The sequence below is a fragment of the Pleurodeles waltl genome, chromosome 4_2 (genome assembly GCF_031143425.1).
Source record: "Pleurodeles waltl isolate 20211129_DDA chromosome 4_2, aPleWal1.hap1.20221129, whole genome shotgun sequence".
NCBI lineage: Eukaryota > Metazoa > Chordata > Amphibia > Caudata > Salamandridae > Pleurodeles > Pleurodeles waltl.
The window spans coordinates 528,952,180-529,024,268 of NC_090443.1; positions in this window are offsets into that span (position 1 = coordinate 528,952,180).

Here is a 72,089-nt window from a genome sequence, read left to right on the forward strand (position 1 = left end):
GGGACCTACGAGGTGTGACCGGGAGAGTGAACGAAGCGGAGAAGTGCATTTCAACGGCGGAAGACGACCTGGCCCTGCTTAAACGCCAAGTTTCTACCCTCACAACGTCAGTGGTGAACCTACAGGAAAGGGTGGAAGATGCAGAGAACCGCGCTCGGTGCAACAACCTGCAGCTGGTGGGCCTGCCGGAGGCCCTAGACTCATCTGACTAGGCAGTACCACTGGAGGAGTGATTCCGCGTCTGGATGCCGGTGGGCAAGATGTCCCCCAACTTCGTTATAGAGCGTGCACATCATTCGTTGGTGCCTCAGCCTCTGGTCGGTGCACCCTCCCCGTCCTGTGACACTACGGATCATGAATTTCAGGGACAGAGATGTAATCCTGTGGGAGGCGAGAACCCAGACAGACTTACAACACCAAAACTCTAAGGTCATGATTTTTCTGGACTACTACAGGGCAGTAAAACAAAGGCGCAGAGCCTTTGAAGCGGTTAAAAAGAAACTTTGTATGTTGAACCTCCGCTGCATGCTACTTTTCCCTTTCTGCCTCAAAGTGATATCTTAATCTACTACCTATTTCTTCGATACCACGGAGCAGGCCTGGGATTGGGTGGTGTATAGGTGAGAATTTAGACATGTGACTGGGGGGGGGGGAGGTGGGGCCAGAGACAAAGGACCATGGAGGTGCTCCCCTCTTAGAGTGGGTCTGCAGGAAGTGATCCAGGTCCCGGTGGGCCCGATCGGCGGCTGGGGGTCAGCCGGGAGCATGCAGGATCGCTAGGCTCCTGCAGAAGGGGTAGGTTCTGGACACGGACTTGGCAGCCACTCCAGCATTGTTTGCATCGACAGGGACAATCCTAAACTCCCAGGAGTGAAACTGGAGGATGCTGGGAGATTCTGTACATGGACCTGTAGGGGGAGTGCCTGGCGGCTGGCGGAGTACACAGCGCTGCAGGAGCGGTGTAGGAAGTTGGCTCTGTATGTGCTATTTCAAAGTAAGGAATAGCATGCACAGAGTCCAAGGGTTCCCCTTAGAGGTAAGATAGTGGCAAAAAGAGATAATACTAATGCTCTATTTTGTGGTAGTGTGGTCGAGCAGTAGGCTTCTCAAAGGAGTAGTGTTAAGCATTTGTTGTACATACACACAGGCAATACATGAGGAACACACACAGAGACAAATCCAGCCAATAGGTTTTGTTATAGAAAAATATCTTTTCTTAGTTTATTTTAAGAACCACAGGTTCAAATTCTACATGTAATATCTCATTTGAAAGGTATTGCAGGTAAGTACTTTAGGAACTTTGAATCATTTCATTAGCATGTATACTTTTTACATAAAACACAATAAGCTGTTTTAAAAGTGGACACTGCAATTTTCACAGTTCCTGGGGGAGGTAAAGTAATGTTAGTTTTAACAGGTAAGTAAGTCACTTACAGGTTTCAGTTTTGGGTCCAAGGTAGCCCACCGTTGGGGGTTCAGAGCAACCCCAAAGTTATCACACCAGCAGCTCAGGGCCGGTCAGGTGCAAAGGTCAAAGAGGTGCCCAAAACACATAGGCTATAATGGAGAGAAGGGGTGCCCCGGTTCCAGTCTGCCAGCAGGTAAGTACCCGCGTCTTCGGAGGGCAGACCAGGGGGGTTTTGTAGGGCACCGGGGGGGACACGAGTCAGCACAAAAAGTACACCCTCAGCAGCGCGGGGGCGGCCGGGTGCAGTGTGGGAACAAGCGTTGGGTTTCCAATAGTTTCCTATGGGAGACCAAGGGGTCTCTTCAGCGATGCAGGCAGGCAAGGGGGGGCTCCTCGGGGTAGCCACCACCTGGGCAAGGGAGAGGGCCTCCTGGGGGTCACTCCTGCACAGGAGTTCCGTTCCTTTAGGTGCTGGGGGCTGCGGGTGCAGGGTCTTTTCCAGCCGTCGGGAAATGGAGTTCAGGCAGTAGCGGTCAGGGGGAGCCTCGGGATTCCCTCTGCAGGCGTCGCTGTGGGGGCTCAGGGGGGACAACTTTGGTTACTCACAGTCTTGGAGTCGCCGGAGGGTCCTCCCTGAGGTGTTGGTTCTCCACCAGTCGAGTCGGGGTCGCCGGGTGCAGTGTTGCAAGTCTCACGCTTCTTGCGGGGAGTTGCAGGGGTCTTTAAATCTGCTCCTTGAAACAAAGTTGCAGTTCTTTTGGAGCAGGGCCGCTGTCCTCGGGAGTTTCTTGTCTTTCTTGAAGCAGGGCAGTCCTCAGAGGATTCAGAGGTCGCTGGTCCCTTGGAAAGCGTCGCTGGAGCAGGTTTCTTTTGGAAGGCAGGAGACAGGCCGGTAAGTCTGGGGCCAAAGCAGTTGGTGTCTTCTGTTTTTCCTCTGCAGGGGTTTTTCAGCTCAGCAGTCCTCTTCTTCTTGTAGTTTCAGGAATCTAAAGTTGTAGGTTCAGGGAAGCCCTTAAATACTAAATTTAAGGGCGTGTTTAGGTCTGGGGGGTTAGTAGCCAATGGCTACTAGCCCTGAGGGTGGGTACACCCTCTTTGTGCCTCCTCCCAAGGGGAGGGGGTCACATCCCTAATCCTATTGGGGAATCCTCCATCTGCAAGATGGAGGATTTCTAAAAGTTAGAGTCACTTCAGCTCAGGACACCTTAGGGGCTGTCCTGACTGGCCAGTGACTCCTCCTTGTTATTCTCATTGTTTTCTCCGGCCTTGCCGCCAAAAGTGGGGGCCGTGGCCGGAGGGGGCGGGCAACTCCACTAGCTGGAGTGTCCTGCGGTGCTGGCACAAAGGGGTGAGCCTTTGAGGCTCACCGCCAGGTGTGACAGCTCCTGCCTGGGGGAGGTGTTAGCATCTCCACCCAGTGCAGGCTTTGTTACTGGCCTCAGAGTGACAAAGGCACTCTCCCCATGGGGCCAGCAACATGTCTCTAGTGTGGCAGGCTGCTGGAACCAGTCAGCCTACACAGATAGTTGGATACAGTTTCAGGGGGCACCTCTAAGGTGCCCTCTGGGGTGTGTTTCACAATAAAATGTACACTGGCATCAGTGTGCATTTATTGTGCTGAGAAGTTTGATACCAAACTTCCCAGTTTTCAGTGTAGCCATTATGGTGCTGTGGAGTTCGTGTTTGACAGACTCCCAGACCATATACTCTTATGGCTACCCTGCACTTACAATGTCTAAGGTTTGGCTTAGACACTGTAGGGGCACAGTGCTCATGCACTGGTGCCCTCACCTATGGTATAGTGCACCCTCCCTTAGGGCTGTAAGGCCTGCTAGAGGGGTGTCTTACCTATACTGCATAGGCAGTGAGAGGCTGGCATGGCACCCTGAAGGGAGTGCCATGTCGACTTACTCATTTTGTTCTCACTAGCACACACAAGCTGGTAAGCAGTGTGTCTGTGCTGAGTGAGGGGTCTCCAGGGTGGCATAAGACATGCTGCAGCCCTTAGAGACCTTCCCTGGCATCAGGGCCCTTGGTACCAGAGGTACCAGTTACAAGGGACTTACCTGGATGCCAGGGTGTGCCAATTGTGGATACAAAAGTACAGGTTAGGGAAAGAACACTGGTGCTGGGGCCTGGTTAGCAGGCCTCAGCACACTTTCAATTCAAAACATAGCATCAGCAAAGGCAAAAAGTCAGGGGGTAACCATGCCAAGGAGCCATTTCCTTACACAACCCCCCCCCCAAACGAAAGAGGATGAGACTAACCTTTCCCAAGAGAGTCTTCATTTGCTAAGTGGAAGAACCTGGAAAGGCCATCTGCATTGGCATGGGCAGTCCCAGGTCTGTGTTCCACTATAAAGTCCATTCCCTGTAGGGAGATGGACCACCTCAACAGTTTTGGATTTTCACCTTTCATTTGCATCAGCCATCTGAGAGGTCTGTGGTCGGTTTGAACTACAAAGTGAGTACCAAAGAGGTATGGTCTCAGCTTTTTCAGAGACCAAACCACAGCAAAGGCCTCCCTCTCAATGGCACTCCAACGCTGCTCCCTGGGGAGTAACCTCCTGCTAATGAAAGCAACAGGCTGGTCAAGGCCATCATCATTTGTTTGGGACAAAACTGCCCCTATCCCATGTTCAGAGGCATCTGTTTGCACAATGAATTACTTGGAGTAATCTGGAGCTTTTAGAACTGGTGCTCTGCACATAGCTTGTTTCAGGGTGTCAAAGGCCTGTTGGCATTCTACAGTCCAGTTTACTTTCTTGGGCATTTTCTTGGAGGTGAGTTCTGTGAGGGCTGTCACAATGGATCCATATCCCTTCACAAACCTCCTGTAGTACCCAGTCAAGCCAAGGAATGCCCTGACTTGAGTCTGGCTTTTTGGAGCTACCCAGTCCAGAATAGTCTGGATCTTGGGTTGGAGTGGCTGAACTTGGCCTCCACCTACAAGGTGTCCGAAGTAAACCACAGTTCCCTGCCCTATCTGGCATTTGGATGCCTTGATAGAGAGGCCTGCAGATTGCAGAGCCTTCAAAACCTTCTTCAGGTGGACGAGGTGATCCTGCCAGGTGAAGCTAAAGACAGCAATATCATCAAGATAAGCTGCACTTAAGGATTCCAACCCAGCAAGGACTTGATTCACCATCCTTTGGAAGGTGGCAGGGGCATTCTTTAAACCAAAGGGCATAACAGTGAACTGATAATGCCCATCAGGTGTGGAGAATGCTGTTTTCTCTTTTGCTCCAGGTGCCATTTTGATTTGCCAGTACCCTGCAGTTAAGTCAAAGGTACTTAAGAATTTGGCAGCACCTAATTTGTCAATCAGCTCGTCAGCTCTAGGTATGAGATGGGCATCTGTCTTGGTGACAGAATTGAGACCTCTGTAGTCCACACAAAACCTCATCTCTCTCTTTCCATCTTTGGTGTGAGGTTTGGGGACTAAGACCACTGGGCTAGCCCAGAGGCTGTCCGAGTGCTCAATTACTCCCAATTCAAGCATCTTGTGGACTTCCACCTTGATGCTTTCCTTAACTTGATCAGACTGTCTGAATATTTTGTTTTTGACAGGCATGCTGTCTCCTGTGTCCACATCATGGGTACACAGGTGTGTCTGACCAGGGGTTAGGGAAAAGAGCTCAGCAAACTGCTGCAGGACCTTCCTACAGTCAGATTGCTGTTGGCCAGAGAGGGTGTCTGAGTAGATCACTCCATCCACTGAGCCATCTTTAGGGTTTGATGAGAGGAGATCAGGGAGAGGTTCACTCTCAGCTTCCTGGTCCTCATCTGTTACCATCAACAGATTTACATCAGCCCTATCATGGAAGAGTTTTAGGCGGTTTACATGGATCACCCTCTTGGGGCTCCTGCTTGTGCCTAGGTCCACCAGGTAGGTGACCTGACTCTTCTTTTCCAGGATTGGGTAAGGGCCACTCCATCTGTCCTGAAGTGCCCTGGGAGCCACAGGCTCCAAAACCCAAACTTTCTGCCCTGGTTGGAATTCAACCATTGCAGCCTTTTGGTCATACCAAAACTTCTGGAGCTGTTGGCTGGCCTCAAGGTTTTTGCTTGCCTTTTCCATGTACTCTGCCATTCTTGAGCGAAGGCCAAGTACATAGTCCACTATGTCTTGTTTAGGCTCATGAAGAGGTCTCTCCCAGCCTTCTTTAACAAGAGCAAGTGGTCCCCTTACAGGGTGGCCAAACAGAAGTTCAAAGGGTGAGAATCCTACTCCCTTCTGAGGCACCTCTCTGTAAGCGAAAAGCAGACTTGGCAGGAGGACATCCCATCTCCTTTTGAGTTTTTCTGGGAGCCCCATGATCATGCCCTTTAATGTCTTGTTGAATCTCTCAACAAGGCCATTAGTTTGTGGATGATATGGTGTAGTGAATTTATAAGTCACTCCACACTCATTCCACATGTGTTTTAGGTATGCTGACATGAAGTTGGTACCTCTGTCAGACACCACCTCCTTAGGGAAACCCACTCTGGTAAAGATACCAATGGGGGCCTTGGCTACTGCAGGGTCAGTAGTCGACCTAAGGGGAATAGCTTCAGGATACCTAGTAGCATGATCCACTACTACTAGGATGTATATATTTCCTGAGGCTGTGGGAGGTTCCAGTGGACCCACTATGTCCACACCCACTCTTTCAAAGGGGACCCCCACCACTGGAAGTGGAATGAGGGGGGCCTTTGGATGCCCACCTGTCTTACCACTGGCTTGACAGGTGGGACAGGAGAGGCAAAACTCCTTAACCTTCTGGGACATATTGGACCAGTAGAAGTGGTTGACTAACCTCTCCCACGTCTTGGTTTGTCCCAAATGCCCAGCAAGGGGAATATCATGGGCTAAGGTCAGAATAAACTCTCTGAAACTCTGAGGCACTACCACTCTCCTAGTGGCACCAGGTTTGGGATCTCTTGCCTCAGTGTACAGGAGTCCATCTTCCCAATAGACCCTATGTGTTCCATTTTTCTTGCCTTTGGACTCATCAGAAGCTTGCTGCCTAAGGCCTTCAAGAGAGGGACAGGTTTCTTGTCCCTTACACAACTCTTCCCTTGAGGGTCCCCCTGGGCCTAAGAGCTCAACCTGATAAGGTTCCAGCTCCATAGGCTCAGTTCCCTCAGAGGGCAGAACTTCTTCCTGAGAAGAGAGGTTCTCTTTTTCTTGTTGTGTTGCAGCTGGTTTCCCAGCTGACTTTCCTTTTCTCTTGGTAGGCTGGGCCTTTCTTCCAGACTCCAGCTCTACTTTTTCACCCTGTGCCTTGTACTGTGCCTTTGTCTTGACACACACCAGTTCAGGGATACCCAGCATGGCTGCATGGGTTTTCAGTTCTACCTCAGCCCATGCTGAGGACTCCAGGTCATTTCCAAGCAAACAGTCTACTGGGATATTTGAGGAGACCACCACCTGTTTCAGGCCATTGACCCCTCCCCACTCTAAAGTTACCATAGCCATGGGATGTACTTTAGTCTGATTGTCAGCGTTGGTGACTGGATAAGTTTGTCCAGCCAGGTATTGGCCAGGGGAAACCAGTTTCTCTGTCACCATAGTGACACTGGCACCTGTATCCCTCAGGCCCTCTACACTTGTCCCATTAATTAAGAGCTGCTGCCTGTATTTTTGCATGTTAGGGGGCTAGGCAGCCAGTGTGGCTAAATCCACCCCACCCTCAGAGACTAATGTAGCTTCAGTGTGACACCTGATTTGCTCTGGGCACACTGTTGATCCCACTTGGAGACTAGCCATTCCAGTGTTAGCTGGAGTGGAGTTTGAAGTGGTATTTTTCTTGGGACAGGCCTTGTCTCCAGTTTGGTGTCCAGACTGACTACAGCGACGACACCAGGCCTTTTTGGGATCAAAGTTTTTACCCTTGTACCCAGAATTGTTTTGTGAAGAGTCTCTGGGCCCACCCTCCTGTGCAGGTTTTTGGGGGCCTGTAGAAGACTCTTTACTATTTTTGTTTTTGGCTGTCTCACCACCTTTCCCCTAGGGAGGTTTTGTGACCCCTTTCTTTTGGTCACCCCCTGTGGAAGTTTTGGACACCCTAGTCTTGACCCAATGGTCCGCCTTCTTTCCAATTCTTGGGGAGAAATTGGTCCTAAGTCTACCAGATGCTGATGCAGTTTATCATTGAAACAATTACTTAATAGGTGTTCTTTCACAAATAAATTGTACAGCCCATCATAATTACTTACACCACTGCCTTGAATCCAACCATCTAGTGTTTTTACTGAGTAGTCTACAAAGTCAACCCAGGTCTGGCTCGAGGATTTTTGGAGCCCCCCTGAATCTAATCCTATACTCCTCAGTGGAGAATCCAAAGCCCTCAATCAGGGTACCCTTCATGAGGTCATAAGATTCTGCATCTTTTCCAGAGAGTGCGAGGAGTCTATCCCTACACTTTCCTGTGAACATTTCCCAAAGGAGAGCACCCCAGTGAGATTTGTTCACTTTTCTGGTTACACAAGCCCTCTCAAAAGCTGTGAACCATTTGGTGATGTCATCACCATCTTCATATTTAGTTACAATCCCTTTAGGGATTTTCAACATGTCAGGAGAATCTCTGACCCTATTTATGTTGCTGCCACCATTGATGGGTCCTAGGCCCATCTCTTGTCTTTCCCTTTCTATGGCTAGGATCTGTCTTTCCAAAGCCAATCTTTTGGCCATCCTGGCTAACTGGATGTCCTCTTCACTGGAGTTATCCTCAGTGATTTCAGAGAGGTTGGTCCCTCCTGTGAGGGAACCAGCATCTCTGACTATTATTTGTGGAGTCACGGCTTGAGAGGCCCTGTCCTCCCTAGATAGGACTGGTAGGGGGGAATCTTCCTCCAAGTCACTATCCTCATCCTCTGTGTTGCCATCCACAGAGGGGTTGGCTCTTTCAAACTCTGCCAACAGCTCCTGGAGCTGTAGTTTGGAAGGTCTGGAGCCCATTGTTATTTTCTTTATTTTACAGAGTGACCTTAGCTCCCTCATCTTAAGATGGAGGTAAGGTGTGGTGTCGAGTTCCACCACATTCATATCTGTACTAGACATTATGCTTCTAAAATTGGAATACTTTTTAAGAATCTAAAAACTAGTTCTAGAATCTAATTCAAACTTTTACCAAACTTTTAAACTCTAAAAGAAATGCTAACAGGGACTAACACAAGGCCCTAGCAGGACTTTAAAGAATTTAGAAAAATAGTTCAAATTGTAAAAATCAATTTCTAATGACAATTTTTGGAATATGTCGTGTGATCAGGTATTGGCTGAGTAGTCCAGCAAATGCAAGTCTTGTATCCCACCGCTGCCACCAATGTAGGAAGTTGGCTCTGTATGTGCTACTTCAAAGTAAGGAATAGCATGCACAGAGTCCAAGGGTTCCCCTTAGAGGTAAGATAGTGGCAAAAAGAGATAATACTAATGTTCTATTTTGTGGTAGTGTGGTCGAGCAGTAGGCTTATCAAAGGAGTAGTGTTAAGCATTTGTTGTACATACACACAGGCAATAAATGAGGAACACACACTCAGAGACAAATCCAGCCAATAGGTTTTGTTATAGAAAAATATATTTTCTTAGTTTATTTTAAGAACCACAGGTTCAAATTCTACATGTAATATCTCATTTGAAAGGTATTGCAGGTAAGTACTTTAGGAACTTTGAATCATTTAATTAGCATGTATACTTTTTACATAACACACAATAAGCTGTTTTAAAAGTGGACACTGCAATTTTCACAGTTCCTGGGGGAGGTAAAGTAATGTTAGTTTTAACAGGTAAGTAAGTCACTTACAGGTTTCAGTTTTGGGTCCAAGGTAGCCCACTGTTGGGGGTTCAGAGCAACCCCAAAGTTATCACACCAGCAGCTCAGGGCCGGTCAGGTGCAAAGGTCAAAGAGGTGCCCAAAACACATAGGCTATAATGGAGAGAAGGGGGTGCCCCGGTTCCAGTCTGCCAGCAGGTAAGTACCCGCATCTTCGGAGGGCAGACCAGGGGGGTTTTGTAGGGCACCAGGGGGGACACGAGTCAGCACAAAAAGTACACCCTCAGCAGCGCGGGGGCGGCCGGGTGCAGTGTGGGAACAAGCGTTGGGTTTCCAATAGTTTCCTATGGGAGACCAAGGGGTCTCTTCAGCGATGCAGGCAGGCAAGGGGGGGGCTCCTCGGGGTAGCCACCACCTGGGCAAGGGAGAGGGCCTCCTGGGGGTCACTCCTGCACAGGAGTTCCGTTCCTTTAGGTGCTGGGGGCTGCGGGTGCAGGGTCTTTTCCAGCCGTCGGGAAATGGAGTTCAGGCAGTCGCGGTCAGGGGGAGCCTCTGGATTCCCTCTGCAGGCGTCGCTGTGGGGGCTCAGGGGGGACAACTTTGGTTACTCACAGTCTTGGAGTCGCCGGAGGGTCCTCCCTGAGGTGTTGGTTCTCCACCAGTCGAGTCGGGGTCGCTGGGTGCAGTGTTGCAAGTCTCACGCTTCTTGCGGGGAGTTGCAGGGGTCTTTAAATCTGCTCCTTGAAACAAAGTTGCAGTTCTTTTGGAGCAGGGCCGCTGTCCTTGGGAGTTTCTTGTCTTTCTTGAAGCAGGGCAGTCCTCAGATGATTCAGAGGTCGCTGGTCCCTTGGAAAGCATCGCTGGAGCAGGTTTCTTTTGGAAGGCAGGAGACAGGCCGGTAAGTCTGGGGCCAAAGCAGTTGGTGTCTTCTGTTTTTCCTCTGCAGGGGTTTTTCAGCTCAGCAGTCCTCTTCTTCTTGTAGTTTCAGGAATCTAAAGTTGTAGGTTCAGGGAAGCCCTTAAATACTAAATTTAAGGGCGTGTTTAGGTCTGGGGGGTTAGTAGCCAATGGCTACTAGCCCTGAGGGTGGGTACACCCTCTTTGTGCCTCCTCCCAAGGGGAGGGGGTCACATCCCTAATCCTATTGGGGAATCCTCCATCTGCAAGATGGAGGATTTCTAAAAGTTAGAGTCACTTCAGCTCAGGACACCTTAGGGGCTGTCCTGACTGGCCAGTGACTCCTCCTTGTTATTCTCATTATTTTCTCCGGCCTTGCCGCCAAAAGTGGGGGCCGTGGCCGGAGGGGGCGGGCAACTCCACTAGCTGGAGTGTCCTGCGGTGCTGGCACAAAGGGGTGAGCCTTTGAGGCTCACCGCCAGGTGTGACAGCTCCTGCCTGGGGGAGGTGTTAGCATCTCCACCCAGTGCAGGCTTTGTTACTGGCCTCAGAGTGACAAAGGCACTCTCCCCATGGGGCCAGCAACATGTCTCTAGTGTGGCAGGCTGCTGGAACCAGTCAGCCTACACAGATAGTTGGATACAGTTTCAGGGGGCACCTCTAAGGTGCCCTCTGGGGTGTGTTTCACAATAAAATGTACACTGGCATCAGTGTGCATTTATTGTGCTGAGAAGTTTGATACCAAACTTCCCAGTTTTCAGTGTAGCCATTATGGTGCTGTGGAGTTCGTGTTTGACAGACTCCCAGACCATATACTCTTATGGCTACCCTGCACTTACAATGTCTAAGGTTTGGCTTAGACACTGTAGGGGCACAGTGCTCATGCACTGGTGCCCTCACCTATGGTATAGTGCACCCTGCCTTAGGGCTGTAAGGCCTGCTAGAGGGGTGTCTTACCTATACTGCATAGGCAGTGAGAGGCTGGCATGGCACCCTGAGGGGAGTGCCATGTCGACTTACTCATTTTGTTCTCACTAGCACACACAAGCTGGTAAGCAGTGTGTCTGTGCTGAGTGAGGGGTCTCCAGGGTGGCATAAGACATGCTGCAGCCCTTAGAGACCTTCCCTGGCATCAGGGCCCTTGGTACCAGAGGTACCAGTTACAAGGGACTTACCTGGATGCCAGGGTGTGCCAATTGTGGATACAAAAGTACAGGTTAGGGAAAGAACACTGGTGCTGGGGCCTAGTTAGCAGGCCTCAGCACACTTTCAATTCAAAACATAGCATCAGCAAAGGCAAAAAGTCAGGGGGTCCAAGTCCAAGAGTCATGAAAGTGTCCAGGGGGGCAGGAGCCCACTAAACCCCGATGAAGGTGCAAAAGGGATGCCTCCGGGAGAAGAAGCCGAAGATTCTGCAACAACGGAAGGTGCCAGGAACTTCTCCTTTGGCCAGGAGATGTCCCACGGCGTGCTGGAGGATGCAGAGTTGTTTCCATGCAGAAAGACCGCAAACAAGCCTTGCTAGCTGTGTAGGAAGGTAGCCTCTTTCTAGCCTTGTTACCCCCACTTTTGGCCTGTTTGTGAGTATATGTCAGGGTGTTTTTACTGTCTCACTGGGATCCTGCTAGCCAGGGCCCAGTGCTCATAGTGAAAGCCCTATGTTGTCAGTGTGTTTGATATGTGTCACTGGGATCCTGCTAGCCAGGACCCCAGTGCTCATAAGTTTGTGACCTGTATGTGTTCCCTGTGTGGAGCCTAACTGTATCACTGAGACTCTGCTAACCAGAACCTCAGTGTTTATGCTCTCTGCTTTTAAAATTGTCACTGCATGCTAGTGACTAATTTTACCAATCCTGATTGGCACACTGGAACACCCTTATAATTTCCTAGTATATGTTACCTAGGTACCCAGGGTATTGGGGCTCCAGGAGATCCCTATGGGCTGCAGCATTTCTTTTGCCACCCATAGGGAGCTCAGACAATTCTTACACAGGACTGCCACTGCAGCCTGAGTGAAATAACGTCCACGTTATTTCACAGCCATTTTTCACTGCACTTAAGTAACTTACAAGTCACCTATATGTCTAACCCTCACTTGGTGAAGGTTGGGTGCAAAGTTACTAAGTGTGTGGGCACCCTAGCACTAGCCAAGGTGCCCCCACATTGTTCAGGGCAAATTCCCGGGACTTTGTGAGTGTGGGGACACCATTACACGTGTGCACTACATATAGGTCAATACCTATATGTAGCGTTACAATGGTAACTCCGAACATGGCCATGTAACATGTCTAGGATCATGGAATTGTCACCCCAATACCATTTTGGTATTGGGGGGACAATTCCATGCATGCCCTGGTCTCCAGCATAGAGCCCCGGTACTGCCAAACTAACTTTCCGGGGTCTCCACTGCAGCTACTACTGCTGCCAACCCCTCAGACAGGTTTCTGCCCCCCTGGGGCCTGGGCAGCCTGGTCCCAGGAAGGCAGAACAAAGGATTTCCTCTGAGAGAGGGTGTTACACCCTCTCCCTTTGGAAATAGGTGTGAAGGGCCCAGGAGGAGTAGCCTCTCCTGGCCTCTGGAAATGCTTTGAAGGGCACAGATGGTCCCTTCTCTGCATAAGCCAGTCTACACCAGTTCAGGGATCCCCCAGCCCTGCTCTGGCGCGAAATTGGACAAAGGAAAGGGGAGTGACCACTCCCCTGACCAGCACCTCCGAGGGGAGGTGCCCAGAGCTCCTCCAGTGTGTCCCAGACCTCTGCCATCTTGGATGCAGAAGTGTGAGGGCACAATGGACAGCTCTGAGTGGCCAGTGCCAGCAGGTGACGTCAGAGACCCCTCCTGATAGGTGTTTACCTTTCTCAGTAGCCAATCCTCCTCTGTGGGCTATTTAGGGTCTCTCCTGTGGGTATCTCAGCAGATAACGAATGCAAGAGCTCACCAGAGTTCCTCTGCACTTTGCTCTTTGACTTCTGCCAAGGATCGACCGATGACTGCTCCAGGACGGCTGCATAACTGCAACAAAGTAGCAAGAAGACTGCCAGCAACATTGTAGCGCCTCATCCTGCCAGCTTTCTCGACTGTTTCCTGGTGGTGCATGCTCTGAGGGCTGTCTGCCTTCACCCTGCACTGGAAGCCAAGAAGAAATCTCCTGTGGGTCAACGGAATCTTCCCCCTGCCAACGCAGGCACCAAACCTCTGCATCACCGGTCCTCTGGGTCCGCTCTCATCCTGACGAGCATGGTCCCTGGAACACAGGAGCTTGCTCCAAGTGTCTTCGACTGTCCAGTGGCCCTTCTGTCCAAATTTGGTGGAGGTAAGTCCTTGCTTCCCCACGCCAGACAGTAATCCTGTGTACTGCGTGAACCGCAGCTGCTCCGGCTTCTCTGCACTTTTGCAAGACTTCCTTCGTGCACAGCCTAGCCCAGGTCCCCAGGACTCCATCCTGCATTTCCCAACTCGCTGAGTTGGACTCCGACGTCGTGGGACCCTCCTTTATGTCTCTGAGTCGACCATTGTCCTCAGATCTTCTAAGTGCCTGTTCAGGTGCTTCTGCGGGTGCTGCCTGCGTCTGCATGGGCTCTCCGTGTTGCTGAGCACCCCCTCTGTCTCTTCCTCCAAGGGGTGACCTCCTGGTCCTTCCTGGACCCTAGCAGCACCCAAAATCCTCACCCGCGACTCTTGCAGTTAGCAAGGCTTGTTTGTGGTCTTCCTGCGTGGAAACAACTCTGCATCCTCCAGCACACCGTGGGACATCTCCTGGCCAACGGAGAAGTTCCTGGCATCTTCCGTTGTTGCAGAATCTTTGGTTTCTTCCACCCGAAGGCAGCCCTTTTGCACCTTCATCCGGGGTTTAGTGGTCTCCTGCCCCCCCCCGGACACTTGCGTGACTCTTGGACTTAGTCGCCCTTCCTTTACAGGTCCTCAGGTCCAGGAATCCATCTTCAGTGTTTTGCAGTCAGTTGTTGTCCTTGCAGAATCCCCTCTCTCGACTTTACTGTCTTTCTGGGGTAGTAGGGTGCCTTTACTCCTACTTTTCAGGGTCTTGTGGTAGGGTATCTTGGACACCCTTAGTGTTTTCTTACACTCCCAGCAACCCTCTACACACTACACTAGGCCTGGGGTCTATTTGTGGTTCGCATTCCACTTTTGGAGTATATGGTTTGTGTTGCCACTAGGCCTATTTCTCCCTATTGCATTCTATTGTGATTCTACATTGTTTGCACTACTGTTACTTACCTGATTTTGTTTTTTGTGCATATAATTTGTGTATATTACTTACCTCCTAAGGGAGTATATCCTCTGAGATACTTTTGGCATATTGTCACTGTGAGAAAGTAGCCTCTTTCTAGCCTTGTTACCCCCACTTTTGGCCTGTTTGTGAGTATATGTCAGGGTGTTTTCACTGTCTCACTGGGATCCCGCTAGCCAGGGCCCAGTGCTCATAGTGAAAACCCTATGTTGTCAATATGTTTGTTATGTGTCACTGGGACCCTGCTAACCAGGACCCCAGTGCTCATAAGTTTGTGGCCTATATGTATGTGTTCCCTGTGTGATGCTTAACTGTCTCACTGAGGCTCTGCTAACCAGAACCTCAGTGGTTATGCTCTCTCTGTTTTCAAAATTGTCACAAACAGGCTAGTGACCAATTTCACCAATTCACATTGGCATACTGGTACACCCATATAATTCCCAAGTATATGGTACTGAGGTACCCAGGTTATTGGGGTTCCAGGAGATCCCTATGGGCTGCAGCATTTCTTTTGCCACCCATAGGCAGATCTGACAATTCTTACACAGGCCTGCCAGTGCAGCCTGAGTGAAATAACGTCCATATTATTTCACAGCCATTTACCACTGCACTTAAGTAACTTATAAGTCACCTATATGTCTAACCTTCACCTAGTGAAGGTTGGGTGCAAAGTTACTTAGTTTGAGGGCACCCTGGCACTAGCCAAGGTGCCCCCACATCGTTCAGGGCAAATTCCCCGGACTTTGTGAGTACGGGGACACCATTACATTTAGGGTCTCTGCTTTGGGGAATTCTTTAGATACCGAATGCAAGAGCTCACCAGAGTTCCTCTGCATCTCCCTCTTCACCTTCTGCCAAAGGATCGACCGCTGACTGCTCAGGACGCCTGCAAAACAGCAAAGTAGCAAAGACGACTACTGCAACCTTGTATCGCTTCATCCTGCCGGCTTTCTCGACTGTTTCCTGGTGGTGCATGCTCTGGGGTAGCCTGCCTCCTTTCTGTACCAGGAGCTCTGAAGAAATCTCCAGTGGGTCGACGGAATCTTCCCCCTTCAACCGCAGGCAACAAAAGACTGCATCACCGGTCCTCTGGGTCCCCTCTCAGCACGACGAACGTGGTCCCTGGAACTCAGCAACTCTGTCCAAGTGACTCCCACAGTCCAGTGACTCTTCAGTCCAAGTTTGGTGGAGGTAAGTCCTGGCCTCCCCACGCTAGACTGCATTGCTGGGTACCGGGTGATTTGCAGCTGCTCTGGCTCCTGTGCACTCTTCCAGGATTTCCTTTGTGCACAGCCAAGCCTGGGTCCCCGACACTCTAACCTGTAGTGCACAACCTTCTGAGTTGTCCTCCGGCGTCGTGGGACTCCCTTTTGTGACTTCGCGTGGACTCCGGTTCACTCCTCTTCTAAGTGCCTGTACCGGTACTTCTGCGGGTGCTGCCTGCTTCTGTGAGGGCTCCCTGACTTGCTGGGCGCCCCCTCTGTCTCCTCATCCAAGTGGCGACATCCTGGTCCCTCCTGGGCCACAGCAGCATCCAAAAACCCTACCCGCGACCCTTGCAGCTAGCAAGGCTTGTTTGCGGTCTTTCTGCGTGGGAACACCTCTGCAAGCTTCATCACGATGTGGGACATCCATCCTCCAAAGGGGAAGTTCCTAGTCCTCTTCATTCTTGCAAAACACCAAGCTTCTTCCATCCAGTGGCAGCTTCCTTGCACCCTCAGCTGGCATTTCCTGGGCTCCTGCCCACTCTCGACACTGTTGCGACTCTTGGACTTGGTCCCCTTGTCTTACAGGTACTCAGGTCCGGAAATCAACTGTTGTTGCACTGCTGGTGTTGGTTTTCCTTGCAGAATCCCCCTATTACAACGTTTGTGCTCTCTGGGGGTTGTAGGTGCACTTTACACCTACCTTACAGGGTCTTGGGGTGGGCTATTTTTCTACCCCTCACTGTTTTCTTACAGTCCCAGCGACCCTCTACACGCTCACATAGGTTTGGGGTCCATTCGTGGTTCGCATTCCACTTTTGGAGTATATGGTTTGTGTTGCCCCTTTACCTATGTGCTCCTATTGCAATCTACTGTAACTTTACATTGCTTGCATTACTTCCTTTTGCTATTACTGCATAATGTTGGTATTGGGTACATATAACTTGAGTATATTTCTCATCCTCATAGTGGGGGTACTCACTGAGATACTTTTGGCATATTGTCATAAAAATAAAGTACCTTTATTTTTAGTATATCTGTGTATTGTGTTTTCTTATGATATTGTGCATATGACACCAGTGGTATAGTAGGAGCTTTACATGTCTCCTAGTTCAGCCTAAGCTGCTTTGCCATAGCTACCTTCTATCAGCCTAAGCTGCTAGAAACACCTCTTCTACACTACTAAGGGATAACTGGACCTGGCACAAGGTGTAAGTACCTCTGGTACCCACTACAAGCCAGGCCAGCCTCCTACATTGGTTGTGCAGCGGTGGAGTAAGTACTTGTAACTACTTACCACTTTGTCATTTTGTACTTTTCATAAGAGAATAATATACAAAACAAGTTCAGTGTATGTACACCTCACCAACAAGTTTTGCTTTTCTTCTCTTACACTTTCTGCTAAGTGCTTAAAAGTACTCCTAAACTTCTAAAAGTTTTTAAAAAGTTTGAAAAAGTATTTTTTCCTGTTATTTAAAAAGTCCTGAAACTTTTTCTCTCTTCTCACCGTCTCTAAACCTCCTTCTATCAAGTCTGATGTAGGTACGGCTCTCAAATTAATCAATACAACTTATGACAATTTAAACTTCAAGAGCCTAAGGAGTCTCTGCATTGATAGAGGTTTAGTGGTAGGAAAGAACCCTTCTAGAGAATTTCTGTATAACATGCTCATTGAGAATGATAAGTCCCAAGGTGGCACTTCATCTGAGAAGTTAGTAGATAGCTCACACTCTGACTCAGGGGAACCCCTTGAGGGAGGTGTACAGGGTTCTCTTCCAAATCTGCCCCTTAGCAGACCACCTAGCAATGTTGGTAGCAATAGGAGCTCCCATCATAGTAGGGATGCTTTTGTTCCTGGAGGCCAGGTTGTTAGAGTGCAAACTGTTAGGGACAGGTCTCCCTCTGTGAATTCCAATATTTCCTCAGTGTCTAAACATTCCCAACCCACCCACCCTGAAGACAACATGTTAGAAAGGGAACTCAAAAAGTTGAGAGTGGAAGAGACCAGACTGAAGCTTAAACATCAACAGCTGGCTCTAGACAGGGAATCCCTAGACCTGGAGAAGGAGAGACAGAGATTGGGGTTTGGACCCCATGGTGGCAGCAGCAGTATTCCTGACAATAATCCTGTGAGAGAGCATGATTCCAGGAATCTGCACAAGATAGTTCCCCCTTACAAGGAGGGGGATGACATTAACAAGTGGTTTGCTGCACTTGAGAGGGCCTGTATGGTACAGGGGGTCCCTCAAATGCAGTGGGCTGCTATTCTATGGCTATCTTTCAATGGAAAGGGTAGGGATAGGCTCCTTACTGTTAGAGAAAGTGATGCCAATAATTTTTAAGTTTTGATGGATGCACTCTTGGGTGGATTTGGCTTAACCACTGAACAATACAGGATTAAGTTCAGAGACACCAGAAAAGAGTCCTCACAAGACTGGATAGAATTTGTTGACTATTCAGTGAAGGCCTTGGAGGGGTGGTTACATGGCAGTAAAGTTTCTGACTATGAAAGCCTGTATAATCTTATTCTAAGAGAGCATATTCTGAATAACTGTGTGTCTGACTTGTTACACCAATATCTAGTGGACTCAGATCTGACCTCTCCCCAAGAATTTGGAAAGAAGGCAGACAAATGGGTCAGAACAAGAGTGAACAGAAAAGTTCATACAGGGGGTGACAAGGATGGCAAGAAGAAAGATGGTGAGAAATCTCAGGATAAGCATGGGGATAAGGGTAAAACCACAGATCCTTCTTCACATCCTAAACACTCTTCAGGGGTGGGGGATAAATCAAATTCTTCATCTTCTTCACATCATACACACATTAAAAAGCCTTGGTGCTATGTGTGTGAAAATAAAGGCCATTGGCAAGGGGATAAGTCCTGTCCAGGTAAACCCCTGAGCCAACCACCACTAATACATCAAACTCTAGTGCCCCTAGCAGTAGGGGTAATAGTGGTGGGACTGCTGGCAACAGTCAAACTAAGGGTGCAGTTGGGTTCACTTATGGGTCCATCATAGAAACTGGGGTAGTCAGTCCCAAGACAGTTTCTGTCACATCTAGCGGCATTGGCCTTGCCACACTGGCTGCTTGTCCCCTTACAATGGATAAGTACAGGCAGACAGTTTCAATAAATGGTGTTGAGGCCTAGGCCTACAGGGACACAGGTGCCAGTATCACTTTGGTGACTGAAAACCTAGTGCCTCCTGAACAACACATCATTGGACAACAGTACAAGATTATTGATGTCCATAACTCCACAAGTTTCTTCCCTTAGCTATAGTTCATGGTAGTTGGGGTGTAGTTACTGGCCCTAAGCAAGTGGTAGTGTCACCTAGCTTACCTGTAGACTGTCTGTTAGGTAATGACCTAGAGACCTCAGGTTGGGGTGAGGTAGAGTTTTATACCCATGCAGCCATGCTGGGTATCCCTGAGGAATTGTTCCCTCTCATTTCTACTGAAATGAAAAAGCAAAGGAGAGAAAAAGGCCTGAAAACTCAGGATCCTTCTCCAACAACAGGTAAAAAGGGTATCACAGTATCCCCTACCCACCCTGTCATTCAGGATACAATTCCTGTGGTGGGAGAAACCTCTCCTGGGGTGGCACCTGTACCAAGGGAATCATCAGCTGGCATAGCTGTACTCCCTGAGGTGGAAGTACCTCTCTGTGGTGGGATAACTAATATTGGTGAGAAATCCACCATTGTAGTTAACATGGAGCATCCCTCCAACCCTCCCAGAGAAACTTTAGTGCAGAAACCCTGCACTGCCTCACAACACTTAGGACAGCAGCCCTGCCCTAGTGTGGAGCTCATAGGACAGCATCCCTGCCCTGCTCCAACTAAAGAGAAACAGCATCCCTGTTCTCTCTTACAGCCATATGGACAATGTTTTTGCCCAGCTATGGCTTTACTGAGACAGCATCCCTGTCTGGCATTCTCATCACTAGAAATAGGTCCAGTGGACAAGTCCCACTGTTCTAAACTAAAACTTACTGATAGGAACTCTGAAAATATATCTTCGCATTGTTGGTTAGCTAAAATACTTCAAACAGGGTGGTTTACATCCTCACAGGGAAGTAACCATATAGTGGATGATAAAGGGAGTAACCAGTCTATTGCAGAGCTACTCTCCACTTATCACCACTTAGACAATAAAGTCTCAACTGGCCAAGGTTAGCCTTATTGTCCTTTGTTTGGGGGGGGGTTGTGTGAGAAAGTAGCCTATTTCTAGCCTTGTTACCCCCTCTTTTGGCCTGTTTGTGAGTATATGTCAGGGTGTTTTCACTGTCTCACTGGGATCCTGCTAGCCACGGCCCAGTGCTCATAGTGAAAACCCTGTGTTGTCAGTATGTTTGTTATGTGTCACTGGGACCCTGCTAACCAGGACCCCAGTGCTCATAGGTTTGTGGCCTATATGTATGTGTTCCCTGTGTGATGCTTAACTGTCTCACTGAGGCTCTGCTAACCAGAACCTCAGTGGTTATGCTCTCTCTGTTTTCGAAATTGTCACTAACAGGCTAGTGACCAATTTCACCAGTTCACATTGGCATACGGGTACACCCATATAATTCCCTAGTATATGGTACTGAGGTATCCAGGGTACTGGGGTTCCAGGAGATCCCTATGGGCTGCAGCATTTCTTTTGCCACCCATAGGGAGATCTGGCAATTCTTACACAGGCCTGCCAGTGCAGCCTGAGTGAAATAACGTCCACGTTATTTCACAGCCATTTACCACTGCACTTAAGTAACTTATAAGTCACCTATATGTCTAACCTTCACCTGGTGAAGGTTGGGTGCAAAGTTACTTAGTGTGTGGGTACCCTGGCACTAGCCAAGGTGCCCCCAAATCATTCAGGGCAAATTCCCCGGACTTTGTGAGTATGGGGACACCATTACACACGTGCACTGTACATAGGTCTCTACCTATGTACAGCGTCACAATGGTAACTCTGAACATGGCCATGTAATATGTCTAAGATCATGGAATTGTCACCCCAATGCCATCCTGGCATTGGGGGGACAATTCCATGATCCCCCGGGTCTCTAGCACAGAACCCGGGTACTGCCAAACTGCCTTTCCGGGGTTTTCACTGCAGCTGCTGCCAACCCCTCAGACAGGTTTCTGCCCTCCTGGGGTCCAGGCAGGCCTGGCCCAGGAGGGCAGAACAAAGGACTTCCTCTGATAGAGCGTGTTACACCCTCTCCCTTTGGAAATAGGTGTCAGGGCTGGGGAGGAGTAGCCTCCCCCAGCCTCTGAAAATGCTTTGATGGGCACAGATGGTGCCCATCTCTTCATAAGTCAGTCTACACCGGTTCAGGGATCCCCCAGCTCTGCTCTGGCGCGAAACTGGACAAAGGAAAGGGGAGTGACCACTCCCATGACCTGCACCACCCAGGGGAGGTGCCCAGAGCTCCTGCAGCGTGCCCCAGACCTCTGCCATCTTGGATTCAGAGGTGTGCTCTGAGTGGCCAGTGCCAGCAGGTGACGTCAGAGACTCCTTCTGATAGGCTCTTACCTTTCTTACTAGCCTATCCTCCTTCCTAAGTAGCCAAACCTCCTTTTCTGGCTATTTAGTTTCTCTGCTTTGGGGAATTCTTCAGATACCGAATGCAAGAGCTCACCAGAGTTCCTCTGTATCTCCCTCTTCACCTTCTACCAAAGGATCGACCGCTGACTGCTCAGGACGCCTGCAAAACCGCAACAAAGTAGCAAAGACGACTACTGCAACCTTGTATCGTTTCATCCTGCCGGCTTTCTCAACTGTTTCCTGGTGGTGCATGCTCTGGGGGTAGCCTGCCTCCTTTCTGCACCAGGAGCTCTGAAGAAATCTCCAGTGGGTCGACGGAATCTTCCTCCTGCAACCGCAGGCAACAAAAGACTGCATCACCGGTCCTGTGGGTCCCCTCTCAGCACGACGAGCGTGGTCCCTGGAACTCAGCAACTCTGTCCAAGTGACTCCCACAGTCCAGTGACTCTTCAGTCCAAGTTTGGTGGATGTAAGTCCTTGCCTCCCCACACTAGACTGCATTGCTGGGTACTGCGTGATTTGCAGCTGCTCCAGCTCCTGTGCACTCTTCCAGGATTTCCTTCGTGCACAGCCAAGCCTGGGTCCCGACACTCTAACCTGCAGTGCACAACCTTCTGAGTTGTCCTCCGGCGTCGTGGGACTCCCTCTTGTGACTTCACGTGGGCTCTGGTTCATTCCTCTTCTAAGTGCCTGTACCGGTACTTCTGCGGGTGCTGCCTGCTTCTGTGAGGGCTCCCTGACTTGCTGGGCGCCCCCTCTGTCTCCTCATCCAAGTGGTGACATCCTGGTCCCTCCTGGGCCACAGCAGCATCCAAAAACCCTAACCGCGACCCTTGCAGCTAGCAAAGCTTGTTTGCAGTCTTTCTGCGTGGGAACACCTCTGCAAGCTTCTTCACGACGTGGGACATCCATCCTCCAAAGGGGAAGTTCCTAGTCCTCTTCTTTCTTGCAAAACATCAAGCTTCCTCCATACGGTGGCAGCTTCCTTGCACCCTCAGCTGGCATTTCCTGGGCTCCTGCCCACTCTCAACACTGTTGTGACTCTTGGACTTGGTCCCCTTGTCTTACAGGTACTCAGGTCCGGAAAACCATGGTTGTTGCATTGCGGGTGTTGGTTTTCCTTGCAGAATCCCCCTATCACAACTTCTGTGCTCTCTGGGGGTTGTAGGTGCACTTTACACCTACCTTACAGGGTCATGGGGTGGTCTATTTTTCTAACTCTCACTGTTTTCTTACAGTCCCAGCGACCCTCTACAAGCTCACATAGGTTTGGGGTCCATTCGTGGTTCGCATTCCACTTTTGGAGTATATGGTTTGTGTTGCCCCTATACCTATGTGCTCCTATTGCAATCTACTGTAACTTTACATTGCTTGCATTACTTCCTTTTGCTATTACTGCATAATTTTGGTATTGTGTACATATATCTTGTGTATATTTCTCATCCTCATACTGAGGGTACTCACTGACATACTTTTGGCATATTGTCATAAAAATAAAGTACCTTTATTTTTAGTATATCTGTGTATTGTGTATTCTTATGATATTGTGCATATAACACCAGTGGTATAGTAGGAGCTTTACATGTCTCCTAGTTCAGCCTAAGCTGCTTTGCCATAGCTACCTTCTATCAGCCTAAGCTGCTAGAAACACCTCTTTTACACTAATAAGGGATAACTGGACCTGGTACAAGGTGTAAGTACCTCTGGTACCCACTACAAGCCAAGCCAGCCTCCTACAGTCACTAAAATAAAGTACCTTTATTTTTAGTAACTCTGAGTATTGTGTTTTCTTATGATATAGTGCTATATGATATACGTTGTATAGTAGGAGCTTTGCATGTCTCCTAGTTCAGCCTAAGCTGCTCTGTTATAGCTACTTCTATCGGCCTAAGCTGCTAGAACACCTCTAATCTACTAATAAGGGATAACTGGATTTGGCACAAGGTGTAAGTACCACCAGGTACCCACTATAAGCCAGGCCAGCCTTCTACAAAGTGGCCCTGTGGAGCTGGAAGAGATGCCTTAATAGATAGAAGGGGGCACCTGTGTATACTCCAGCAGTGCCCCTGGTAGGACTACTGTACGGGGAACTGCCAACTGTGTTCCCGCGCAGGCAGCTGGTGCCCTGGACTGGGGAGGGATTGATGACGGAGGGGGAGTGCTTTCAACAGGGGACTCTTTTGCCCTTTGCAGACCTAGGGGAGCAGGAGGGCTTACCCCCAGGCCAGTTTCTGACATACTATGCTCTATTGCACTCTTTTAGGGACATATGGCAGTGCACCGGCCAGGTACCACGCATGCACCCAGTATTATAGAGCCTAATGAACCTGGGGGACCATCCACTTGGTGAAGTGGCTATATCGGACACTTCTGCGCACAACCCAAAAGCCCATACTTCGGACCAGGCAGAGGTGGAGGACAATGCTGGGGAGAGAGATACTGGACACTGATTGGAAGAAAATGTTGGCCTACACACGTAAGGTTTCCAAGAATACAAGATTAAAGTACACTCAATTGAATTATTTACACATGACATACTTACCATTGCACAGATTGCAGGCATTCTATGGAGGGGACCCGAAACACTGCCTGAGATGCTCATCCCTCGAGGCAGACTTTGGCTGTATGACATAGACCTGTCCTGTAATTCACAAATTCTGGGAAGCAGTTGTGGACAAGTTGAATGAGGTATTAGGTCGTAGTCTTACATGTACCACGGAGACCTGCTTGTTGGGACTGTACCCAAGGGTTAGACGGAAGCAACTGGGCAATAGATTTGTGGATATGGCCATGATAATAGCTAAACAAAGTATAGCCAAATGGTGGAAGTCTGGGATGGGCCCACAGGTGTTAAGCTGGAAACGAGAAGTAATAAAAATGGGTTAGAACTGAAGAACGGGCACTAATCCAAGATGATAAGAGGGGGATATGAAGACAGCTGTTGGTGTGACTATGGTCAGATATTTTGAGAACCTGGGAGCACCAGGGGGATGATACAGAGACAGGGATGAGCTCAGCTGCCTCCCCCACTTAAGAGCCTAAGAAACATAGATGGATAGAAAACCCTAATTGAGACTAGCGAGCTCCGAGCCATATGTCCACAGTCTGGTAGTTCTTAGAGCACACATAGGAGGGGCTGATATCATCTGATGAGAAGGTAGGGAATTCACACTGGCTGGACCTTCTCCATACACAGGCCCCTCTAGACTGACATAGACAAGTGAGAACCAGATCGAGCCCTCAGTCAACGGTATCCTGAACATGGATAATTATGATACTGATAGACCCCCCCCTAGAAGAACCCCAGTTTGGTTTGAAATGTTATTGGTTTGTAATTCAGTTTGATCCATAGGGACTGCCATTGAACCTAGTTGACGAGGCTGTCTCAAATCACTGACACATTGAATACGCTTGCTACTAAAACCTTACTTGGTTTCTTTTAATGCAAAATGGGTGATCGTCATGTGTGAATTATGTTTACGCCACAAGACAAGTGGAATAGATAAGATTAGTGAGTAATGCTTATGTCTAATGAGATACCAAGCTGCAATGTTTATGATACATACCTACTGTAAACAATAAAAATATGGATTAAAAAAAATCACATCCAATTCCATTGTCCACAGGGAACCAGCAATGTAGTGCTACTGTGCCACCCACTATCTATCATTTGAACAAGTGTTTGTTCAGACAATTGTTTACAATTTGTCTTTTGTTATGTTTCTTTTCCTCGATATAGCTACTCCTGCCCGACAATCACCACCAATTAGGCAGGAGATAGCAGCCCTTCTGTGGCAGCAGAGGCTGAGGAACATTCGGGCTGAGTACCAGCACCAGGTGATCCTGGTGGAGGAAGAGACCGAAACAGCTGCCTCCAACCCAGGACCCAGCAGAAGAGCACCTCAGCCCCCAGCCTCCCGGCCACTTCAATGTCAGCGCCGCTGCCAGCAGTCAGGGACCCTCACTTCACCTGCTGCTGCACCCTCCCGCTCCACCAGAGCATTTTGAAGGCACAACCTGCAGCTGATGGACCATTTAGATAGCCGGCTCGCCAGAATGGAGAAGAGCATCGACCAGCTCTGTACCCACATAGACAGTACCCTTTTTTAAGTTTAAGGCATTTTTTAAAAAAAAATTGTTTTGGTGGGAGGGACTTGCTGTGGTTGGAGAGGGTGGGGAGGGAGTTGGGATGGGCTACTATGGACTTTTTGTTGGACATTTTGGGGACGGGGTTATATTTGTTCGGGGAGGCAGGTGGGACTCTTGTGGGTGGGTTTTAAATTTCTAAAGAATAAAGAGGATATTATTTTTTTTACTTCATTTGCATCTCAAATCTTCATTTTTGTGTTTTAGACTTTTAGGGGCAGATTTAAGCGCCCCTAGTGCCTACTTGCGCCACATTAGCTTAATTTTAAAAAAAATGCTAATGTGGCCCAACGAGGCTGAAATTATCGCACCAAATTGCGCCGCTTTGTAACCCCTTGCGACACAGTATGCCTGCACCAAGCATAACGTATGCAAGGGTGTTCCCCTGTTAGGGCGGGGGTGAAAAAATGCCGCAAAGAAATCCAAGAGATTTCTCTGCATCATTTCTTTCAGCCCTTATAACGCCTGCTCAGAGCAGGCGTTAAAAGGAGGCACACCGTTGTTTACCTCAATGGGCTTTGCAGGATTAGCTTCACAATTGTTGACGCTAATCCTGCAAAGCTTTGAACTAGCATCATAAATTTTGACGCTAGTTCCCTAACTACTTCCATGGTGTGCTGTATCTTAAGATATGGCGCACACATGGTGGTGTTAGGGGGACTGTAAGGAAATGCTTCCTTGGCATGGTTACCCCCTGACTTTTGCCTTTGCTGATGCAAAGTTATGACTTGAAAGTGTGCTGGGACCCTGCTAACCAGGCCCCAGCACCAGTGTTCTTTCCCTAAAACTGTACCTTTCTCTCCACAATTGGCACAAACCTGGCACTCAAGTAAGTCCCTTGTAACTGGTACCCCTGGTACCCCTGTTACCAAGGGCCCTGATGCCAGGGAAGGACTCTAAGGGCCGCAGCATGTCTTATGCCACCCTAGGGACCCCTCACTTTGCACATGCACACTGCCTCACAGCTTCTGTGTGCTGGTGGGGAGAAAATGACCAAGTCGACATGGCACTCCCCTCAGAGTGCCATGCCAACCTCACACTGCCTGTGGCATAGGTAAGTCACCCCTCTAGCAGGCCTTACAGCCCTAAGGCAGGGTGCACTATACCACAGGTGAGGGCATAAGTGCATGAGCACTATGCCCCTACAGTGTCTAAGCAAATCCTTAGACATTGTAAGTCCAGGGTAACCATAAGAGTATATGGTCTCGGAGTTTGTCAAACACGAACTCCACAGTTCCATAATGGCTACACTGAAAACTGGGAAGTTTGGTATCAAACTTCTCAGCACAATAAATGCACACTGATGACAGTGTGCAATTTATTGTAAAATACACACAGAGGGCATCTTAGAGATGCCCCCTGAAAACATACCTGACTTCCAGTGTGGGCTGACTAGTTTTTGCCAGCCTGCCACACACCAGACATGTTGCTGGCCACATGGGGAGAGTGCCTTTGTCACTCTGTGGCCAGGAACAAAGCCTGTACTGGGTGGAGGTGCTTCTCACCTCTCCCTGCAGGAACTGTATCACCTGGCGGTGAGCCTCAAAGGCTCACCCCCTTTGTTACAGCCCCACAGGGCATTCCAGCTAGTGGAGATGCCCGCCCCTCCGGCCACTGCCCCCACTTTTGGCGGCAAGGCTGGAGGAGATAATTAGAACAACAAGGACAGCCCCAAAGGTGTCCTGAGCTGAGGTGACCCTTACTTTTAGAAATCCTCCATCTTGTGGATGGAGGATTCCCCCAATAGGATTAGAGATGTACCCCCCTCCCCACAGGGAGGAGGCACAAAGAGGGTGTAGCCACCCACAAGGACAGTAGCCATTGGCTACTGCCCTCCCAGACCTAAACATCCCCCTAAATTCAGTATTTAGGGGCCCCCAGATCCTAGGAAACTAGATTCCTGCAACCTAAAGAAGAAGAAGGACTGCTGACCTGAAGCCCTGCAGTGAAGACAGAGATGACAACTGCTTTGGCCCCAGCCCTACCGGCCTGTCTCCCAACTTCGACGAACACTGCAACAGCGACGCATCCACCAGGGACCAGCGACCTCTGAAGCCTCAGAGGACTGCCCTGCATCCAAGGACCAAGAAACTCACGTGAACTGCGGCTCTGTTCAACAATCTGCAACTTTCTTGCAACAAAGAAACAACTTCAAGGACTTCACGTTTCCCGCCGGAACCGTGAGACGTTCTACTCTGCACCCGACGCCCCCGGCTCGACCTGCAGAAAACCAACACTACAGGGAGGACTCCCTGGCAACTGCGAGCCTGTGAGTAGCCAGAGTTGACCCCCCCTGAACCCCCAGAGCGACGCCTGCAGAGGAAATCCAGAGGCTTCCCCGACCGCGACTGCCAGTAACAAGGGACCCGATGCCTGGAACCAACACTGTACCCGCAGCCCCCAGGACCTGAAGGAACCGAACTCCAGTGCAGGAGCGACCCCCAGGTGACCCTCTGCCTAGCCCAGGTGTTGGATACCCCGAGGAGCCCCCCGTGCCTGCCTGCATCGTTGAAGAGACCCCCGGGTCTCCCCATTGCTTTCAATGCAAAACCTGACACCTGTTTGCACTCTGAACCCGGCCGCCCCCGTGCTGCTGTGGGTGTACTTTCTGTGCCTGCTTGTGTCCCCCCCGGTGCCCTACAAAACCCCCCTGGTCTGCCCTCCGAGGACGCAGGTACTTACCTGCTGGCAGACTGGAACCGGGACACCCCTGTTCTCCATTCAAGCCTATGTGTTTTGGGCACTTCTTTGACTTCTGCACCTGACGGGCCCTGAACTGCTGGTGTGGTAACTTTGGGGTTGCCTTGAACCCACAACAGTGGTCTACCTTGGACCCAACTTTGAACCCTATAAGTGTTTTACTTACCTGTGAACTTAACATTTACTTACCTCCCCCAGGAACTGTTGATTTTTGCAGTGTCCACTTTTAAAATAGCTTATTGCCATTCTTGTCAAAACTGTACGTGCTATTGTGATTATTCAAAGTTCCTAGAATACCTGAGTGAAAAACCTTTCATTTGAAGTATTACTTGTAAATCTTGAACCTGTGGTTCTTAAAATAAACTAAGAAAATATATTTTTCTATATAAAAACCTATTGGCCTGGAGTAAGTCTTTGAGTGTGTGCTCCTCATTTATTGCCTGTGTGTGTACAACAAATGCTTAACGCTACCCTCTGATAAGCCTATTGCTCGACCACACTACCACAAAATAGAGCATTAGAATTATCTCTTTTTGCCACTATCTTACCTCTAAGGGGAACCCTTGGACTCTGTGCACACTATTTCTTACTTTGAAATAGTATATACAGAGCCAACTTCCTACATTGGTGGCAGCGGTGGGATACAAGACTTTGCATTTGCTGGACTACTCAGCCAATACCTGATCACACAACTAAATTCCCAAAATTGTCATTAGAAACTGTTTTTGGAAATTTTAGCTATTTTTCTAATTTTACTTTAAAAAGTCCTTCTAGGGCCTTGTGTTAGTCTCAGTTAGCATTTCTTTTAGAGTATAAAAGTTTTGTAAAAGTTTGGATTAAGTTCTAGAGATAGTTTTAGATTCTTAAAAAGCATCCCAACTTTTAGAGAAATAGGGGGTCATTCTGACCCCGGCGGTCAAGGACCGCCGGGGCCAGGGTCGGCGGGAGCACCGCCAACAGGCTGGCGGTGCTCCGCAGGGCATTCTGACCGCGGCGGTTTGGCCGCGGTCAGAAAGGGAAAACCGGCGGTCTCCCGGTTCGCCCGCCAGGAACAGGATGGCGGTATGGGGTGTCGTGGGGCCCCTGGGGGCCCCTGCAGTGCCCATGCCAATGGCATGGGCACTGCAGGGGCCCCCGTAAGAGGGCCCCACTTTGAATTTCAGTGTCTGCTCAGCAGACACTGAAATTCGCGACGGGTGCTACTGCACCCGTCGCACACCTTCCACTCCGCCGGCTCCATTCGGAGCAGGCTTCATCGTGGAAGGTTGTTTCCCACTGGGCTGGCGGGCGGCCTTTTGGCGGTCGCCCACCAGCCCAGTGGGAAACCCAGAATGAACGCCGCGGTCTTTTGACCGTGCTACGGTCTTCTGGCGGTCCCAGCCAGGCCGGCGGCTACCGCCGCCGGCCGGGGTCAGAATGACCCCCATAATGTCTAATACAGAAGAGATGGTGGTGAAGCTCAACCTCACCCCTTACCTGCATCTTAGGATGTCAGAGTTTAGGACTCTTTATAAAATTAAAAAGATAAAAACTAGATCAAACCCCACCAAAGTACAGCTCCAGGAGCTCTTGGCAGAGGTTGCTAGAGACAACCCCTCTGAAGGCAACCTTACATAGGGGGAAGCTAGTGACCAGGAGGAAAATTTCCCCCCTCCTGTCCTAGTTAGGGAGCACAGGGTTTCTCCAACCCTGACTTCACAAGTGATAGTCAGAGATGCTGCTTCTCCCACAGGGGAGTCCAACAGCTCTTGAAGCATTGAGGGCAGCGTCAATGAAGATGACCTCCTGTTAGCCAAGATGGCCAAAAGATTGGCTTTGGAGAGACAGCTCCTAGCCATAGAAAGGGAAAGACAAGAGATGGGCTTAGCTCCCATCAATGGTGGCAGCAACTTAAATAGGGTCAGAGAAACTACTGACATGCTAACACAATATGAAGATGGTGATGATATCACCAAATGGTTCAAAGCTTTTGAGTGGGCTGGTGCAACCTGAAAAGTAAACAAATCTCACTGGGGTGCTGTCCTTTGGGAAATGATCACTGGAAAGTTTAGGGGTCGACTCCTCACACTCTCTGGAAAAGATGCAGAATCCTATGACCTCATGAAGGCTACCCTGATTGAGGGCTTTGGATTCTCAACTGAGGAGTACAGGATTAGGTTTAGGGGGGCTCAAAAATCCTCGAGCCAGACCTGGGTTGAATTTGTTGACTTCTCAGTCAAAACACTGGATGGTTGGTTTAATGGCAGTGGTGTAAATGATTATGAAGGGCTGTATAATTTGTTTATGAAGGAACACCTTTTAAGTAATTGTTTCAATGATAAACTGCATCAGCATCTGGTAGACCTAGGTCCAATTTCTCCCCAAGAATTGGGAAAGAAGGCAGACCCATTTGGGTCAAGACTAGGGTGATCAAGACTTCCACAGGGGGTGACCAAAAGAAAGGGGTCACAAAGACTCCCCAGGGGAAGAGTGTTGAGACATCCAAGGGAAAAAGTAAAGAGTCTTCTACAGGGCCCCAAAAACCTGCTCAGGAGGGAGGGTCCAAAGCCTCTTCACAATCCTCATTTGGGTACAAGGGTAAAAACTTTGATCCCAAAAAGGCCTGGTGTCATAGCTGTAATCAGCAGGGACACCAAACTGGAGACAAGGCCTGTCCCAAGAAAGGTTCCACTTCTACTACTACTCCAGTTAGCACTGGAACAGCAGTCTCCAGGTGGGATCAACAGTGTGCCCAGAGCAAATAAGGGTCCACACTGAAGCTACATAAGTCTCTGAGGGTGGGGTGGACCTAGCCACGTTAACTGCCTGGCCCCCTAATATGCAAAAATACAGACAGAAACTCTTTATTAATGGGACTAGAGTAGAAGCCCTGAGGTATACAGGTGCCAGTGTCACAATGGTGACAGACAAACTGGCTTCCACAGGACAATACCTGACTGGACAAACTTATCCAGTCACCAACACTGACAATCAGACTAAAGTACATCCCTTGGCTATGGTAACTTTAGAATGGGGAGGGGTCACTGGCCTGAAACAGATGGTAGTCTCCTCTGCTATCCCAGTAGACTGTTTGCTTGGAAAGGATCTGGAGTCCTCAGCATGGGCTGAGGTAGAACTCAAAACCCATGCAGCCAGGCTGGGTATCCCTGAACTGGTGTGTGTCAAGACAAGGGAACAATGCAAGGCTCAGGGTGAAAAAAAGGTGTTGGAGTCTGGAATAATGGCCCAACCCTCCAAGAGAAAAGGAAAGAAGACTGGGGAACCAGCTTTAGCACAGCAAAAGAAAAAGAACCTCTCTTCTCAGGAAGAAGTTATATCACCTTAGGGAACTGAGCCTATGGAGTTGGAACCTTATCAGGTTGAACTCTTAGGTCCAAGGGGACCCACAAGGGAACAGCTGTGCAAGGGGCAAGACACATGTCCCACTCTTGAAGGCCTTAGGCAGCAAGCTGCAGAGGAAACAAAAGGAAATGTCAGTGGAACCCACAGGGTCTATTGGGAAGATGGACTCCTTTACACTGAGGCAAGAGATCCCAAACCTGGTGCCACTAGGAGAGTGGTAGTGCTCAGGAGTTTAGGGAGTTCATTCTGACCTTAGCCCATGACATTCCACTTGATGGGCATTTGGAACAAACCAAGACATGGGAGAGGTTAGTCAACCATTTCTATTGGCCCAATATGTCCCAGAAAGTAAAGGAGTTTTGTGCCTCCTGTGCCACCTGTCAAGCCAGTGGTAAGACAGGTGGCCATCCAAAGGCCCCCCTCATTCCACTTCCAGTGGTCCCCTCTGAAAGAGTGGGAGTGGACATAGTGGGTCCACTTGAACCTCCCACAGCCTCAGGGAATCAGTATATCCTAGTAGTAGTGGATCATGCTACTAGGTACCCTCAAGCAATTCCCCTTAGGTCCACTACTGCCCCTGCAGTAGCCAAAGCACTCATTGGTATCTTTACCAGAGTGGGATTTCCTAAGGAGGTGGTTTCTGACAGAGGTATCAACTTCATGTCAGCTTACTTAAAGCACATGTGGAATGAGTGTGGGGTGACTTACAAGTTCACCACACTATACCATCCACAAACCAATGGTCTTGTTGAAAGTTTTAACAAGACATTGAAGGGCATGATCATGGGGCTCCCTGAAAAGCTCAAAAGGAGATGGGATGTCCTCTTGCCATGTCTGCTTTTCGCCTACAGAGAGGTGCCTCAGAAGGGAGTAGGGTTTTCCCCCTTTGAACTTGTGTTTGGCCATCCTGTTAGGGGACCACTAGCTCTTGTAAAAGAAGGCTGGGAGAGACTTCTTCATGAGCCTAAACAAGATATAGTGGACTATGTACTAGGCCTACCTTCCAGGATGGCAGAGTACATGGAAAAGGGAAGCAAAAACCTTGAGGCCAGCCAACAGCTCCAGAAGATGTGGTATGACCAAAAGGCTGCTATGGTTGAATTTCAGTCAGGGAAGAAAGTCTGGGTTCTGGAGCCTGTGGCTCCCAGGGCACTCCAGGACAGATGGGGTGGCCCTTACCCAGTGCTAGAGAGAAAGAGTCAGGCCACCTACCTGGTAGACCTAGGCACTAGCAGGACCCCCAAAAGGGTGATCCATGTGAACCGCCTCAAACTCTTTCATGACAGGGCAGATTTAAACATGGTAATGATTACAGATGAGGACCAGGAAGCTGAGAGTGAACCTCTCCCTGATCTCCTCTCCTCTGACCCTAAAGATGGCTCAGTAGATGGAGTGGTCTACTCAGACACCCTCTCTGGCCAACAGGCAAGTCCTACAACAGTTTGCTGAGCTCTTTTCCCTAACCCTTGGTCAGACACACCTGTGTACCCATGATGTGGACACAGGGAACAGCATGCCTGTCAAAAACAATTTATTTAGACAGTCTGACCAAGTTAAGGAAAGCATCAAAGTGGAACTCCACAAGATGCTGGAGTTGGGAGTAATTGAGCACTCTGACAGCCCCTGGGCTAGCCCAGTGGTCTTAGTCCCCAAACCTCACACAAAAGATGGCAAGAGAGAGAGATGAGGTTCTGTGTGGACTATAGAGGGCTTAATTCTGTCACCAAGACAGATGCTCCTCCCATCCCAAGAGCAGATGAGTTAATTGACAAATTGGGTGCTGCCAGATACTTAAGTACCTTTGACTTAACAGCCGGGTACTGGAAAATAAAAATGGCTACTAGGAGCAAAAGAGAAAACAGCATTCTCTACACCTGATGGGCACTATCAGTTTACTGTGATGCCCTTTGGCTTAAAGAAAGCCCCTGCCACCATCCAAAGGTTGGTGAATCAAGTCCTTGCTGGCTTGGAGTCCTTTAGTGCAGCTTATCTTGATGATATTGCTGTCTTTAGCTCCAGCTGGCAGGATCACCTGGTCCACCTGAAGAAGGTGTTGCAGGCCCTGCAAGCAGCAGACCTCTCTATCAAGGCATCTAAATGTCAGATAGGGCAGGGTACTGTGGTTTACTTGGGACACCTTGTAGGTGGAGGCCAAGTTCAGCCACTCCAACCCAAGATCCAGACTATTCTGGACTGGATAGCTCCAAAAACCCAGACTCAAGTCAGGGCATTCCTTGGCTTGACTGGTTACTATAGGAGGTTTGTGAAGGGATATGGATCCATAGTGACACCACTCACAGAACTTACCTCTAAGAAAATGCCCAAGAAGGTAAACTGAACTGTAGAATGCCAACAGGCCTTTGACACCCTGAAACAAGCTATGTGCACAGCACCAGTTCTAAAAGCTCCAGATTACTCCAAGCAGTTCATTGTGCAGACTGATGCCTCTGAACATGGGATAGGAGCAGTCCTGTCCCAAACAAATGATAATGGCCTTGACCAGCCTGTTTCTTTCATTAGCAGGAGGTTACTCCCCAGGGAGCAGCGTTGGAGTGCCATTGAGAGGGAGGCCTTTGCTGTGGTCTGGTCCCTGAAGACGCTGAAACCATACCTCTATGGTACTCACTTTGTAGTTCAGACTGACCACAGACCTCTCAGATGGCTGATGCAAATGAAAGGAGAAATTCCTAAACTGTTGAGGTGGTCCATATCCCTACAGGGAATGGACTTTATAGTGGAACACAGACCTGGGACTGCCCATGCCAATGCAGATGGCCTTTTCAGGTTCTTCCACATAGAAAATGAAGACTCTCTTGGGAAAGGTTAGTCTCATTCTCTTTCGTTTGGGGGGGGGCTTGTGTTAGGAAATGCCTCCTTGGCATGGTTACCCCCTGACTTTTTGCCTTTGCTGATGCTAAGTTCTGACTTGAAAGTGTGCTGGGACTCTGCTAACCAGGCCCCAGCACCAGTGTTCTTTCCCTAAAACTGTACCTTTGTCTCCACAATTGGCACAACCCTGGCACTCAGGTAAGTCCCTTGTAACTGGTTCCCCTGGTACCAAGGGCCCTGATGCCAGGGAAGGTCTCTAAGGGCCGCAGCATGTCTTATGCCCCCCTAGTGACCCCTCACATTGCACATGCACACTGCCTCACAGCTTGTGTGCTGGTGTGGAGAAAATGACCAAGTCGACATGGCACTCCCCTCATAGTGCCAGGCCAACCTAACGCTGCCTATGGAATAGGTAAGTCACCCCTCTAGCAGGCCTTACAGCCCTAAGGCAGGGTGCACTATACCACAGATGAGGGCATAAGTGCATGAGCACTATGCCCCTACAGTGTCTAAGCAAAACCTTAGGCATTGTAAGTGCAGGGTAGCCATAAGAGTATATGGTCTTGGAGTTTGTCAAACACAAACTCCACCGTTCCATAATGGCTACACTGAAAACTGGGAAGTTTGGTATCAAACGTCTCAGCACAATAAATGCACACTGATGCCAGTGTGCAATTTATTGTAAAATACACCCAGAGGGCATCTTAGAGATGCCCCCTGAAAACATACCCGACTTCCAGTGTAGGGTGACTATTTTTGCCAGCCTGCCACACACCAGACATGTTGCTGGCCCCATGGGAAGAGTGCCTTTGTCATTCTGTGGCCAGGAACAAAGCCTGTACTGGGTGGAGGTGCTTCTCACCTCCCCCTGCAGGAACTGTAACACCTGGCGGTGAGCCTCAAAGGCTCACCCCCTTTGTTACAGCGCCCCAGGGCATCCCAGCTAGTGGAGATGCCTGCCCCTCAGGCCACTGCCCCCACTTTTGGCGGCAAGGCTGGAGGAGATAATTAGAACAACAAGGAGGAGTCACCCACCAGTCAGGACAGCCCCTAAGGTGTCCTGAGCTGAGGTGACCCTTACGTTTAGAAATCCTCCATCTTGTGGATGGAGGATTCTCCCAATAGGATTAGGGATGTGCCCCCCTCCCCACAGGGAGGAGGCACAAAGAGGGTGTAGCCACCCTCAAGGACAGTAACCATTGGCTACTGCCCTCCCAGACCTAAACACACCCCTAAATTCAGTATTTAGGGGCCCCCAGAACCTAGGAAAGAAGATTCCTGCAACATAAAGAAGAAGAAGGACTGCTGACCTGAAGCCCTGCAGTGAAGACAGAGATGACAACTGCTTTGGCCCCAGCCCTACCGGCCTGTCTCCCAACTTCGACGAACACTGCAACAGTGACGCATCCACCAGGGACCAGCGACCTCTGAAGCCTCAGAGGACTGCCCTGCATCCAACGACCAAGAAACTCACGTGAACTGCGGCTCTGTTCAACAATCTGCAACTTTCTTGCAACAAAGAAACAACTTCAAGGACTTCACATTTCCCGCCGGAAGCGTGAGACGTTCTTCTCTGCACCCGACGCCCCGGCTCGACCTGCAGAAAACCAACACTACAGGGAGGACTCCCCTGCGACTGCGGCCCGTGAGTAGCCAGAGTTGACCCCCCTGAGCCCCCACAGCGACGCCTGCAGAAATGCCAGAAAATCCAGAGGCTCCCCCTGACCGCGACTGCCTGTAACAAGGGACCCAATGCCTGGAACCAACACTGCACCCGCAGCCCCCAGGACCTGAAGGAACCGAACTCCAGTGCAGGAGCGACCCCCAGGCAACCCTCTGTCTAGCCCAGGTGGTGGCTATCCCAAGGAACCCCGGGTCTCCCATTGCTCTCAATACAAAACCCGACACCTGTTTGCACTCTGCACCCAGCCGCCCCGTGCCGCTGAGGGTGTACTTTCTGTGCCTGCTTGTGTCCCCCCCAGTGCCCTGCAAAACCCCCCGGTCTGCCGTCCGAGGACTAGGGCACTTACCTGCTGGCAGACTGGAACCGGGGAACCCCTGTTCTCCATTGAAGCCTATGTGTTTTGGGCACCTCTTTGACCTCTGCACCTGTCCGGCCCTGAGCTGCTGGTGCGGTAACTTTGGGGATGCCTTGAACTCCCAACGGTGGGCTACCTTGGACCCAACTTTGAACCCTGTAAGTGTTTTACTTACCTGTGAACTTAACATTTACTTACCTCCCCCAGGAACTGTTGATGTTTGCACTGTGTCCACTTTTAAAATAGCTTAATGCCATTTTTGTCAAAACTGTACATGCTATTGTGATTATTCAAAGTTCCTAGAATACCTGAGTGAAATACCTTTCATTTGAAGCATTACTTGTAAATCTTGAACCTGTGGTTCTTAAAATAAACTAAGAAAATATATTTTTCTATATAAAAACCTATTGGCCTGGAGTAAGTCTTTGAGTGTGTGCTCCTCATTTATTGCCTGGGTGTGTACAACAAATGCTCTAGCCTCTGATAAGCCTATTGCTCGACCACACTACCACAAAATAGAGCATTAGAATTATCTCTTTTTGCCACTATCTTTCCCCTAAGGGGAACCCTTGGACTCTGCACACTATTTCTTACTTTGAAATAGTATATACAAAGCCAACTTCCTACAGGGACGCAAGAAAAGTGGTGCTGTACTAGGTGCAGCGACACTTTTCTTAAATCTGGCCCTTAGTTTGCACTGCTATCTTTTAGTGTAGCCTGTTATTTTTATACTGCTAAAAAAGTGTATGTCATTTACTTAAACCCTTGCTCTTTTCCCCACTGCAACTATTATTGACCACTAAGGGATGATTCCGTTGCCTATTTTGCCTACAAAAACCAAAAACACACAGACAACATCTTCTTCAGTAGGAGTTAAATACTATCAAAAAAATGCCAAGGCACTCGTGAAGTAATAAAAGGTCAAACGTCTGTGTTTGGATATAATGAAGTCCTCTTCCAATCAATCAAGTACACTGTAGACCGGGAATCATTAGCTTAAATCCAGTTTATTCTTGAGGTATAATTCTTATATATTGGTGAACAGACAACAGCCAACACGTGTTTCGTCTTGTGAGAGGATAATCTCATTGACTTCCTCAGGGCTGTGAAAGATGCAATTACGACCAATTTACACACATATACTTTGTGTTAAGTATAAAAGTATGACAATTTAGCAAATAATTAGCCAAGTTCCTTCACCAATCCCCAAGTGACATTGTGATGAACCTCATTGTGTAAACACCTACGTTTACTAAGTGTGACAGTTCGTAAGTGTTAACAATGCATGGAGCCACACATAAGTGTAGTGATTAAAGGCAAGAATAATATAAGAAATAATAAGGCATCCCATTTTTAAGCCAAAGTATTAAAATAGTGATAACTAATCACAATCCAACAAGGTATCGCTTCTTTTTTAACAGAGGTTCGAAGGATCAGACAGGGACAATGGGAAACGAATCGACGCAAGGAGGACCCCGTAAAACAAGGAGGGGTAAGAGAGGAGGGAAACACAGAAGTAAGAAAGGGAATGAAAACCAGGTCATGGAACAAGCAGAAGTAAAGGATACGAATGAGGGTACAATTTCCATTATAAGCTTTTCTAATTTGGAACTAACAACACATGGCGTCACATTATTGAGCAAGGGCCTTGGATTCTGTCCAGGGAATTTTGCTGATTTTCAAAAAACAAAAATCGATTTCTTTAGGTGCATCAGACGCTTAAAACTCAAAAAGTATTTTACTCTCCACACTGACAATAGAGGTAATGATATCCTGTACGATATTAAAAAAGACCACCATCATCTATTAATCAAGGATGTCATGACACAATGACACTATTATCCATTACAGATTATGAGCAGGATCCCACTACTGTTTCACAGATTCTGGCAGATTTGGATATTCCTTCTGATACATTAAGTAGTGGTTTGAAATCAAAATCCAGGTGGATATCTAATCTCTTTAGTGGTAATTGTATAGACACTTTTTTCAAGTTAGTGTGGTGGGACTTAAATATTCTCGAATACAAGAATAGGACACATAACCGTTCTCACTACAGTAATCTGAGCCACGAAGAATGCACAATTTTAAGATACTTAGACATGCAACGATATAACCATCAAATAGGCTGATAAGGGTGGTAATATCGTAGTCATGAACACCCAAGACTACGAACTAGAGATATATAGCCAGCTGGAGGATGACACATGTTATGAAAAAATTGGATCAGATCCTATACCAGGACTTACTAATAAGATTAATAAATTCTTAAAACAGTGTCTTGATCAACATTTACTAAATGAAACAAATACATGTATCTTCGAGTCTTCAGACCCAGACATCCGTGTATATATACTCTACCAAAAATCCACAAAAACCTAAGCTTCCCACTTGGTAGGCCAATAGTATCAGGGATGGGTGGTCCAACAGAGAGACTTTCTGAATACATCGACATTTTTTTGCAGCCCTTCTTGGTTAATCTTCACTCATTCATCAAAGACACTAAGCATATCCTCAGTGTCCTAGCGGATATCAATTAGGAATCAGGGATGATCTTAGTAACCCTTGATGTGACATCCCTCTATGCCAGTATCAATCATAACTTGGGAATGGTGGCCTTACGCCATTTCCTCCACAATAGATCAGCTAGCCTGTACGAACATACTAAAATGCTACTTAATATGGTTAAAATGATCTTGCATAATAACTTCTTCTTATTGAAAAAAGAATGGTACAGACAGAAGCAGGGGGTCGCCATGGGATCCGGATTTTCACCGGCATATGCAAACCTCTTTATGGGGTACTTTGAACAGAAGGTCATTTGGAGTATTGAAGGTAATACATGGAACACGGACATATTATTCTGGGGCAGATATATTGATGACTGCATAATGATTTGGACAGGTGATACACTGAAACTCAATAATTTCATAGAATATTTGAATTCCAATGATCTCGATATTAGATTCACTTGGGAACACAGTACAGTCAGTATTCCGTTTTTAGATGTAGAATTCTTTATTCATAATGACAGGATTGAAAGTCGTCTGTACAGAAAAAGTACAGCTTGCAACTCCATATTGCATGCAACGAGTTCACATCCCAGACATCAGATAGACTCTATTCCATATGGTGAAATGGTTCAGGCAAGAAGGAATTGCAGTTTGGAACTGACTTTCTAAATTGTATAAATGACATGGAAGACAGATTTAGACAACGTGGCTATCATACCAATATTCGTTGTATAGTTAACTATACACAGACTTCTGCATTACTACGCAAGTGCATGACGAAACATTGGCATGTGCTATCAGCAGATGCAACTCTCAAGGGTTTAATTTCAAATACCTCAATCTTTACATGGCGTAGGTGCGGACTCTTAAGAATACATTGTGCCCCAGCTACCCCAGTATACGTCAAAATGAAGACTGGCTTACCAGCCGCAACTAAGGTTTCTACAAACATGGTCACTGCGGAATGTGTAAATGGGCTAGATCCGGAATTTCCACCTTCAGTAATCAGGCTGGTGACCAATTCCGCATTGTTTCGAACAGCAATTATGTTATATATATGATTGCTTGTAAGTGCGAACTATACTACGTGGGCAGCACGATCAGATCACAAAAAATAAGAATAAGTGAGCATCATAGGGCTCTGAGACAAGAGGATGATCGTTATCCTATAGTAAAACACATCAAACAATGCCCCACACAAGGTCAGATAAAGAGTTTCAAATTTTTTGGCTTTGAATATGTATGTATGGACCCCCGCGGGGAGAATAGGGAACTGTCACTTAGGAAGCGAGAATGTTATTGGATTCTAAGAGCAGTGGAGGAAGGCCTCAACACGAATTATGAAATGGAATACTTCCTAGGTGAATGATTTGGCTTTGTACAATAGCAAGATGTTTACGTTAAATCTGAGTTTTACCGTAAGTGAGATATGTAAGTGGTTAATGGTTTCTTGGCCTCAATCATGTTGGACAGGAAGAAAAAACATTTGTTTCTGCTACTTTAGACTGTTCACTTTGAAAACATTTACATCGTCAGGATTAGAACCTAGTCGATGTCAAGTTTCTATTCATTATGTGTTGTAAAGTATATTATGATTTGGATAAGTTGTCCATATTTGAGCTATTGTATTTCATGACTACCATGACACACACGTGAAATAGCTTGTTTTTTTGACAGACATAGTTCTATTTTTACTGCAACCGGCTTATTGTTTTACATTTTGATATTCTGTCTTTTCCTACTGTCCCCTACATTATGTGGACGATATGAGACCATTGTTTCGTTTTAGTTTTTTGTACGATTTAATGGTGACTTGCTGTTATATCCATGAACACCATTTCTTCTATTTCCTCTCCAAAGTGGTGCCCACCAACTACGGAGTATTCTAGTCCTTTTACTCTCTTTTTTTCCTGCTCGGTTTGATTAACCGAATCAACAGGGATACAATATATATTTTTCTAAGATGGCGCTCACAACTAGGGATTTTAGTCCCCTTTCTCTTTCTCACTTTACTAGCTACCTGTCATTAAAAGACGGACTCCTCTCTATGCCGGCACGCCTACACACCCACCAGAGAGTGAGATTCCGCTCTCCAGACACGTTATTCCGTGTCTTTCTGTTACCGATTCGGTAAGTGAGTTTTTTTTTTGCTGATAGCGGTCTTGTTTTGACCGCGATTCTGTGCTCGTGTATACTTTTAACTTTCCTTGACATTTTCCTTTTAGATTGCAGATAGGAGGTGTATACACATACGCCTCTCGTATAAACGCGAACTTTAAGTGCAGCTTCTAATACTTGGTGGGTGTTCGTTTGGATTTTTTTCATACGTTTGAAAACGGGCCACTGGCCTCATTGTAGACCATTTGAACTAATAATTGATTTGGTTATTATGTTTATAAATTCTCTCTCAGATCACTATCGGTTAGAACCTCTTGGGAAGCATTCTTTTGAATTCTTCCGCATTGCCATTACTATTGAATGGATTATCATACTGAGGTATGAATCTCTATATTTTGATTCACCTCTTGACAATTAAGGACTCTATTTTTAACCTAACTTTGGGAGATTTTGGGAGCACTGTTTTATTGAATGTATAATTTATTTTTTGAGTGTGGGGCTCATATAGGCTGACCCACGCCTAATTTATTTTCACGCGGGTGTCATGATTAGTTATGCCTATTGTAATACTTTGGCTTAAAAATGGGATGCCTTATCATTTCTTACATTATTCTTGCCTTTAATCACTACACTTATGTGTGGCTCCATGCATTGTTAACACTTACAAACTGTCACACTTAGTAAACTTAGGTGTTTACACAATGATGTTCATCACAATGTCACTTGGAGATTGGTGATGGAACTTGGCTAATTATTTGCCAAATTGTCATACTTTTATACTTAACACAAAGTATATGTGTGTAAATTGGTCATAATTGTATCTTTCACAGCCCTGAGGAAGTCAATGAGATTATCCTCTCACAAGACGAAACACATGTTGGCTGTTGTCTGTTCACCAATATATAAGAATTACACCTCAAGAATAAACTGGATTTAAGCTAATTATTCCCGGTCTACAGTGTACTTGATTGATTGGAAGAGGACTTCATTATATCCGAACACAGACTTTTGACCTTTTATTACTTCACGAGTGCCTTGGCGTTTTTTTGAATATGTTATGTTTTTCTTAGAGAAACGTTGGAGGAGTGGGGAGGACCCTCCTGCCAGGAGCACCGTGCCCATTATTGTCTGACTTACAAAATAACCTGGTGATTCGCTGTGAGCGCCTATTCCTACAAACCTTCTTCCCTCGGTCTTCTCTATACCTAGGAGTTAAATACTAACTAAACAAGTTCACTTCAAAGGCATAGTACTTCTCCTACCTGAATAGATGAAGTGAGGGAGTCGTCTTCTTACTGCAGGGTTTTCCCAAGATGGCATCTTAAGGGGGTGGTAGGTAGGTAGTAGTAGTAGCAGGCTAGCACACTAACAGGGAAGACAGAACTTGACAGAAAGTGCCACTACCACCTATGTGAACTCAAACTACAGGATTAATGAAAGGGTTATCCACCACTGTCATCTTGCTTGAAAGTAAATAGTGAGTTAGTGGGTCATCATCATATATCATAACTGTAGGAAGATTGAGGCTAGACTACCACAATGACAGTATTGACACACAGCAAAGAGGAAGACCTTATATAATAATAAAATATAGGAATACCAGTTTCTTCTTAGCAATGGTTGGGCATTATGGTATAATAAAACTGAATTTAGGAAATGAGATCATGGGGTCAGAAGCGGGCTCAGACTCAAGAGTGTTTGGACCAGGTTAAGCATTTACAGATCACACACACACAAGGCATGAAGGAAGATGTTGATGGGGCCGGTGTGGAATATTGCTCAGGTAATAGTAGGTAAAAGGTCCATGCAGTGAGTTGGTGTTGCTTACTTGCTTTCACCACATCCGCCCAAGCAAGTGTGCGATTCATTTATGGTGTAAAATTAGGTTACACCTTAATAAATTACACAGCTCGGAGGAAGATGGTTAGGGGCTTAATGATTGGATGGAAAAAAGTGATTTGGGGAAAGGTGTGACGAAGACAAACTCTACTCAAAAGAAACCACAACAATATTTGTTGGGCCACTGAGTAGCACACCATTATCAATCTGTTGTGGAAGGAAACAAAGGGGTAAGTAAGAAAGTATGACACAGTTCATTGAATTCATTAGAAACAATCCTTCTGCCCCAGAGAGATCCCAGATAGTATATCCTAAGTGTTATGTCTTCTAGTTTTGAAATATGGAAGACTGAATGTTGCCTACCCAGTTCCAAAAATTATGGCCCTCATTACAACCCTGGCGGTAAAAGACCGTCAGGACTGTTTTGGAGTTTGTACCACCAACAGGCTGGCGGTACAAACTCTGGCATTACGACAGCAGCGGAAGCGCCGCGGTCTCACAGTGGTCGCACCGCCGCGACCGCCGGTTTCCCGCCGATTTTGTCCCGGCGGTTGTAATCCCCCAGGGCAGCGCTGCCCAGGGGATTACGAGTCCTGCTCCCGCCTGCCTTTTCATGGGGGTATGAACCGCCATGAAAAAGCTGGCGGAAAGGGACGTCGCGGGGCCCCCTGCCACGGCCCCATGGAGCTTTTCACTGTCTGCGTAGCAGACAGTGAAAAGCCCGACGGGTGCAACTGCACCTGTCACACAGCCGCAACACCGCCGGCTCCATTTGTACCACCAACAGGCTGGCGGTACAAAGTCTGGCATTGCGACAGCAGCGGAAGCGCCGCGGTCTCACAGTGGTCGCACCTCAGGGACCGCCGGTTTCCCGCCGCTTTCCCATCCGCTTTCCCGCCGCTTTCCCGCCGCTTTTGTCCCGGCGGTTGTAATCCCCCAGGGCAGCGCTGCCCAGGGGATTACGAGTCCCGCTCCCGCCTGCCTTTTCATGGCGGTATAAACCGCCATGAAAAGGCTGGCGGAAAGGGGCGTCGCGGGGCCCCCTGCCACGGCCCCATGGAGCTTTTCACTGTCTGCTATGCAGACAGTGAAAAGCCCGACGGGTGCAACTGCACCTGTCGCACAGCCGCAACACCGCCGGCTCCATTTGGAGCCAGCTCCAGTGCTTTCGGCCGAGATCCCCGCTGGGCCGGCGGGTGGAAAGTAGGTTTCCGCCTGCCGGCACAGCAGGGATCTCCAAATAGCCACCGCGGGAGTACGGCCGCATTGGCGGCCGCGCATCGGTTTCAACTTGGCGGGCGGCAATGTTGAAATGATGGCCAATGATTGTTAAAAGGAAAATGATACTGTATTGCCAAATTGGGTGATGCATCTCCATTCTTTTTGGCATGTCCATCACTCTGGTGCCTGTCTGAACCTTCCCGGTAGATAAGCTGGAGTCTTCAGCCTTGCAAGTTTTGTTTGTGCAGCAGAGGAGTAGGAGAAGACCTGTGTATGAGTCAAAGACGTTCTCCTTTCTTGCTGTTGAGGTAGTCCAAACCTAATTCCTTCCATCTTCCTCCTCCAGATTCATAGCAAACTGAGCAAGGTAGACTTGTGAAGTGCAATGTTAAAGAACAAATAGAGAAAGAGAGCTGGAGTATTTTTTGTGTAGATTTGTGTTTTGTAAGTAAAGTGGCTGGTTTGTTATGAGGAACCAAAAAAAGTAGTAGACCCTTCAAGTAAATTTCACTATTGTTGAAAGGCCATTCACTTTAAGGACAAAATGATCACCCTTCAGCCCACAAACACTGCAAATCATCAGAAACAAGTCTACCTTGCTCACTTTGGGACTGGGACAGAGTTACTCTGAATCTGGAGGAGGAAGATGGAAGGAAAAAGCGGTCGAGCAGGTGACAGCACAAATGACCATTCAGAGGATGTTCCGAAAGTACCTGGATGACCTGAAAGAGGTGTATGTGGATCAAAACCCATTGATGTATTGATATGGGAAGATGTGCCAATGGCCAGAGCTCAGCAGACTGGAAATCAAATTTCTGGTTTGTCCTGTAGCCAGGGTGTCTGCTGAACGTGTGTTCAGTGCAGCTTGTGCAGTTGTTACAGTGAGAAAGACCAGTCTCTCTCCTCGAAACGTGGAGAGATTGACCATGGTCAAAATGAACCAGCATTTCATACCACCTGATTACATCATTCCTGAAACACCACAACAGGAGGAAGAGGATGATTGGTCCCAATCAAGTGTGTTAGCTGATCAACTTCTGATTGAAGCACCAGAGTTTGAGGATGAACTCTATTTCCCGAACTGAGTATGCCAGTGCCACCACAGAATGTTTTCATGATTTCTCTTTCAGCTTCTTTTTCTCTTTCTTTGTTTAAAAAAATGCTAGTGCAACATTATGTTTGTGTTGGATTTATGCTGCCCCACCATTGATTTGTAGTCACATACAAGCCTGGATTGGAGTTGGACCCATGTGCAGTGAAGAAGCCCCCCACACATCCTTCAGGATGTTGGAGATGCTGCCTGCCTCCCTCACATGCCATTGCCCATTCCATACATCACCACGCAGGGCTGCCCTAGAAGATCATTGATGAAAAGACTGCCAGTGCCAATGTCTAATTCCAATGTGTGGATACCATCAAAGAGGTGACTTGTAATCAGTTGCCTGACAACTGTTTCACATGTCTGTTGTCAGGTGGACAGTGTGGAAAACAGAAGCCAGGAGAGACCCCAGGGAGACCCCAGGAAGACCTCAATCTACCAGTAACCAGCCAGGAGGACACAAACAAGACCCAGGGGAGAGACAAGAAGAAAAGGAAGTGTTGTTTCAGCTCAGAGGAGCATGAAATACTGGTCAGGGAGGTGACGGAGCACCAGCATCAACTTTTCATTACCTCTAAGTTGCCAATTGGGAGGAGAGAGGCAATGTGGCAACAAATTGTCGACAAGATAAACAGTGTGGCAGAGGTGAGGACAACTGTCAGGGGATGCAAGAAACGCTGGCAGGACTGCGAGCGCAGGACAAAGGAAAAAATGGCAAGGAACAGGAAGGCAGCACTGCAGACTGGAGGTGGGAGACCAGCACCGCAGGAGGCCCTGGACGAGATGGAGGAGATGGTTGCAGCCGTCATCCCGGAGGAGATCGTCACAGGAATCGCAGGATAGGACAGCGCAGACTACTAGGAAACAACACATATGCAGGGTAAGTTGCAAGGGGGACCAAAATGCCTAAATGTTAATTGCAAGCAGGGGAAGGTACATACCTACTGCACAATGCATGTCAGCCATGGAAATCAGGCAGTGGAAGGGGTAAAGGGGCACGGCACTGGTGCATGGACTGTGCAGGGGCATCCAGGGGCACAGCACAACACCAACAACCTTTGCATGGGGGTACACCGTCATGTCAAAGCTGCTGGAAATCCTGTAGCAGACCAGGAGGGTAGGGTAGAACGTAAAACTGGGCTGCTGTCACAGGACAGCTGGTATTGTCAGAATGTGAACTAGGGGACAATGCCTAGTTTGAAGCCATTGCCTCAAGTGGTATTTACCATTGACAACATTTGCCACTGCTACCTGTGCTGTGTGTACTGGTCAATTAGGAAATGGCAGTTAGGTACCCATGGAACAAACACACTCAAAATGAGGGTTCAAGATGACTACGTGATCAATCCCCTTCAATTCCTAACCAAGTGTAACACCTGTCAGATGCTCATGTCGATAGGCACAATAAACATCAGGTATTGTTACTTACATTATGAAGTACACAGCAGTAATGTCATACCCATGCTGTCCATTCCAGGGTCTACCCTATGTCTGTGTTCCAATAGCTGCAATGCCACCTTGCAACAACTCAACTTCATACTGCTAAGACAACAGCATTGAGGGGGAGGACATATGTGTGTGGCTAGTGAAACACACCCACAGAGTCATAAGAGGAAATGGAACTCTGCCAGGCCCATCAGTACAATGTAATGTAGCACACATTCGCAAACATCTGTATCGTGTCATGCCAATGCAATACCTGGTATGTGTTAGGTCTCAGCAATAAATAGATATATGTGAAATATCATAGACTGGATCAGTCCCATATTGTTATGTGTGGTGCAAGTGGCATCAGAACACCAACATGCATTGCAAGGCCTCACCATGCTAATGGTAGTAGAGGGAGGGTTGAGTAGGACAAGAAGGTGGCAAACCACAATTTGGACAGAACCTACACCTAGAGGATGTGACGCAGACAATTCCCCAAACTGCCCACACTACATGTGCCATGCAGGTGGGGCATAGGCCTGTGAGAATGCTAATATTAATGACAGGAACAATGAACAGGAACCCAGATTACAATGTTTCACTAATAGGAAGTCAGTGGCATCACATTACAACTGCCAACACAGACACACTAATTGTACAATATCTCATTGCAGAGGAGGATGGCTCTCCTGTGGATATGCCGGTCCTGGACTACCCTCATGACATGGATGACGAGCTGACAACCATTAGCCAGGAAACCCTACAAGATGTCCTGGGAACCCTCCAGACCTCACCTTCAGTCGCAAGGAGGAGCACAGATGTAGCAGCCATCACAGAGGACCCACCACCACCCCAATAGTGTGACCTGCCAGCTCAAACACAGCTGAGGACTCTGATGACACTGGGACCACCTTTGAGAGGACAGTAGTGGGACCCCAGTGGGAGCTGGCCAATGAGGTGCAGGTGGGGATGCAAAATATGGCAGCCAGCCTTGAGGGGATGCGCATGTGCATGATGACATCCGTAGAACAGTCAGCAGCCATTTCAAGTCCAACAATCACTACTGCAAGGACTACAACAGTGTGTGAGGGACTTTACCACTGTGGTGAGGGAGTTGCCACAACACCTGGCCTCCCAAACGTTTCACTGCATGCATAACTACAATCATGACCCCTCAGGGCCGACCTGGCTGCCTTCCACAGTGATGTTGCTGCTATACTCAATAACCAGCAGCTCCTCATTGCTGCAGTTATGCTCTTAATAGTTCCACGGTTGGCAGCTACTGGGAATTCAGAGTCCACTTCTCCAAACACTGAAGTGTGTGTTGCCCCCTCAAACCCACCACCACCAAGGGCAGAGGAGACTAGACACACATCAGAAGATGAAGACGTGGAACAGATCACCTTCACCCGTAGGAGTACCCGGTAGCACCAGCCCATGCCACATGGGCAGTGATTTTCCTATGTTCTGTGCTTGACAACATGCCAGTCTTGCTACAGTTGGTAACATGCACTGTTCTCCAACACTCTGTTTACCTTACCACTATGGACTGCAATTGTCTCTCACTACCTAATTGGCAATCCATGTTCCTCTGCACTGAATGACACTCCATTGCAGCATGTCCAATGACATGTCCCTCAACATTGCACTTGTGTTGCGTCACAATAGAATGCGTCACACTAATGGACTTACAATGCTGGACTATGTAAATAATGCACTACAGCACTTTAAAATAAACAGCACCTACACTACCACTTTGTCTCTGAGTAACGTGGCACATCTACTGTGCAGAAGTTTTGTGATGCATGTAACATGTCAATGACCACAGAATGTCAATACAATAGTGTAGAAAGAATGTGGTCTGATATCTATGCACAAGGGTCTGGATTTTACAATCATCTGTGCTGCTTGTGGCTAATTTCTGAAGTTAAAGCATCACAAACAGTATAATGCTGTGTAAAAATTGTATATGGCAAGCCAAATGTATCTCTAAGATGAAACTCAACGCTGCCCACATCCCCTACAAGACAATCATTGTGTATGTGACATATGACTCTAAACTTAAATCCCACAACCAACCCATAAAGCAGGAATAGATGTGTAAGAGTGTTTGGACAATAACGTCACCTGGGAGTACAATGAAAAAACTCATAGGTGTGATTTATGTATACTGAACTTCATAAGATTATGACACCACTCAGTTTATCAGGGTTCACATGAACATCAGGCTACAGGCAGACATCCCATAGTTCCCAAGATTCCAACACAGGACCCAAACGATGACAGCTTTAAAATCACGCCTACCTCTACAATACATAGGAACCATAGTCACCTTGAGTGGTGGGGTCAATGGATGGCAGATGTATAGACATGTAGCTTTGTTGTAGCTGCCAATGTGACAGCTCATTTGGAAGTGGGAATAAACATGTCAAGAATGGGATGTGGATGCAGGATGGAACACATAGGCAAACATAAATTTGCCACTGTAAACTCATGCAAAGGCCCAGATCCGCAAGCATATGACACATACCGTAAAGGAGTACAGAAAACTTCATTACATATGTATGAAAGAAAACTTAAACTATGTCAAACACCTATACTAACCTAACTTATCCTAACCATACATTTCCCACAACTTGCCCTAACTTCCCTATGCTAAACTTACTTACCACATGTAACTAAACACTCTAAACATCAACCCCCACCCCCCTTATACGACGGGACATGTGTAGGACTATATGACGGGAAACGTGTAGGACAACATATACTAACCTAAATACATACTAAATAATACTAAACAAATATATATATATATATTGTTTTTTTCTTTCTGGAATGCACATAAACCCCAACATCAACCTCCACCCACCCACAAACCAACATGTAATAATATAACTCCCCCACCCCCAACTCACTTATCCTATCTAAACTAATAGCCTACTCTAACCTATCACTAAACCCCCTAAACCCTCTAAAAAACAGAATGAGGAAAGAGGAGGGAGGAGGGAGGAGGGAGGAAAAACTGTACTCAGAGGTTTGCCCTCCTCAGAGTTTTTTTATAGACTTCAGTCTCCTGCTGTTGCGGGCCACCTCTTGCTGGAGACTGTCCATGCGCCTAATCATCCTTAACATGTCCTGTTGTAGGTGGTGTAATGTGGCCATGTCCATACCACCTGCTGTGGTGGTTTGTGTCGCACTGGATGTTGCAGGTGCTGAGCCGTGGTTGGGGGTGGCGGAATAGATGGTGCAGCGGTTGTGCCTTGTGCTGCAGATGTTGAGGGTCCAGCTGGAGTGGCTGAGATTCCAGTGTCCACTGTGCATGCAGTCGGGGAGGTGGCAGCACCTGTTGTGGCCAATGCTGGCCCCCCTTGACGAAAAGCCCTCCATGCTCCTGCGGCTCTCTCTCGACGATAGCGCCTTCCCATCATGTGATACCCAGCCTCCACATCGAGGATTTGCCTGTACCACACTGCCCGCCTCTGAAACTCATGAATTTCTTGGGCATTCATGTGGGCAGCTGTAAAAAAGAGACAGGCAAACATTAGTGTCATCATTGTGTGATGCATGTACAGATGATAATCTAACACTTCCTCACAAATAGCACATGCAGTCCAAATCACAGTACAGATGATAGAATGTCCCTGAGGAATGACATTCCAACGCAGCCTACCCATCAACTATCTAACAGCACAGCATTGCACAACAAATTAATGTACCAAATTAACTGATATGTGCATATATGTAGTGCAATTGGTCACATTAGAAATTCTGCAAGTACTCAACATGTGCAAGGCCAACTAATCCCTATCATCAGGATCAACTTCAAGGCACACAAGACCTGTGATTTTTATATGGAACTGGCAGGATGGTATGCAGTTGCTAATCATAAGGGGACAGTGTAGTTTGGCACACATGAATGCTTGAATTACATGTCTGTCATCTACACTGTGACCATCACACCTAACTACATATATTTTCTCCCCTTACCCCTTAGCCTCAGGGGGGATAGGCATGCAGTACATTTTTTCAAACGTCAAGGACAACCACAAAGCTTTGTCCAGCTGTACATGGATTTAGTCAGTGTGACACAGGTAAGGAGGCCTGCCAACTAGGAGTGAGTTAACCATTGGTCAATCACATCTACATTCATGTTTCCATTTGTGGAAAACCATCAACATCCGATCTCACTGACACATTTCCTAAATCAACCACATTGATGCAAGCACACATCTGGCCTTGACTTGCATGCACGCCTATAACATACCACTTAAGTGGCACGTAAATGGAGAACAACATGTAGGGCTAGATGCTGGGGTACAGTCACCCATACAGTCCTACATGTTCATTACATTACAGGGATGCGCAAGTTTGTGCGTAAAACTGATACATCACTGTTTAGTGTAAATTAGGGTATGACTTGCTGACTAAATTATGACACTGGCCACCTCCAAATCAATTATGGGCATACATGTGGCTACAAATCACCTTGTTCACCTGCCCATACCTATTGCGCAGCACTAGACTCCCAATATATGACTCTCTGCCAGTGAATGTCTAACTCTTCCATGGAACACTATTTCAACCTCCAGTCAAGTCACATATCAGATCACGTGCCAGCTCATCATATCTTGCAATGAGTCCAAAATACAAGAGTCAATAACACAACACAGGACAAACATTTTTACACTTACTGGATACGTCTGGGTCCTCGAATCGAGCCACTTCACCAATGGGGTAGGGAGCTGGTCCACGTGTAAAACATGGACGGGAGATATATGCCCAATGTCTGATCACTGTACAAACATGGGAACAACAAATCACAGTGTGTGACATTTTATATGATAGAGCTGCACATCAGGCATGTAGAGACTCCAACTGACAAACCACTGCAAACTTGCATTGACACGGTGACTCCAGCGAGTGATAGACACACATATGTACACATGCACCTGCCCTAACAATCATGTGGTGCCAAACATGACTACACACTTTTGTGGCTAGTACTCCATTTCACCATTTGTTATTGGGTGACAAATGCAATGCCACATTCCTGGTGCACTGCAATACCAGAGACTCAGGTATTGTGGCTTGTGCATCAAGGGACAATGAGTAACTGTGTGATGGACATGTGGGTTTATTTGCTTTCAGGAATTACTGTGCTTTCAGTGGTCCATAATAGGTGTGTCAGTGTTGTATGTAGGTTACATATGCCCCATTGACAGTGTCCCCTAAGCCGTATATGCCCCCTATGACAACATGATGGCAGGGATTCTGTGTGTGAAATGATGACATTGTAGCGCTAAACATGGATTGGCCACTTTTCGGTTCCAAAACTGCAAAATAATGTATGCTGACAGTGTCTTAGTTGATCATCGTTGAAAGAATGCATGGGCACAGATATAGTAATTGCACCCGAAATGTGTCACTCAGGGCCATGTGTACCTATATCAGATATTGTGAATCACACAATGCAAGATTCAGCAACTAGCAATTAACAAGTTGGATGATCAGAGGTAGAACACCCAAAATGACACTTTTTGCAAATGAAAAATGACCTAACCTCTTCAATCATGATGAGGTAGTTCTCTATTTGAAAACCCCTTGAGAATGGCGCCCCTCACAGGAATGCTGGCCTGCTGAGCTCAGCAGACCACCATATCTGTGACTGCCTTCATATTGAGATGTTTACATTTGTTGAAATTCAGCAATATTTCAGCAGGGGTGTACAGAAAGTAACTTAACAACCTATTTCATCACTAAAATAGTATTATGGAAGCAGTCAGTGGTCCCTTGCACAACTTCATGCTCAGAAATAGTTTGTGACCATGCATTCACAAAGAGGAGGGATCCCATGCTGACCCTTTCCCTTTTGAAAATGGGTAGGCACCAATGTGACACTGATGGTAACTGCAATAGCTCAGTCCTGGCAATTGTGCCCAAGAAATAAATGGCGTAAGGGCCTGCTACTCAATGATAGGATTTTAACGCCTAATCCTAAATGCCACTAGAAGACCCTGTTTTGTTGTGATAGTGCAATCTGGTAGCATAATGGCCCATTTGGGTTTGGCCATGTGAATGATTATTTGTCCTGACCCAAACACACTGATACAGTGAATTTAGGCCCAGATGTATATTCTTTTTGCTGCCTTTGCATCATTTTTTGATGCAAAAGATGCGCATATTTGCAAAAAATATTTTTATGTTGCAAGTTTGTGCTACTTTTGAGTCAAGAAATGACGCAAATGCAGCGCTAAAAAAGTAAAAATATGGGCTTAACATAATAGTGAAGGTTATGAAGAGCTTGGTACATTGGCCCTGAATACTGTTCGGACATGGCTCAAAAAAACTGTGGACTGCATTGTTACCATGTATTACCATGTGTAATACATCACATTCCTGGTACACTTACAGTTTGTTCAACTTGCATTCCACATGTCCACAAACATTGCATGCAGCATGTCACAACATCTGCTACTGTCACTCCAGAGCATTGAACTGTACACATTTGTCAATTTGGTACTCACCAACAGGGCCACCAATCACCACACCCAGGTGGTCCAGCAGGAACTGCTCTCGGGCCACCAGGTCAGCCCAGCGATGCTTCAGCTGATGCTCATTGCATGCGGTGTTAAAAATCCTCCTCAGGTGGAATAGCACCTTTGCCCACCGCAGCCGTCTTGCCTCTGTGTGATACCCCTGTAACACTCGGCCCCCAGCCTCCAACATCATGGGGTGGAAGTGGCACACCAGACACACAAATGCCCCAAGATCCTCCTCACCCATGTGCCCAAGCCGTGCCCTTCCTAACATCATACAAACCACTATTTATTAAAGTAAATAGGGAAAAACAGGGAAATGAGGTAGAAAAAAGGAAACTTATATAACCCAATTGAAGCCCCAAACTACCCCAACTAATCCTACCCACAAACAGACCCCCAACAGTACAAATACAAATCTAACTACAATAAAAGACACAAAAACACTTACACAGGTACAAAAAAACAGTTACTAAACACCAAAAGACAAAATATAGACCACACAGGAGACAAAATTACAAAATCCACAGAGAACCAATCCAACACACAGCCACACAGTGTAGAAAAATCACAGGCTGCAAAGTGAAAGTGAAAGTACACCCACTGTACCATTTCTGTACACAGGATATCGTATTACATCGCTTCCTGTCTCATTTGCGGCCCATTTTTTGTCTTGCATGTACATTTTTGACGTTTACGTAGTTTGCATCAACTGTTTTTAACACATATGCGTCAAAAACCCACGCATTCATGGATCAATACATTTTTAATGGTGTGCTCATGTCTCGGGTGCGCTGATGGAATTAACGCTAGGGACCCATTGATGTATATTGTGCGTTTGTGTCATTTCTTGACGCGTTTGCCTCAATATTTCTGACTCAAACTGTGTTTGCGTCATTTTTCATATTTTAACAGGCATGCAGCCTATAACTAGACAAAGATAGGATGGTATGACCTGCAGTGTGTGTTCTAGTGTTTGGCCACATGTGGCAGATCATGCTACTGTGACCCACAATACTTATATTGTTGTGCAGGATTAGCTTTCTTAACTGACGCAACAGCAGGGCGAACGTTGGAAATTAAAATGAAAATGGAAATTTTAAGTTTGCGCAGGTGTTGCGTCAATAGAGGACAGCAAGGCTACACTACAAAAATATGAATCATGGCCTGTGTGTTTTGTGTGTGAATTGACTGTTAAAACTATTTGTGTGCTTCTATTGGAATGGCATGCAATACATTTGGCGTAATGTTCATGTATGAATGTGTTACAAATGGGTATCACCATCAGATGCCAATCAATGAGGTACAACAGTCATGAGATCTGTTTGTAATATCTGTTGGCTCTTTTGCTGTGTGTATTTGCTTGACTTTGGGGACAATACATTTCCCATGACAAACAATACACAGGAAAGATCAAGGATGGCTGATGAGGGCTATGTCAGATATGTTACCCCTCACATGTCATGAATTGTTGGCTACCACTTCATGGTCACTTTTGTGTATACTCCCCATGAGTCAGGCATTTGAACATGTTTGGTAAGTTCAGTGTTTGCGACACAGAGCCTCAAATCCAATCATAACATTGTTATGTACACCGCAGCTTGACTAATGTAAATGACCTATGTTCCTCCTGTGGCTGTGGTGGACCAGCAGCCCAGGTTGCATGTGTTCAAATATTTCCAGTGGTTTATTGCACAAAAGAGTCCAGTTCAAGTGTGTGGCCATGTGTACCCTGTGTCAGTATTGGCCTCCATGTTGTGACGGTTACGTGCAGGTCTAGTCAGGAGCCTGTGGAGCCAACCCTTGAGACTATCTTTCAAAGCAGATTTGCCCTACAGCCAAAGATCAGCTAAAGGCATACAAGGGGATAGGGCAGCTATGGTACAGCAGAAAGTACAGAAGAGTGACGACAAAGCAACCTTGTTGTGGTCAAATATGTTATGGATCATTAATAGACAAACAAGCATGTTTCATCACTACATTTGTACACAGGGTAGGGCTCTGAACCACCCACAGCAACAGGGAATATCAGTGCCTCTGTGCAGATTAATCTCACAAATAGTCACCACACAAGCACCATCGAAAGGGGGCGGCAGACGTAAATCTGTGTCTGGACCATCAGGGCACAAACATGTATTGTCCTTACATACACATTACCAGCCCTTGTTTGTTGGGCTGGAAGCACAGCACCAAATCTAAGAACACAGCAATAGCACACTGTCACTGTTTGGCACTAATGAATACATGCAAAAGCAGACAAAGGATGGGGGCTGGATTTGCCCCCTGGAAAACATGCCCCAGTACAAAAAAAAACACAAATTAAACTATTCTACACAGTTGAAGACTGATCGTATACTTACCAGACACAATACCCCAAGAGGAAACGGAGGGCATAGAAACCAACTATGAGGCAAATGTGGGCACAGGGAACGGCTCTCGTTAACGCAAAGACTGGAACCAGTCTGGCTAACAGGAAGCAGGCTCTGTCAGGAACAAACATAAACAAGGCAGAAAAACACGGAGCAGAGTCTGACTGGAACAACACTGTGGAAACAAAAGCAGTTTCAGGTGTACTCAGCACTGTAACACAATCCAACAAGGGCTCTGGTACACAAATGAATTGTACTCCAATGCACAACAAGGACCTTCAGGGAATGGCAGCTTCTAAGCAGTTGCAGGCAGCAGCAACGGCAGGGCAGAATCAAATGGCTGGGCTGCATGAGAAAGCTCATAGGTGTGTGCAGCTTCAGTCTCTCACAAGTCCTAGAATAGAGAATCCATTATAAGGGGCTAAACAAACTTTTCCCATGGGAAGCAATGGACAGAATATTACAGGTCTTGCCGACTACCAGGCAGTGCATTATGGGACCTGAAGTCCATGCAGGCTGATGACGTTGAACTATGGCATGCCATACTGAAAAGGGAATGACACAGGAGTCAGAATGGGAGTCTGGGTGAGTGTAGATGATGATTCCCAGGGTACAGATAGTCCATTTACAGCTCCCCCTTGAGAAGGGTGGGCAGAGACTTAAAACATGGCAGTGGCAGGACTTATTCCCTGGGATGGGCTATGCAGGGCATGTCTTGTGAGCATTGCTTGTCATACCTGGGACACTCGTGCTATCCATTTTCAGGATTGATGCACTTCTTGTCACACATGCTCCTTGCATAGATAGCTGATGTCACACTTACTGATGTCAAGGGTCTGGTCATACATTCCTGTTACCAATGCTATTTCACATCCACTGCTTCATGTAAGATGCGTTATTTTACCTTATGATTGATGGTGTCATAGTTGGCTGTCATATGCTGCAATAGACCATGTTGGCAACATGGATGTCTCTTATAGCTGTGGTCCTATGACTTTGCAGTTCAAATGTGAAATAGACAAGATGTTTTTTCAAACAAACTGTGTGTGACATTTGCTGTACATTCATACCCATCAAATGTGATGTGACATCAGAAGTAGTCAAATTTGTCTTTATGCAATGCTCTCTGAGGTAATACTCTGATTCCTAGAGAACATGTGATGCATAAATAATTACCCAGAGCATGATTGAGTGATAAAGTGAAGTATTTAGTTCCATATCGTAACAAAGTGTTGATAGTGACCATTATTGAAAAAAGTTTTGTACTATCTGTTGTCTGCGACGCATTCCTGCAGCTGTGTTAGGATGTTCCCCCTCATTTTCCCAGACAGCATCCACCTCCTCTTCCTCTTCAGGCAGTTGTTGTTCAGGTTCTTATAGGGGAATGTTCCTCCTAACGCAAATGTTGTGCAGGATGGCGCACGTCAAAATGATCTTGCAGACCATTTCTGGGGAATATAGGAGGCTACCTCCGGTGATGTCCAGGCACATGAATCTGGACTTTAGGATGCCAAAAGTCCATTCAACTGTGGTGCGTGTCCTCTAATGTGCCTCATTATAGGCACGCTCTGCTGCTATGCCTGGGTTGGCAAATGGGGTCATGATCCGTGGCTGAATCCTGTAACCCTGATGAGCTGAAAGAGAAAATAGAGGTAAGTATTTTGTTGTTGCTTGCACCAGGAATGTCATTTTGAATGGCAGTTGTTATCTTGTGTTGTCTGTGACTTATACGTGTTTGTGGTATTGTGTGGGATCCTGGGCTTCTATGAAGTTCTTTATGCATTGGGTTGTTTGACTTGAAAAACTTGTGTTTGGCTAATTGACCTGATATCTCTGGCATATTTTCAAACTTGCAGTTCAGTATGAATCTCCCATACGTTATGTAGTGAGCAAGATGTTTTAGTGTGCGTTCACTGGAAGTGAGATGATACTTCCACACACACAATAGATTCCGCTGTGGTGGTAACATGGTTGCACTACATGACCTGGATATTCTATCCAAGTAGACATATGTCATTGCAGATGAAATGCAACAGTGAGGCCCTTTGATTAGGCTGGGTGACAATGCACAACACATTTCCATACGTTGGCAGCACTGAGGTGTTCAGTAATGACAATGCACAATTGTCCCATGTGTGACTAGTTATATGCAAACCTTTTTTGTTTCCTCTGCCAGTTGACTTATGTGCGACCGCGCACCTACACTAGTGAACTTGCTTCAGGTGAGCTGGATAACTTGGTTGTGGAGGTGGATGTATTTGTGTAGGAAGGTCCATCTCCCTGTACATCTGTTATGTAGATGGGGAATTGTCTCTTTCAGTATGTGCAGCAGTGTGCACTTTGCATTAGTGTCACATCAACATGTTTTCATAGCACAGTCCACTTCCTTATTGCTAGCTGGCAATGTCACGCCAAGAGTGATGTGAGATGAGATGTTGGTACTGCCTCAGTAATTTCATGTCACCTTCATTTGAGTCAGCGTCATCATGCTATGTGTCTCATGGTGTTTGACCTCAGCGACACACTTTCACCCAGTACATATTGCTTGGAAGGGTGTGGGATTGACTATGTGGCCTTATGTGATATTGAATAGTTAATCTTCCAAGTTGTACTGCCAGTGCAGGCCATGTCATTGTCACTGTGTGGTTTTAAATTGGTCCCTTGTGGCTTTAGAGTGGCATCTATTGTTATTGGCAGCCGTTATTTGTCCATAGGTGTGAATCCCATTGGGTCAGGATATCAAACATAACTACCAGTGTCACACCTCAGTGTCTTCCTGGCCACGTGTCAATGTAGTGGTGTATGTCTTGTCTGTCCTACAGGGTTACTGTGCTGTGTGTATGTTACTAGGTTTCCGGACTTATCGACCAGAGGGCCATTGCCATAACGTCCATCCTGGAAGTGCCGATTGATGATGCTGTGGTGGGAAATGAAAGAATCATGTACACTCCCAGGATACTTTGCCATGATGTCGGTGAACAATCCCTGGTGATCAACAATGGCCTGCACATTGGTGGAGTAGTTGTGCTTTCTGTTGCGGTATAGGTGCTTGGTTGCAGCAGGTGGTACAATCTGGACATGTGTGCAGTCAATTGCACCAAGCGCATGCGGGAAGCCATTCATTTGGTAAAACCCGTTTGGTCTCCTACTGCTTCTGCTGTGTGTTGGGGAAGCTGATGTGGCAGGTGTGAGGGAGATGATGGCATCAAGAACCTTGGGAAGGAAGGTGGGGAATAAGGGCTGTGAGACCCCAGCAATCAGGGCACCGGTAGTTTGAAATGAGGCACTTGCCAACATGTGCAGGACAACTAGCAGCTTGGTCTCCGTGAAATAATGTGGAGTGTCTGAAGGCTGGCTGTTAACTGTGGCTCAATTTGGTGCAGCAGCTGCTGTATGGTTTGCCAGTTGAGTCTGTACTTCTGGATGATATCCTGTTCCCTGAGGCCCAGGAGGGTTGTCCTGGTCCTGCAAAGCCTTTCCTGCCTTCCATGTTGCCTTTGGGGTCCGCGTTGGTGTGGTGGTAGCTGCTGCTGTTGGTCCTGTGCTCTGCGTCGTCTGGCATGCTGCATGGGTAGCACCTACATGTCGTCCTAGCAATGATGTTACCTGTGTGAGTTTTCCCTAAGTAGTGGTGTGTTTGCCCCATTTTAATGCCTGCCCTGACCCAAGCATTAAAATTTGACGCAAATCGGGCTTTGCGTCATTTTTCGGGTCCGCTTCCCAGCCATGCGTCATTTTTGCCCGGTTGGATAATTATAGCGCACAGGTGTTTCAGTCATGATTTGGACGTGAACGCCTACCCTGCATCTCATTGACGCAAGGCGGTTTCACACATCCAGAAAATGACGCAAACTCTGAAATTGTGATGCTAGACGGGTCTAGCGTCAAACTATAAATATAGTGTTAAGTTTGCGCCGGATTAGCATAAAAAAAAAATGACGCTAATCCGGCTCAAAGGGAGTATAAATATCGGCCTTAGTGCGGTTGCTTACTTAGCTAATATACCTTGGCCCAAATTTAAGAAGGCCTAGCGCCACATTAGCGTAATTTTTTGCGCTAATGTGGTATTAGACTTGTAAAAATCACTGCGCCATGCTGACAAAGTGGCGCTATGAATGCATAGCGCCAGTTTGCAACCCTTTGCCCCACATTATGCATGCGCCATATGCAAAGGGGACATCACGGCGCAAGGAGGCCCACAAAAAAGTCAGGGAAAATGGGCCTGGATGACATGGGGGCACCTCTGCTAGTGCAGGGGTGCCCTCACACACAGGTACTTTGTACCCAGCCTTCAAGGTCTGAAGGCCCGACATATAAGTGACTTATAAGTGACCTGGTGCAGTGCAAATGGCTGTGAAAAAGAGCATGCACTATTTCACACAGTCTGCAATGGCAGCCCTGTAGAAGCTTTTGTATGGGCTCCTTATGGGTGGCAAAAGAATTGCTGCAGCCCATAAGGATCCTCTGGAACCCCAATGCCCTGGGTACCTGTGTACCATATACTAGGGACTTATAAGAGGGGTCTATTATGCTAATTTGGGATGAAAAACTGGGAACCAGAGAGAGCATAAGCACTGGGGTCCTGGTTAGACGGATCCTAGGGACACAGTAAAGCATACTGATGAAAACAGTGAAACAAACTGACAGGTAGGCCACAAACCATAAGCACTGGTGTCCTAACTAGCAGGATCCCAGTGACATAGTCAAGACACACTGACAAACAGGCCAAAAATGGGGGTAACCATGCTAGAAAGAGGCTACTTTCTCACAGGCAGTAAATTCATTTTGTTATCATTTTATTTTTCACCTCTGCTGCTTTAGCAGCAGGGGGCTGATGCTCCTCCGCTTAAATGGAGGAACCACCACTGGTAGTGAGTTAACTGATTAGGCCATTCCCCTCAACCACCAGTCTCCTGAGAATGAAAACAGAGCCAGTATTTATGCAAATCTACATGGTCCAAGATCACCTGGTTCCCAGTAAGTTGAGGCATGTACAAAGATAGGCCCATATTTATGGATTTTGATGCAAGCCTGCTAGTACCATTCCATAGTGACAGCCAGGAGCCATATTTATGGAATGGTGCACGGTGGCGCAAAGGGCAGGCTAGCATCTACAGAAAAGATGGTAGCCAGGGGGGAGATAGCGGAAGGGTTAAAGGTGCTAGTGGGCCAAAAATGACGCTAGGCTGGTTAGTGGCAATAAATATGTCGGTAACCAGCATAGCGTTATTTTCTGACGCACTACCACCCAAAAATGCCTCCTGTCTAAGTAAAGTCAGGAGTCATGCCCACCACCCCAATGGCCAGCACAGGGGACCCTGGGCATGGTTACACTACTCAGTGTCAGGCAGGGGGCCCCATGTATGTGGCCCACAATAGCACTGAAAAAAAAATACTTACCTCTACTTACCCAGGATGTGGTCCCTCATCCTATGGCATTCCTCTGGTGTGGATGGTGGTGTTCCTGGGCCTTGGGGTGGGCATCTGTGGGCCCATTCCATGGTGTTTAGCCATGGGAATGGGTCCAGAGGTCCTCTAACGCCTTGTCAGACCCAGGCGTTAAATAATGGTGCTAACCAGGCTTAGCACCATTATTTGGGTCTGCCTATTCTATGCGCGTCATTTCTGCGCCGGAGTATAAATAAGGCGTTAGGGGGGTTGGTGTGATCTTGTGGACACAAACGCATACCTTGCATCTAATAGTATGGCGCTAACCCCTATATTTTAATCCTAGACAGGTCTAGCGTCAAAATATAAGTATGGAGCTAAGTTTGAACCATTTTAGTGTCACGGCGCAAACCAAGTATAAATATGCCCCATAGTGTTTTATGGCTTAACAGGCGAGCAACATAATTCAAACAAGGCTTCCAGCAATTAGAAACAGTTTCAGATTCTCAAAACACAATAATAAGTAAAATGCATAACTTTTATACTTGTATCGTAATATCTGGCAAGCAGTGTGCTTAGATAGTCGATGTCTCAAAGCACAAAGTGCTAGTTTGTATTTTCTAGGCTCAGCATACAAAGAAAGGTGACCTGCGTTGGTATTCTTGGTGTTGAGGAAGGGACCCTGTTCACTAGACCACAGTACACAAGTTAATATCTGTGCATATGCTTTTTTCTTATCACTGTTGTGTCTTCTATGTTTTTTGGATGATCTTCCTTAGTGTGCTGTCACTTATACTTGCTTGCCAAACAAATATACTGATTTTGTAGTAGAATTACTTCAATCCTGCATGCTTGCTTTGTATTCACATTAACTCTCTTTCATCTCAGTGTTCTTCTTACTGTGTTTTCTTTAGTAAAGGATTTTTAGCAATTGCAATTCCTATTATATGAAAGATTTAATGTTAAATTAGCCATTGCTAGAGGGTCACATATTGAGCTATCTCATGCATGTTAGTGAGGTAGGTCACAATATGCGACCCACCAGGAATCAGCGCCAACACACGAATGACGCCTTGATTTCATCAGCAGACCACCATGTCTGTGATGGTTTTTAATAAAGCAGTCTTTTTCTTATAGGCAAATTGTTTCCCTTAAAGGAAACAGGTCAGTATTTATAAAGAAAAATTGATTTATTTTTTTTGTTTGCTCTACAGGATGCAGTGGTCCCATGGGTTACCACTACATTTGCAGTCGATAAGTTATTATTGTTTTGTGAAAGTTATTTGGTCTCATTGATACATACCATTCTGATTCAGTACTTGGAAAGGATGTCCCTTCCCAATACCGAATCGATATTTAGTCGCAAACCCAAACTGCAATTCTGTAAGATGCTACCGAATCACGGTTTGGAATTCATACACATTAAAATGTTTTTTTTCGATTACAAACAGCTGAATTCATTGGCATGCAATAATAACACTCAATAAATGATTTTGCGCCAGCGAGTGGTGATTACTTATCCACACCTCCTCCCCTTAGTAGGCCTTGGACTGCTCTGCTTCATTACCCTGAAAGAGTCAAGTGCTACAATGGGACAAATGTGGACACATTACTTGTGCAGCCACACACCTAGAGGCTCATTTCCTTACGTTAGTGTCCAGCTGCAGGATACATGATATAATAATAATTGCTTGCGCTTGATAAGTCCAGTTTTTCCACACATTACCTATACATTAATGAGAAAATATCAGAGAACAAGGCTCTTAGAAGGGTTCAAAGGCTTTGATTATGTGAAATAAAGATGTGGTTAAGGAAAGCCCTCCACACATATGTCATATGAAGACATTGAGGTCTAATGTTTAAACATTGTTATTGTGACTGGTTTACAATTGCAAATGATGTGATGGTGGGGTGGTCTTTCACAGAACTGTTTCCATGGGATTGTTCCAGGCCAGTGTGTCCCTTCAAAGTCCAACACTACACACACTAGGCCTGCATAAGGAGGGTTTGTCTCTATAGATAGGGATAGCAACAGGTACCCACACCAAAGATTTGGGGTGAGGGGGTGGGCCCTGCTTCTTTGGGTGTAGGAGCTGATTAAGGGGCTTCAGGGAATGTTCACACTTGTCAGAGACAGGGCAGATTTCCAGAGATGAAGTCCACAGTTAGTCGTTCTCGCCACAGAGATTTTCCTGCCATTGGCACAGGCCAAAACCACTGGAAATGTGGCGTAGGAGGGAACACCAGAAGTCAGTGACATGCCTAGTACTTTCCATCAGGAGGGAGGGGTGGTCCTTGAGGACTTTTACCATGGTAGGGGTGTGTGCAAAGAAGTTGTGGTTCCCACGGTCCTCATAGGTTATCTGGTTGGAAAGGTGAGATATCCAAGTGTGGCCTACAGTGGTGGGTAGCCTAAGAGGGTTATGGTTCCCAAGATAGGTGGTGTAGCAGTAATCCTTGGTGGGCTAAGTGTCTAACCCTGTGGTGATTTGAGTGCTGATGTGGTGGACTCCCTATATTCCAGGGAGGGGTATGTAGTGGACTCTGATGTGTCAGGGTAGGGTAGATGACTGCTCAAGGAGAGAGAAGGATGTCTTCCTAGAGAGCATTGTTTTGCACCTGAGGTGGTGGTTGGGGCAATACCCAACTTAATAACCATTCAGGTAGGTCTGGTGGGGTCAGACCCAGGCAGGGGTGCAAGAAGCCAAGTCTGTTAGGGATTGTGTGCTGAGCTGCAGAGGCTGTACCTTAGTGGGCTCCTACCTGGTGCACATTAGGTGTACCAACCTTGGGGTATGTCCTTGGGGCCTCTTCTCGTGGTTTAGCTGGTTGGTGTGGCCCTCAGCAAGGTACAAAAGCTAGATGTGCACACAGTGGCACAACCAGTGAGACAGATTGAACATATCCTGAATGAAGGGGCCCTCTGCTTCAGTCTGGGTTGGTGCTGTCACTTATGTCCAGGACTGTCACTCTGAGCTGCGAGTGAGGCAGGCTGTGGAGGACCTTGCCCAGCAGACTTCTGAGGGGTGCATAGTAGGTATAGCAAGTACACACCGGGTGTCCTAAGGTGGAAAGCAACGGCGTATGTCTACAGGATCACCTGTCCAATTCCAAAGAAGGTATGTTTAGGGTCCCTATGTGTTCGCCAGGGAGGCTGCTGGGAGGCTGAGAAACTGCCTAAAGAGAGTGGGTGTGGGTGAAGCTGACCCATGGCCCATTGGCTCTCCTAAGTATTCCTGAGAGATAGAGCAAATTCATAGAGAAGGTAGGGCTTGAGACTTCCTAAGGTAGGGAGCATAGGCCCAGTGGAGAACAAAGAGAGGGTTCTAGGTTCCCAAGGTGGTTCGCTTGTGGAGCTACCTAGGATGAGTGTGCTGTAGGTTTGCTTGACAAGGAGATCTCAGCTCTCCAGACACTGCCAGTGTGGTGGTGAGTCATGCACTATAAGCAAGAAGGGATCCAATTCTGGGCCCCCAAATGTGGACCCATTATTTAGGCAGGTGACACAACTAACGGCTTGTGCTCCAAATGCTTTCAGAAAACAAAGCTGAGAGGCTGAGCTTCTGGACACTGAGAAATTCAGTAGCTTCCTGAAAAGGGATTAATCAAGAGTTCAACAACCAATTTAGTGATTTTGAGCAACTGGAGCCCTGTATGATGTTAGATCAAGCCTCTTCCTGGAAGTGGATATTAGTGACATTTCTGGAAAAAATAGTGTTCTGCTTAACCTTGACTCGGTCAGGTTTCTCACTGATATGGTAAAAATGTTTGTTTTATGCATCTTACAAGGTTTTTTGTTGGTTGAACAAGAACAAAGCAACGTTTTCTTTACTTTTAAAAAGGAGAAATGAGAATATAATTGCCAACATGGTTGGTGAAATAAAACTTTAAAGTAAACTTATTTAAAGAATGCTGAGTAGAAGCAGATGCAGCATTTTCCTTCATGTACCAAATGACTGCGTAAGACAAAGCTGAAATTGAGCTCATCTGGACATTGTTAAACAGAGAGATCTTGTCACAGCTGCAATAGAAGAGTAATCATTGTTTTAATCCATGCTCTTGTGTTTTAGAAAAGTGTTGCACCGTTCTGACTGCCATGCACTGTGACTACTACAATGTTTCTTCAGAATTGCCCTCTCTGACTTCCAGATTGGATGGCAGAAGAGCACATCATACACTACATAATGAAGGTAAGATTGATTTTCATATAAGCTTTTTAATTGAGCGTAATTATAATTATTATTTATGTGATAGTTGTTAATTGAAAGGTCTTGAAGCACAGTGACAACACAAAACCTGGTATTATTCTTATCATTGTTTCTAGCTAGGGAACTCAAATAATTTTCTTTAAACCATGGCATCTGTCTCTGTGTATATTAGACTTGCAGTCAAAGAAGCTGGGAGTGGCGGTCTCTGAAAAAAATGTGTGAGTTGTTTGGCCTTTTGCAGCTCATGATGATTTTCACTGACCAGAAGTAGCCCTCAGTACAGAGAGGATTGGAGACCCCTGATGTAGACATGCCAAACAGGTAATATACTATTAAATAACAATATAATGGTGAAATGCTATTCGTTGTTTACATATTGTTTGGGATAGAAGGATGGGACTCTACTCTACCATAAGCTGGATCACCTGCAGATAAGAGAATCTCTGACAAGTGACCCTAACTACTAATACTTCCTGTCTAGCATAACTCGCTGGGGAGATGTTGGGAGTCACCTACCACTTCCTCTTTTCACTGAAAGTGCAAATTTCCTTTTGGGGCAAACGGAATCTACCAGGTATGACTCCAATAATATTGAATATAGTTTTTTAACTTTATATAACAGAGGCAAATCCCGAATGGTTAAAAATAGCCTGACTGTTCTCATAAAAGACTTTTAGAGCAATTTTATAAGAAATGGATGTTTCTTAGCAAAAAGGATAATTTCCGAAATTAAAAATAAGAAATTGTGTTGTTTTTCCTCAAATAGCGAATGCTATCCACTTTATTTCTTTGCTATCTATATTGCTTGTATTGTTTACTCACATGCATCGTTATGAATGGAGGCTCCCAGTGCACGAATGATTTCTGGAAAGAATTGAATCAAAACGAATTTTTCCAGTACATACATTTCACCACCAGATTGACAAACCGGGCACATAAATTAATTGAACAATACCTGGGACTTTATCCTTCTGACACATGTTTAGTTAGCGTTACTCCCAATATCAGAATTTTCTTTAATGATTGCCATTGTGTAGGAAAGTACCATCTTGCCTGGCATGTTACCCCCATATTTCACTGTATATATGTTGTTTTAGTTGTATGTGTCACTGGGACCCTGCCAGCCAGGGCCCCAGTGCTCATAAGTGTGCCCTGTATGTGTTACCTGTGTTATGACTAACTGTCTCACTGAGGCTCTGCTAACCAGAACCTCAGTGGTTATGCTCTCTCATTTCTTTCCAAATTGTCACTAACAGGCTAGTGACCAATTTTATCAATTTACATTGGCATACTGGAACACCCTTATAATTCCCTAGTATATGGTACTGAGGTACCCAGGGTATTGGGGTTCCAGGAGATCCCTATGGGCTGCAGCATTTCTTTTGGCACCCATAGGGAGCTCTGACAATTCTTACACAGGCCTGCCACTGCAGCCTGAGTGAAATAACGTCCACGTTACTTCACAGCCATTTTACACTGCACTTAAGTAACTTATAAGTCACCTATATGTCTAACCTTTACCTGGTAAAGGTTGGGTGCTAAGTTACTTAGTGTGTGGGCACCCTGGCACTAGCCAAGGTGCCCCCACATTGTTCAGGGCCAATTCCCCGGACTTTGTGAGTGTGGGGACACCATTACACGCGTGCACTATACATAGGTCACTACCTATGTATAGCTTCACAATGGTAACTCCGAATATGGCCATGTAACATGTCTAAGATCATGGAATTGCCCCACCAATGCCATCCTGGTATTGGGGAGACAATCCCATGATTCCCCGGGTCTCTAGCACAGACCCGGGTACTGCCAAACTGCATTTCCCGGGGTTTCACTGCAGCTGCTGCTGCTGCCAACCCCCAGACAGGTTTCTGCCCTCCTGGGGTACAGCCAGGCTTGACCCAGGAAGGCAGAACAAAGGACTTCCTCAGAGAGAGGGTGTTACACCCTCTCCCTTTGGAATAAGGTGTTAGGGCTGGGGAGGAGTAGCCTCCCCCAGCCTCTGGAAATGCTTTGATTGGCACAGATGGTGCCCATCTCTGCATAAGCCAGTCTACACCGGTTCAGGGATCCCTCAGCCCTGCTCTGGCTCGAAACTGGACAAAGGAAAGGGGAGTGACCACTCCCCTGACCTGCACTTCCCCTGGGAGGTGCCCAGAGCTCCTCCAGTGTGCTCCAGACCTCTGCCATCTTGGAAACAGAGGTGCTGCTGGCACACTGGACTGCTCTGAGTGGCCAGGGCCAGCAGGTGACGTCAGAGACTCCTTCTGATAGGCTCCTTCAGGTGTTGCTAGCCTATCATCTCTCCTAGGTAGCCAAACCTCCTTTTCTGGCTATGTAGGGTCTCTGCTTTGGGGAATTCCTTAGATAACGAATGCAAGAGCTCATCAGAGTTCCTCTGCATCTCTCTCTTCACCGTCTGCCAAGGAATCGACTGCTGACTGCGCTGGAAGCCTGCAAAACTGCAACAAAGTAGCAAAGACGACTACTGCGACCTTGTAACGCTGATCCTGCCGCCTTCTCAACTGTTTTCCTGGTGGTGCATGCTGTGGGGGTAGTCTGCCTCCTCTCTGCACTAGAAGCTCCGAAGAAATCTCCCATGGGTCGATGGAATCTTCCCCCTGCAACCGCAGGCACCAAAGAACTGCATCACCGGTCCTCTGGGTCTCCTCTCAGCACGACGAGCGAGGTCCCTTGAACTCAGCAACTCTGTCCAAGTGACTCCCACAGTCCAGTGACTCTTCAGTCCAAGTTTGGTGGAGGTAAGTCCTTGCATCCCTACGCTAGACTGCATTGATGGGAACCACGTGTTTTGCAGCTACTCCGGCTCCTGTGCACTCACCGAGGATTTCCTTTGTGCACAGCCAAGCCTGGGACCCCAGCACTCTAACCTGCATTGCATCACCTCCTGAGTTGTCCTCCGGCTTCGTGTGGACCCTCTTGTGCAACTTCGGGTGAGCTCCGGTTCACTCCACTTCGTAGTGCCTGTTCCGGCACTTCTGCGGGTGCTGCTTGCTTCTGAGTGGGCTCTTTGTCTTGCTGGACGCCCCCTCTGTCCCCTCACGCAATTGGTGACATCCTGGTCCCTCCTGGGCCACAGCAGCATCCAAAAACCCTAACTGCAACCCTTGCAGCTAGCAAGGCTTGTTTGCAGTCTTTCTGCAGGAAAACACTTCTGCACAAATCTTCACGATGTGGGACATCCATCCTCCAAAGGGGAAGTTTCTAGCTCTTGTCGTTCTTGCAGAATCCTCAGCTTCTACCATCTGGTGGCAGCTTCTTTGCACCCACAGATGGCATTTCCTGGGCATCTGCCCACTCCCGACTTGATCGTGACTTTTGGACTTGGTCCCCTTGTTCCACAGGTACTCTTGTCTGGAAATCCATCGTTGTTGCATTGCTGGTGTTGGTCTTTCCTGCAGAATTCCCCTATCACGACTTCTGTGCTCTTTGGGGAACTTAGGTGCACTTTGCACCCACTTTTCAGGGTCTTGGGGTGGGCTATTTTTCTAACCCTCACTGTTTTCTTACAGTCCCAGCGACCCTCTGCAAGGTCACATAGGTTTGGGGTCCATTCGTGGTTTGCATTCCACTTCTAGAGTATATGGTTTGTGTTGCCCCTATCCCTATGTGCCCCCATTGCATTCTATTGTGACTATACATTGTTTGCACTGTTTTCTATTGCTATTACTGCATATTTTGGTATTGTGTACATATATCTTGTGTATATTTGCTATCCTCATACTGAGGGTACTCACTGAGATACTTTTGGCATATTGTCATACAAATAAAGTACCTTTATTTTTAGTATATCTGTGTATTGTGTTTTCTTATGATATTGTGCATATGACACTAGTGGTACTGTAGGAGCTTCACTCGTCTCCTAGTTCAGCCTAAGCTGCTCTGCTAAGCTACCTTTTCTATCAGCCTAAGCTGCTAGACACCCGTCTACACTAATAAGGGATACCTGGGCCTGGTGCAAGGTGTAAGTACCCCTTGGTACTCACTACAAGCCAGTCCAGCCTCCTACACATTGCTCTTTGTGTGTGTCCTTTTTGTATGTATCTTTGAATGAGATTCCACAGTGCTATTTGTATACTTACCACACAAGTTCGACATAATAGCAGGAGCTGTTGCTTGTGGCCAACAGACTATGGGGCAGATTTACAAGGGTCTAGTCCCACCGGAGCATCACTTTTCGTGATGGTTCAGTGGCGTTGTGCACTGCGCCATATTTATAAGGTGGTTTTAAGCCACTTTTTCTGGCTTAAAGCCACCTTGTAAATACAGCCCCTTCACACTTTGCGTGGAAGGGGCGTGCAATGGGGGTTGCTGTAGGTGTTCCACAGCAGCACCCATTGGATTTTGACGCTTCCCCAGATTTACGAGGAATCGTATATCTGTGGCAGCACTAAAATCTGGGGCGGCGTTAGCATGGCGCAACGAGGAGAAATGCTTTCATTTCTCCTAGTTTTTTGCTCGTTCTGCAGCACATATAGAAAGAGCAAATCACCATTACAGATTGTTTTTGTGCAGGAAGGTGTCCCTTCCGGCACAAAAACTATTTCCCCAGCAATGCAGCTATCCTTGCACCATGGAACAAGGGTGGCTGCGTTGGCACTCTGTAGCAAATTTAGCACCGTGCAGTGAGAAACTCATGGGTGTGCCGTATTGTTGTTATTATGGCACATCCTTGTGTTTTGAAAATGACAGAGCGCGGTGCTGCTAAATTTGGCGCAGCATCGGGGGCAGTCATTTTCTTGTAAATCTGGGCCTATGTGACATTCTGGAACAAGTTTAAAAGCACCATCGAGAAACCAAAATACAGTACAGGAAACATGCAGATGATCATCAGAATTCCAGTACCACTGTATACTATTCATAATTGGGTGTGGCTCATGGATAAGCACTCATGCATTCTTGTTTCTTAGGCCAATACCGTGTCTAGTTATTATTTGTTTCAACCTTCATGCACACATAAAGAAACATCCAGTATTTCATAATTCCCTCCTCAGTGTGGTACTGTGCCCCATACACTTTCAAACTTCACTGGCGTTCGTAACGGAGTTGCTGAAAATGGGATCGAGCCATACTCAACTCTCAAGTTCAGCAGAAGAGTGGAAACTTTGGAGGAATGCACCTGAGAACCCGTTTGTCAGGCTCATGACAGAGACTTGCGTTCGCATTTCATGCAATATATTGTTGGAAAGTTAGTGTTATTGTACTTCATCCTGAAATGTAACCCTTCTTCCTGAATTTTGTGCAAGGTCCTGCTCCATTAGCACGGGACTCATGTGTGAGGCAACCCCATATCCCCACTTCACCTGCATGGTGCTCTCGGTGGTAATACCGGTCGTTCTTAAACTAGGAGCTCCACAAGTAGCAACACACGATTGCAGCAACAGTGGGGATACTTCCCATTGGGCTCACATCCAGCATCCTCTTGAAGACATTCAAAGTGGTACCCAGTAGCCCTGGGGACATCCTTGCTCAGTGCACTTCCACCTGGTATGCATAGGATACTTTTCATAGTCAGCACCATGGATATTTAATGTTGGCCTGGAACTCAATTCAAGCTAGCCGCAAACGGAGGGCCTAAAAATCTCTTCTATAATTGTCAATACAGGCCACCTTTCATAGTGACCCCAGGAGTTTGATGCAGTGCTTCTGCTCATATGCTCCATGACTACGGTAAAGAACACACGTGCCTAGAATTAGAGGCTCTAAGACCACGCACTAACTTATCTCAAAAAAGAAAAACAATTAAGCAATTTAAAAATAAATACCCCAAGAGGCGTCTGCTAGTCTTTGCTTCATGCATGGATGAATGGTAAAGAAAAATGCAGTTAAGAGTAATGGTTAGAGAGATAGGCTTAATGGAGAAATCTACATAAATAGTAGCCAAAGGATTTTATAGCAAGACTCAACAGGTCCAGAGTACTTGGAGGAAATTTAGGGCCATATTTACAAGAAAGTGGCGCATCACTAGTGTTGCACCACATTTCTTGCGGCCCCCTTTTGTCTCCTAACACCACCATGGTAGCGCTGTATCTACAATACGGTGCAAAATGGCGCATGTTAGGGGCAATAGCATAATATTTTTATGCTACTGTAACAATATACTGGATTAGCGTAAAAAAATAAATATATGCTAATTCAGTATAATGTTAAGAGGCCCGTTGAAATCAATGGGAGCCTCATTATAACACCTTCTTAAAGCAGGCGTTAACAATGACACTAGAAATGGCGCAATGGAATCTTGTAGGTTCCATTGTGTCATTTTATCGACCCTCTAACGAGAGAACGCCCCTTTGCACACATCATGCAAATATTATGCATGATGTGGTGCAAAGGGTTTACAAGGTGGCGCTATGGTAGTGGTCCGTTAGCTTCACATTTGTGCCAAAAGTTTGGCCCTTATCCTTCAGTACTGCTGTGGCAGAGACTGAAAAGCTGGGAGCGGAGAGCCTAGAGAGTCGAAAACTTGGTTTGAGGCATGGTAAAAGAAGGGAGTGATTCAAGATCCAGTCAAGACTTTCCCTGGCTTAACACCAGGCGTGGGAGAGAAAGGTTCACAATGTGAGTGGATCAAGGTCTTTGAGCAGGGAGGGGGAAGTGCACTGTGAAAGCAGATGGAAGGAGGGACATACAGTAGTGGACAACGGAACAACAAAGAACAACAAACGCAGCAAGATAGCACTGCTTCAAAGTGAGATTATTTCTTTCAAAATGTCCCTGATTCACAGGAAAAGTATTTCAAGTCCGTCCACAAATTGCTGGGCGCGCAGATGTTCCCTTTGAGAAGATTAGTCACAGAGATGTAACAACAGGATACGCTTCTACGATCAAGTTTCCTTAAAAATTTCGTAGTCAAAGCAAATATGCCAGTTGATCTGTTTTCCATCGACATCGTTCTGTGTTAGGGGCCCATTAATTGGCCTGTTCACCCCTGAGAATGGGTCTGTGTGGTCCGGAGCCCACACTTATTCATTACCACTTAATTTCTGTGCCGTCTCGTTGTCCTCACAACTGGAGGGTAACTGCCTGTCTGAAGACAGACAACCAGGATGCCCTATTAAACAAGCATTTGCAATCCAATAGGTCTCACATTTACTTCAGTTAGAGCTATTGGCATTGTAAATTCATAACTGGATTTTTCTTGCCACATACATTGATCAACCCTGCCTCATAATTTCATCTTTTCCTGCCATATAATTCCAGTGGCCCTGCATATAACTAAAGCACTTCCATATACCTTCTTCCTCTATCTG